Source organism: Ricinus communis, chromosome 5 (genome assembly GCF_019578655.1).
Source record: "Ricinus communis isolate WT05 ecotype wild-type chromosome 5, ASM1957865v1, whole genome shotgun sequence".
Taxonomy (NCBI): Eukaryota; Viridiplantae; Streptophyta; class Magnoliopsida; order Malpighiales; family Euphorbiaceae; genus Ricinus; species Ricinus communis.
In genome coordinates, this window is record NC_063260.1 from 18,620,280 (window position 1) to 18,692,368 (window position 72,089).

At 36.9% G+C, this 72,089-nt stretch overlaps 3 protein-coding genes across 5 annotated transcripts; all 3 read left to right on the top strand.

Moving 5' to 3' along the window:
* The first annotated feature begins 1,396 nt into the window (after nucleotides 1–1,396).
* LOC8286631 (protein FLX-like 2) lies at nucleotides 1,397–13,133 on the top strand. Of its 3 annotated transcripts, XM_025159504.2 has the most exons (7): nucleotides 1,397–1,505; nucleotides 1,688–1,782; nucleotides 2,240–2,318; nucleotides 3,072–3,661; nucleotides 3,853–3,998; nucleotides 4,087–4,196; nucleotides 12,218–13,133. In XM_025159504.2, exons 4-7 carry the CDS (start codon nucleotides 3,096–3,098, stop codon nucleotides 12,800–12,802), a joined length of 1,407 nt encoding a protein of 468 aa, XP_025015272.1. In that variant the 5' UTR covers nucleotides 1,397–1,505; nucleotides 1,688–1,782; nucleotides 2,240–2,318; nucleotides 3,072–3,095; the 3' UTR covers nucleotides 12,803–13,133. The 3 variants fall into 3 exon arrangements, with proteins under 3 accessions (XP_025015272.1, XP_015582279.1, XP_002531483.1); XM_015726793.3 differs by lacking the exons at nucleotides 1,397–1,505; nucleotides 1,688–1,782 and having other exon boundaries at nucleotides 2,109–2,318; XM_002531437.4 differs by lacking the exons at nucleotides 1,397–1,505; nucleotides 1,688–1,782 and having other exon boundaries at nucleotides 2,110–2,318; nucleotides 12,221–13,133.
* Nucleotides 13,134–16,216: 3,083 nt separating this feature from the next.
* On the top strand, nucleotides 16,217–19,882 carry LOC8286632 (tryptophan synthase beta chain 2). The gene is made up of 6 exons (XM_048374234.1): nucleotides 16,217–16,403; nucleotides 17,155–17,488; nucleotides 17,584–17,800; nucleotides 18,250–18,787; nucleotides 18,865–18,963; nucleotides 19,122–19,882. The coding sequence occupies exons 1-6, from the start codon at nucleotides 16,334–16,336 to the stop codon at nucleotides 19,376–19,378; spliced, it is 1,515 nt and encodes a 504-aa protein (XP_048230191.1). The 5' UTR covers nucleotides 16,217–16,333; the 3' UTR covers nucleotides 19,379–19,882.
* Nucleotides 19,883–45,217: 25,335 nt separating this feature from the next.
* Nucleotides 45,218–47,374, top strand: LOC125370018. The gene is made up of 3 exons (XM_048373586.1): nucleotides 45,218–45,742; nucleotides 45,793–46,587; nucleotides 46,637–47,374. Exons 1-3 carry the CDS (start codon nucleotides 45,218–45,220, stop codon nucleotides 47,372–47,374), a joined length of 2,058 nt encoding a protein of 685 aa, XP_048229543.1.
* The last annotated feature ends 24,715 nt before the right edge of the window (nucleotides 47,375–72,089 follow it).

The following is a 72,089-nucleotide window of genomic DNA, read 5'->3' on the forward strand; positions in this document are numbered from 1 at the left end:
TGTGAGATTCATAGGAACTCACCTAAAAGAAATCTCCTATCCTATTAACACTAATAAATGACATATATTAACCATATTTTTGAAGAAGATTAAAATAAATTATAAAAGATATTTATATATATCTTATAAAGAGAAAAAATAAATTTTAGCTTATATTAAGCAATTAAGTATTGACCATGCAAAATTTTCATATAAATATTAATTAAGTATAAAATCATAGATTATAAATCATAAACATACATTTTAGAACTTATGCTGAATAATTTCATCATTAATTAATATTAATATTAAAAACATTTTAAATAATTTTAGTAGTTTATAAATTAATTTTAATATTTTTTTATTATAATTAAGTTTGTTATTTTATTATTTTTTAATTGAATTGAATATTCATATCTAATTTTATAAATTTAAAAGTCGTGATAAAATTATAAAAAAAAGTAAAATTGATGATTTTTCTTGCAATTAAGTAAAAGTAGGATGTTTGATGTAGCGTCTATGTAGAATAGTTCGGCTAACTCTGAACCATGTTAGCAAGATCATGTCGAATTTTTCAATTGGTGCTTTGAATTGTAAAAATTATAAAATTCAAAGTTGAAATTGCCAAAATTAAAAGTCAATAATTTTTTTTTTTTTTTTTGCAACTAACCCTATGCAGAACTAGTATTGTATCTATTTTTGAAAGAGATAGAAATCATACAATATATTAGAATTTTTTACATATAGAAAGATATACTAAAATATAATTAAAACATAAACTTAATTTAAATTAAAGATAAATTTAACAAAAATTAAATAGAAACCAGTATTAACTAATAGGAACCAGAAAAAAAAATATAAATCAAATAAATAAATATAAGACTTAAATTTTTTTGACATCTATGCTTAATTTTTGACATATAAAATTTTTATTTTGATATCTGTACTTACTTTTAATACGTGAGATTTAAACTTATGTATAGTTTTATAATTTTTTTAATTTATTAATTCATAAATTATATTCCTAATTAAAAACTGACTCTAATACTAAGATATAATATATTAATTATATTTTAATATTATATTAACTAATAATAAATTTGCTAATTAGATTTATACTAATTCTATTTTAAAAAATAGCATATTAATTATATTTAATATTATATTAACTAATAAATTAGTTTTGTAATTAGATAGTAATTTTAATTCTAAAAATAATGTCTTAATTTATATTTTAAATATTATATTTAATAATAAATTAATTTTTAATTATATAATAAATTTTAACAAATAATAATATCAATCATATTTATATATTAATTTATATAATATTAAAATTAATTAATAAATAATTTTTATATTATTATATTAATAAAACTGTGAATGGGAGTAATGTCTTCTAATTTGTCTTTCACTCGGTCAATCAATCAGTCATTCGTCCCAACTTTCCTTTCTTCTTGTCCCGAAAGCATTTCTTTCATAGAATGACTTGCCCATAGGTCGTAATGCTACGAAGAAGTTATTTGGTAAGCCTGTCTCTTCTTTATAGAAAGTAGCTTGTCTGCGGTCACTCTCTCTTTCGCTATCCAAGGGGCAATGCGAGCACGAATCTTACTGGCTTAGTAAGTCTTCTTAGTAAGCGCTGAAAGGCATGCATCTGTAACAACCTTCCACCTCTTGTTTTGCTTTTTTTTTTTTTTTTCCACAGATCTGGAACTTTGCACACTTGGAACCCGATACTGAGGAAGAATGAATTGTCGGGTTGGATTTGTAGGGTGTTGACACGCTTTTTCGACCGTAGTGGTATGATTGCCGAACCCTCTCCTCATTCTGCCCACTGGCCTATTGGGGATAGCAGCCTTCTGGCTTTGCCTGCCCTTTCTAATAAAAAATTCCGGCTCGGCCCGGAAAAGCGCTGACAACAACAGAAAGGAAGGCGCCTATGTAGCTGCTGTGCCCGCCACCTTTTTAGTAAAATATTAAAAAATTAGAAATACTTAAAAATATTAACTTATTATTATTTATAAGATTTTATAAAATAATATTAAATATTAAATATTTATTAAATTATATCTACTAATTTAATTTTATAATTAAATCATAAAATTTATAAATAAACAAATAGTTAAAATAATTATAACACTTCCGCAACGCGAGATAAATAAGTATTTGTATCTTAATTTTTGAGAATTAAACGCCGCGTTTTCTTGTTCTTCTGGATTTCCTTAATTCTTTTGATTTCGAGGAGGTGTTTTCTCAGCTGAAGAAAATTTGCCGTTAACAAAATCACATTCCTCCTGTTTCACCGTCAAATACTCCACCGTATCACCTCCGTTCAGGTGAGGCACAATTAAAACGATGTCGTCTTCTCTATTTCTTTTTCTTTATCTTCTTCAATTTTCATCAAATCATAGATTTAGTTAAACTTGGTGTAATATTGTGTAAGCAATCATAATCATGTCTATCTAACTATTGCATGTCTTTCATTTTTACTGGTTGAGGTCTAGGGTTTATATGGAACACTTTCATTACGTAATTTAGTAGATTATTAAGTTTAGTTTTACTTTAGTCTGGTTCATTCCAGAAATATAGCTTTGTGATTCTGGAATTCTTTTTTGGTTTATGTTTTTAGTTTCTTTAGGTAGGCAGTTATCTCTTTGGTTGGTTGTAAGTGCGAGAATTTTGGTTATAAAATTTGGAATTTTTGGTTTTCGTATTTGGCTGTGATGCATGAATTTCTGGAAAAACTGATTTAGTGAGTTTGGAATGTCTGAAAAATGCAAGAATTGAGTTGAATTCTATTTAGTTAAATCTTGTGTTTGGAAAGCACATAGTTGATAGAATTCAATTCTTTCAATTTAATGTAAAAATACAAAAAAAAAAAAAAAAAAGAGCAAGGCAATTTGAAAGAAATGGAATCCTGCCACAACTGACATTATTTTGCATGATTTATTCTAAATAAGGCAATCTGAATTGGAATTCTGATTTGTATGTGGGAAAACCTTTCTGTTTATTGAGCTAATGACTTTACTTTTTTTTTTTTTTTAATTTATTGAGGTGGGTTCTTATTCTTGAAATTTTTTTTAATGAAGGTTAAATCTTTAATTATCTTTTAAATGGGGAGCAAAGGTCGAATTCCGCCTCCTCATCATCTAAGACGTCCCCTTCCTGGGGGTGGTATAATGCATCCTGATCCATTTGGTCCAGGAGTACATGGCCCTCCGCCTGGCCCCTTTCCTGCATTTGACATGTTACCACCACCAGAAGTTTTGGAACAGAAACTTGCTGGCCAACAGGTAGAGATTCAAAGACTTGCAACTGAGAACCAAAGGCTAGCTGCTACGCATGTAACGCTGAGACAGGAACTTGCTGCTGCGCAGCAGGAGTTGCAGATGTTACATAACGATATAGGTGTTTTGAAGGCTGAAAGAGAACAACAAATGAGGGGACTCATGGATAAAATTGCAAAGATGGAAACTGAGTTAAAAGCTGCAGAACCTGTTAGATCAGAGTTGCAGCAAGCTCGGACAGAGGCTGAAAAATTGGTTGTAGCAAGACAGGAACTTATGACTAAAGTGCATCAGTTGACACAGGATCTTCATAGGGCTCATGCAGATGTGCAGCAGATTCCTATTCTGATTTCGGAACTTGACAGTCTCAGACAGGAATATCAGCGATGCAGGTGTGTTCAATTGTTTGTTGTGACTGTTTTGGAATTAACAAAAAGAAATATTACTTTCAGCGGCCAAAAATAAGTTTTTTTGTAGATTCTCAAATGCCATTTTATGGTATTTGGAGGTATAAAATTTCTACCATAGCTGTCCTGTATTGGTTCCAAACCATTAAAATTCCCTAATTACTTTGACCATGCAGGGTTTCATTTGACTATGAGAAAAAATTATTCAGTGATCACCGTGAGTCACTTCAGGTCATGGAGAATAATTATGTTACAATGGCTAGGGAAGTGGAAAAGCTTCATTTGGAACTTACTAACACGTCTAACGTTGATATAAGAACAGGTGTATTTTTCTTTCCCTTTTGCCCATCTGAAGTTCAACATGTCTCTAAATCTATAGTTTATTATATGAGATTCACCTTTTGGTTCAGTTACTGGAGGGCCTTATGGTGGTGCCACTGGGAACAATGAGAATGAGACTTCTAGTCGTTCCGTAGGAGAAAATAAGTATGAAGATAGCTATGGTGTTTCCCAGAGCCAGGTGTGCCAACTTCCATGCTTTTGTTAAGTTACTTTTGTCAGTTATAAGTACTAGTCCTGTTCTTTTTATTACTTCATATCTTGTTTCTCTTCGAGGGTGAACTGTATCCGGTATTCGCTATAGAAAATTTCATCACTTGGAATCTAGCACATGCTTGTTTATAGATACTGAAAGAATGAGAGTGGCCTATTAATACATCTTTTCTTAGCATAGAAAGACTTGCACTTGTATGCAGTAATATAAATACTTATTAGACAAAAGTGGAAATGCTTGGAAGTTCTTCTGGCTGATTTAAAATTTTCTTTACCCATTTTTCATGTGACAAGTGATATGCATCTCTTATGCCAATGTTAATGTCAATATCAATGGCTCATAATGGGGACCTGTATGAGATATTGAACTGGTCAATCATAGGAAGAATAACTGCTTAGAATTTAGATAATCATCTGTAATAGCCTGAACCTGCATGAATTACTGACCCAACAACTAGAGGCAGGGTTGGCCCTGCTCACATAGCCTAGGTGTTTGTAGTACCAGATGAGTCATGGATTCTAGCGGTGGCTAGTACGGATTATAGAGGTGACTCCCACCAACTTTCCATGATGTAGCACTTAGTTACGCACAACACTTAGTTCCATACTCAGATTAGCAAGTTGCTCTGATACCATTTATAATAGACCGAATCTGCATAAATTACTAACTCAACAACTAGAGGTGAGGTTCAACCTGCCCACATGACCCAAAAATCAACCCTACATGGCTCAAAAATCAACCTCTAGGTATTAGTAGTAACTTATTTAGACTCTTGATGTGGAAAAGGAACATGATCGTTTTTGGAATGAGTTTGAGTACTTTGAATTGTAGGGAACAAATAAAAGAACAAGACACTAAGTAAAGCACTCTCAAACTTGAGCAGCACAAGACACTAAGTAAAGCACTCTCAAACTTCTACTCTCAAACACTAAGTAGTAAGAGCAAAAGGGCGTGTAAACACAAAGTAAAACACTTAGAATAATTTCCCAAAGAAATTAGATTTGTTTTCAACTCTCAATGCCTGTAACACTTGGCCATGAGTTCTATTTATACTCAACCATTAGAAGAGTTACATGACATAAATAAAGTCTTCAACTCCTCCTAAAAACTGACCAGCCACAAGGATTAACATTCCTTTGTAACATCCCTAATTAAACAGTAAATAAAAGTGCTAAATAAAGGCAATTTTTGTAACAGCTATTAAAGACTGATTACAAAGGTTTTATTGCACACTTAAAACTGAAATTCAAACAACAAATTAAACAAGGAATAACTCCAAAAAGTCCACCTTTATGAACACCAAAAACTGAACATAATGAGCAGCAAATAGAGCAAGAAATAACTCCAAAAACATCCACCTTTATGAACAAAGAAAATCGAACATAATGAGCGGCAAATAGAGCAAATATTCCCCTTTTCAAGACTTTATTCAACCATCCATTTAAGGCAAGTGATAAAGGTTTGTTTTGATGAGAATCCCATGAAATATTCTGAACTTTGCTTAGCATTTTCATGCACTAGCAAGGCATGGACCGTATCATCATTATCTTGCACTTGGGCTGTGTGATGGACCTCTTATTGGACTGATTCCATATCATTCTCCCTCTTCGAAAAAGTTTGTCCTCAAACTTTCATTATCTAGGTATGGAGTTAAATCCCCCATATTGAAAGTTGCACTTACACCACTATACTCACTTGGAAGTTCAAGTTTATAAGCACTTTCTCCAATCTTTTCTAACACACGAAATGTACCATGTGACCTAGGCATGAGTTTGTTTTTCCTAAGATTAAGAAAACGTTCCTTCCTCAAATGTAACCACAGTAGATCACCCTTAGCAAAGGTAGGCTGTTTTCTTCTCTTTTTAGCTCTTGCCTTGTAAACTGCATTCATTGCTTCAATTTTCTCCTTAACTTGAGTACATGTTTTCTGAAATGCTTCCCATCTTTTCTTTGAATCAACATGGACTAAGTCCTTTCTTGGCAATGGAACAAGTTCAACAGGAAGAAGAGGATTAACCCCATAGACCAACTCAAAAGGAGCACGACTTGTAGTTAAAGAAGGTGATCTATTGTAGGCAAATTCAGCATGTGCCAACTTGATATCCCAATCTTTTTGCGTTTTACTCACAAGTCCACGCAACAAAGATCCAAGTGTTCTAGTAGTCACTTCCGTTTGGCCATCAGTTTGAGGATGATGAGAAGTACTAAAAAGAAGCTTAGTACCTACCAACTTTCATAAAATTCTCCAAAAGTGACTTAGGAATTTAGAATCCCTATCTGAAACAATTGATCTTGGAACACCATGCAAACGAATGGTCTCACGAAAATACAAGTCAGCAACTTTGGATGCATCATCCGTCTTATGGCACGCAACAAAGTGAGCCATCTTTGAAAATCGATCAACCACCACCATGATGCTATCCTTTCCCCTTTGAGTCTTTGGAAGCCCCACAATAAAGTCCATACTTATACTTTCCTAAGGGGCATCAGGGACAGGTAAGGGATGGTAGAGACCTTTATGGAAGGTACTCTTGGACTTTTGACAAGTAGAACATCTCTCCACCACATGAGTCACATCTTTTGTCATGTGTGGCCAATAAAAGTGTTCATTGAGTATGTCCATGGTCTTGTGAACACCAAATGACCAGTAATTCCACCTCCATGGACTTCCCTAATCAAAAGCTCACGAACACCACACTTAGGGACACAAAGGTTGTTCCCTTTAAATAAGAAACCATCTTGAACTATGAACTCCTGAGTAGGCTTTTGAAATACAGTAGTAAAGTGTTCATCATTCTCATATAAACCTTTTTAAATGTTCAAAGCCTAGAACTTGAGTATGGACAGTAGCAATTAGGTAGCGTCTCCTTGAAAGAGCATCCGCAACAACATTGTTCCTTCCCTCCTTATACTTCGAATGGAAAATGAAAGATTGTAGGAACTCTACCCACTTGGCATGTCGATGATTCAGCTTTTGTTGGCGATGTATGTACTTCAAGGCCTCATGATCCGAATGAAGAACAAAAGTTTTTGGCCTTAGATAGTGAGACCAATGTTCTAAAGCTCTAACAATCGCATAGAACTCACAATCATAGTTGGAATAATTCAGCTTGGCTCCACTTAGTTTCTCACTAAAGTAGCAAACTGGACGCTTCTCTTGAATAAGGAAAGCTCCAATACCCACGCCGCTTGCATCACATTCCACTTCAAAAAGCTTGTCAAAATCTAGAAGAGCAAGGATGGGTGCATTGTATGATTTTGTTTTGACTTCTTCAAAGGATTTTTGGGCCGCTTCACTCCATTTGAACTCTCCTTTCTTCATTAACTCCGTCATGGGGGCTGTGATTGTTGAGAAGCTCTTGATGAAGATTCTATAGAAAGAAGCAAGGCTATGAAAGCTCCTAACTTCATGAACATCCTTTGGAACTAACCATGTGGAAATGGCCTTCACTTTCTCCGGATCAACCTGTATCCCTTCATTAGAAGCAATGTATCCTAGGAAAGAAATACTATTACACATGAAAGTACGTTTTTCCATTTTATCATACAACTTGTGAGTTCTCAATTTTTCAAATAAATCTCTCAAATGCAACATATGCTCACTTTCAGAGTTGCTATATACTAAAATATCATCTAAGTATACAATAATGAACTTCTTGAGAAAAGGTCAAAGTACCTCATTTATAAGTCTCATGAACGTGCATTGCAAAGTCCAAATGGCATGACAAGGCACTCATACAACCTTGTTTCGTTTTGAAAGTTGTCTTCCATTCATCACCTTCTCGAATTCTCATTTGATGGTAGCCACTCCTCAAATCAATCTTGTTAAAAATTTTGGTACCACTCAATTCATCAAACATATCTTGGAGCCTAGGCATAGGAAATCAACATTTGATAGTTATGTTGTTGATTGCACGGCTATTAATACACATTCTCCATGTTCCTTCTTTCTTAGGCATCAAAAGAGCCGGAACAGCACATGAACTAAGGCTTTCACGCACATAACCTTTCTCTATTAGTTCTTCCACTTGCCTTTGCAACTCCTTAGCTTGCTCGGGATTGCACCTATAGGCTGCTTTGTTAGGCAATGGGGCTCCCGGAATTAAGTCAATTGCATGCTCATTCCCACGAAAAGGTGGCAGCCCTTTTCTGTAAATCACTAGGAGACATATCAAAAAATTATTCAAGCAAATGACTCAAAGACAAAGAGTTAGTGGCATAGGAAACAACATTAGAAATGGGTTTAACAAGAAGTACAAATCCTCCTCCCTCCATTGCACTCTTTTTCAAACTCTTTCCTCGAAATCAGAAAATTAGGCCTCATTTCCACCATAGGTTCAACCTTAGGAGGCAAAGGTAACAATCTAATCTTCTTTCTACCCGTGGTAGTAACCGTATATATATTAGAAACACCATCATGTACAACATTTCTATCAAATTGTCATGGTCTACCAAGCAAAATATGACATGCACTCATAGGCAATACATCACACCAACGTTCATCATGATAATTGCCAATTGCAAATGAAACTAAAACTTGTTTCTTGACTTTCAAACCAGTTTCATTATTCAACCAATTCAATTTGTAAGGCTTAGCATGATTTCAAAGGGGAAGCTTAAGCTTACTTACAAGTTCTGTGGATGCCATATCCGTGCATAATCCTCCATCAACAATCACATCACATGTCTTATCAAGAACCTTGCACCTTGTATGGAAAAGGTTCTCTCGTTGCTGCATGTCTTTGAGAGGTTCAGAATGTAAGACTCTCTTAACAACTCCACAAAGAGGGTTGTCATTTTCCTCTGCATCATACTCCTCAACATCTTCATCGTTACTTTCAGATTCATAGCCATAAGAATCCTCCTCACTCGGGTGAATTGTGAGAGTATTCCTTTTTGGGCATTCACTAGCAATATGCCCACGTTCTTGGCACTTGTAAGAAGTGCTCAAAGCACGTGAGTGTGAAGGGCAACTTAGGCCATGCAAACCAATACGTGAGGAGAGGTTTATTGGATGGGACTTTCCTCCCATGGAAGAGCAGGTGGAATTGGTGTTGCTTGTGCAGCTGGAACATAAGGCTGAAAAACGGGAGGTGCAGAAGTTGAAGGAGTTGAGGGAGTTGAAAACTTCCAGAGCAGCCAACTCAGCTCTTTTTTTTTTTTTAATGCAAAACTTTTTTCAGATGTAGGAGGCCGATAGGCTGCATTTAATTGGGTTTTGGGGACTGCAATCCCGGCGCCCTTTTGTGCTATAATCTCTTGCTTAAAACTAGATTTTCCACTTTGAAACTTTGAAGGATTAGTAGAAGAAAGTTGTTTAGAAGAGCTAGAAGAAGATTCACTCTTCCCAAAAGGTATGTATGGTTTGTATGGAGTCTTTACGCCACTTGTGTTCGCCTTGGGCTTCTCCTCTTTCACTTGTGCTTCCACCTTCCTAGCTACTGTCACAACTTCAAAAGTAGAAAAGCTCATAAGATCTACCTTGTGAGAGATGGGTTTGGACAACCCTTTTGTGAAAGGAGCAATCTTGAGGGGCTCCTTCTCTTGCAAGTCACACATCAAGCCTAGCCTCTCAAGTTCACGAACATACTCATTAATACTGAGATCACCTTGAGTTAGTCGAGTTAGCTTGACATATTGATCTTGCTCATACTCACGTGGTACCCAATGCCTCTCCATTTCCTTCTTGAGTTTCTCCCATGACTCGATCTTCTCTTTCTCTTCTCTTCGTCTCTTGGCTTTTAGATTGTCATACCAAAGCCCAGCAAGCTTTATTAATCTAAGGATAGCCATCTTACACCTCCTCCTATCATCAAAGTCTTTATAATCAAAGACACTTTCCATTCTTCGAACCCAATCTAAGAAGTTTTCCAGATCACTTGAGCCATCAAATTTAGGAAGTTCCAATTTGGAACTCCTATCTTCTTTTTGAAAGTTTTGATAGATAGGATTCCCACCGGAGCTTGCTGTGTTCTCCAAGTCTCTAACACGTTCTCCCATCTTTAAGGATAGTTCCGCAATGGCATCCATTCTAGCTTCATGTTTCCTTAAGTCTCCTTGTAGCTCACGAAGTTGCTTCATGATAGCAAAGCCAACATTTCAGAATTGGATTGATTTGTTTCCTTTACAACAACGTGCAATTTTAATCAACCAAGAAAAATATCAAACGGACTTCAAAAATTCTGTAACTTTATGAAACTCTCAAAGAGAAAAGCAATTTAGACTCAAGAAACACTCAAAAATCCTTATTAACAAAGGAGATACGAATCAAGACTTTCAGGCCTGTTTTCAGCAACGTAAGATGATCTGTTTTTTTTTTTTTTTTGTACGAAACTCACACTCTCCAAAGCCTAAGCTCTTATACCAATTGATGTGAAAAAGGAATAGGATCGTTTTTGGAATGAGTTTGAGTACTTTGAATTGTAGGGAACAAATAAAAGAACAAGACACTAAGTAAAGCACTCTCAAACTTGAGCAGCACAAGACACTAAGTGAAAAACTCTCAAACTTCTACTCTCAAACACTAAGTAGTAAGAGCAAAAAGGCGTGTAAACACAAAGTAAAACACTTAGAATAATTTCACAAAAAAATTAGATTTGTTTTCAACTCTCAATGCCTATAACACTTGGCCATGAGTTCTATTTATACTCAACCATTAGAAGAGTTACATGACATAAATAAAGTCTTCAACTCCTCCTAAAAACTGACCAGCCACAAGGATTAACATTCCCTTGTAACATCCCTAATTAAACAGCAAATAAAAGTGCTAAATAAAGGCAATTTTTGTAACAGCTATTAAAGGCTGATTACAAAGGTTTTATTACACACTTAAAACTGAAATTCAAACAGCAAATTAAACAAGGAATAACTCCAAAAACGTCCACCTTTATGAACACCAAAAACTGAACATAATGAGCAGCAAATAGAGCAAGGAATAACTCCAAAAACGTCCACCTTTATGAACAGCAAAAACTGAACATAATGAGCAGCAAATAGAGCAGCAAATATTCCCCTTTTCAAGACTTTATTCAACCATCCATTTAAGGCAAGTGATAAAAGTTTGTTTTGATGAGAATCCCATGAAATATTCTGAACTTTGCTTAGCATTTTCGTGCACTAGCAATGCATGGACCGTAGCATCATTATTTTGCACTTGAGCTGTGTGATGGACCTCTTGTTGGACTGATTCCATATCAACTCTTATAAGCACATCAAACCCACAATCACTTTCCAATGTGGGATTGGGGTGTTACATGATCCTAAAATCTAAATGTGATTTTTTGATTGTTGTCAATTTGATTTCTTTTGAAAATAATTTATGCAAGGGAAGAAAAATGATAAATGAAATTTGGCAACTGTTGTATTCCCAGCAGTTGTTATGATTGGTGCTTTTGTATTATCTCAGATGGCTGTATCAGTGAGGTTATAACTGTTGCTTTCATTTCAAACATGTGTGCCAAATAATTGAGATGATGCTACTTTGGACTCTTATGTTTACTGTAGTGTTATTTTTTCATTTTATTCATTGAAATAATTCTGTATAGTGAAGCAGACTATGTCGCTATAGTTTGGAGTTGATACATCAATATAAAATTGTCTTCTAAATGGAAACCATCATGAGTTTTTTGTATGGGATGTTAATGGGCATTCAAAACTATGATGAATTAAAGTGTTAAGAAACAAGCCAATGAAATTCAACATTCAGTTATTATGCCATATGGCTACTAGCTGCTATTAATTACTCAGAAAATCAGTAACTGTAGAAGTGAGTGAAACTGAACCATTTGCTAATACCATTGTGGGAATTTGAATCTGGCTGACCTTCTAACGTTATTGTTATACTCCCAAATTTTTGTTACCACCATTGTTGTTATTTTTAATATGTTATAATTTGTATTATGATGATGATGGGTAGATGGGCAGTATATCATTTAGTTGCTTCTGGAGATGAAAGGAAAAGTGATCAAAATCTTTTTACAATCTCTTAGCAGGGACATACTCCCATTCCTGGTAACTCTGGTTCTGCTGCTGCTACTGCTGCTGGCAGTGCTAGTACGGGTGCTAAAGCTGGAACTGGTGCTGGTACTCCTACTTATACTGGAGCTCAATCTGGCTCTGCGTCCACAAGATCTGCTTATGATACACCTAGGGGCCCTAATTATGAGGCAACAAAAGGGCCATCTTATGATGTATCAAGAGGATCTGGCTATGATTTATCAAGAGGAGCTGCCTATGATGCTCAAAGAGGACACAGTTATGACGCTCAGAGAGGACCTGGATATAATATGCAGAGAGGACCTAGCTATGATGCACAACAAAGAGTACCTGGTTATGATGTCCAAAGAATACCTGGTTATGCACCGAGAACGCCAGGTTATGATGTGCAACAAGGACCTCATTATGATGCATCCAGGGTTGCTGGCTATGATCCAGCGGCAAGAGGCACTGCTGTGCCGCCACATGGACAAATGACACCAGCAAACAATGTGCCTTATGGGTCCGCAACACCATCAACTCGTGCTGTAAGTGGATACGAAGCACAAGCTCGAGGTGGAAACCCTGTTAGGAGATGAGCATTTACGGCGTTGTACCTGTTGAGCATCTACTTATTTGTTTCCAATTTTATAATTGAGTTGGCCTCTTTGCAGCTGCACAGTTTATGTAGCAATGCTGCAGTTACTGAGCACCCCTTTCTTCCCTGATCCTCAAGCTGTAGGTAAATTGATTGTCCAATTGTATCCACATGCTGTTAACTTTCCCTGTTCGAGCAGTTTTGCTGCTGCTACTACATTCTTTTATGTATCTGGTGTGAGGTCGGATTTTGAGACAATTGGCAGCTAAATTGCCTATAATTGAGTTGGATTATTTGATAAAGAATTTACAGTTACTGGGAAGTTGAAATTAGATCTTGCATGTAGCAACATTTAATTTTTAATTTCCTGGAAGATCATACCGCCTGAGTTAAGTAGGATTGGAATGATGGGTAGTAACGTGCTTAATTAGGTGAGATTTTGGCAAGTGTAATGGATGACTACCCCTCTTGTGTAGCCTACCGTTCATTGGATCTCCTATAAAAAAAGAAATATGTGAAGTTTCACCTATGGCGAATGTAAAAGAATGATCATCCCAGTTGGACCTTCTATAGATAAAAAAAAATGAATAATATAAACAACAATTGCATGATTTTGTCTTTCTAATGTTTGGAAATGCCATCATTGTTAGAATTCAAATCTTTTAATTTAAGAATACAAGTTATTTTGAAGGATTTTAAAAAGAAATAAAATGATTTTAAAAATTAATATAAATTTTCAATTGAGTTAATCTAATTATTATAAATTATTTATTCCATAAAATCTCTTACATAGTATTCGGTTCATAAAATTTATAAAATTTATTTATGGATCTAAAATTTATATGTTTTAAGTGAAGTAAAAGTTAATTTAATATTCTATATAATTAAATTTATATAGAATTAATTACAGCTAAACTAAAATCTAATAAAATAGGTAAAATTTTTAAATGAATTTCATATTAGTAAGTCAATACATTCTATAACACTAAAATATCTCTTTCAATTTCATTATTTCTATTTTATTTTCTTTCTTATATCTTTTTTGAAATGAAATTAATTTTATTATAGATTTAAACAAAATATAGCATTAAAGTTGATATCATTTTCCAAATCTCTCTGCAAAATAATTTTTTTTCTAAAAATATAAATATTATAATTCAATTTAAATAATTTATCCTACAATGGTTATCTCTAGGATCTGACCAGAAATCCAAAATCCAAAAATAGTAGTCCCGTCAACCAAAATAAAATCGAGAAAATTACACCATATACGTTATTTTCTCCTTGCTTTACTTTTATATGCTTTGTTTTTAGTTTTTACTTTTTTAGTTTTTACTTTTTTATATGTTTTTCAGCTTTTTTTTTTTTGTTTTATTTTGTCTCTAACCATTTTTTTTGCACAAAATCTATTTCTCTCACAATTTTCTTCTTTGAAACCCTCTTGTTGTACGATTTTTTGACAATTTTTTCTTGTCTTCTTTATTTTTGTCTTTCAACTTCATTCTAACTTTCCACTATTTTTATTTTTTGAGTTTTTCATGCAAGTGGTTTTTAAGTGTAATAGGTAAGAAATTATTACAGATTTGGACAATAATTCTTCTTATACTAGTAATGATTTAGGTGTAATAGGTAAGAAAAATTATTCTCATCCTACGGCAAATGAGCTGAGGTTTTGAAAAAAAAAAAGAACACAAGTTTAAAATCTCCATCTAAGCATGATAGAGATTTTGTTCTTAAAAAGAAAAAAGTTGTTGATGATTCTCCTTCAAAGAATAATGTTGATGTTAAAACTTCAAAAAAACGAAAAGGAAATATTAATGTTGGTGGTAAAGCTGACATTTGTGTTATTAATGAATACATTCCAAGTGTTTGATAAAACGCAAAATAATTGCAATGAAAGAAAAGAAAAATACGTCTAGTTTGAGAGTTTAGAAACTGAGAAGTTAAATAGAATATAAAATAGAAAAATGGGAGAAGAAGACTAAGAGAAAATTTTAGTCATTTCTTGTAGGCACCAAGACCTACACTCTATATCATGCTCTCTATTTTTCTTTTACTTTATTGTTGTTGTTTTAATTTTAGTTATTATAATGATAATGGTAGTAGATACTCATTATCTACTCATAATATACTTAGAGTATACTGTATATTATTAATTGCATTTTTATTGTAATTTTAGTTTCTCCAGTGTTTACTTGAAAACTATTGTTTAATCAATTCTAATTATTGGTTAAAAATTGGGGCAAAAAGTCTAATTTTCTTTTCTGTTCATGTGATATGATCTTGTTAGATTATATTAATCCATATATAGTACAACTATTTTTAAATGTCCTTAACTTTTTTCTAAATTTTAAAATTTTATTAATACAATAATATAAAAATTATCTTAAATTAATTTAATTCTAATATTATATAAAATAATACTATCAATATAATTAATATTACTATTTCTTAAAATTATAAATTATTATATAGTTAAAAATATTAATTTATTAGTGAATATAATATTTAAAGAGATTATTTTCTATAATTAAATCATTATCTAATTAAAATACTAGTTTATGAGTTAATATATTTTTTTAAAATAATTATTATCTAATTAGGAATCTAATTAATCATTATGTTATTTCTTAGAATTAAAACTAATATTTAATAAAGAATATAACTTATTAATCAATAAATTAATATAAAATTATAAAATTATACATAAATTTGAATTCTATATATCAAAATAAGTATCAAAAATATATATATCAAAATTTAAGTTTTAAAAATTAATATATATATATATATATATATATTTTTTATTTTATTAAATATTTATATTTTTATTAATAAATTTATAATTTAAAAAAATATTTAAAAAAATTAAGAAATGACTTATTACTTATTTAATACAAAATGTATCTCTGTGTTTAGACCTGTTCATGGGCCTGGGTACCCGCCTGGCCCGGCCCGATGTCTACTCAGCCCGGCCCGATGTCTAGTTTAGTTAGTAAAAAAAAAATTGTCATACTTAGTACTCGAACTATAATCTTCAACTTATAATTAAGTGCCAATACCACTTAACTACCTATTATTTTTGTTTATAATTTTATTGTTATTAATAATATATTTATCAAAATAAAACCCTAAATCTAAATGTAACTACAATTTGAGACAAATTTAATAATTGGTCGGGCCAGGCCGGATTTTTCAAAAAATTTTAAGCTCAGGCTTGGGCTCAAAAATATCAAAAAATTTTCAGGCCTGAGGGGCTCGGACTTATCCAAAATCAAGTCAGGCCCGGTCAGGCCGGGCCCGAGCCCCGCCCAGACCCGGCCCATAAACAGATCTACTGTGTTTCGAGTGTAAAACGCTGTACTATAAATCTTTACTATATTTGACCCGACCATGACGTGGGTGAACAGTGTAGTAATGGATATCAATGCTAAAATAAACAACTACAATAATCAAGAATCAAATGCACACAACTCATAGTTAGGACCTGCAGCAACCAACTAACTGCAGCTTCTAAGGACAGCCTTCGAAAATGGCCGCTCTATCCCATACCTCTGCAACCCCATTTGCCATTTCAAAACCAACCGACATCTGCATCCAAGGTAGCATTCTTTTACTACTTTCATGTCCTTTTAACGATCTTGGGCTTTCTTGATTTTTGTTTGAGCTTCGATGTGCCTTTTGTTTTTATTTATATAACGTTTTTATATTGTTTAATTTAGAGATTCTAGTTTATGATTCTTTAGAATCTTTTTTGGAATGCTTGATTGATTGACTGCTGTAGAATTTAGTCAACTGAGATAAGCTGTTTAGCTGATGGCAATGACTACTCTTTAAAAAACCCAGGATTTTGACTTGAACATTTTTATTTTTCTTTTGCTGCAGTTATGATTTATGGACAATATATATTTTGCTGGTAAAATGAGCTTGTGATTGTTTAAAATATATTCTTTAAGGGTATGTGTGAATTTTGAACGCATACTTGGTCTTGATCTGTTTTTGTTCCTTGCTGAGTTACATTTCGTTGAAGCAAGCTATTCAAGATGTTGCTTAAGCAAGCTTCTTTTCCAGAGATGTTTGGTATAAACAATCACTGCACATGAGGGACATGAGTTCTACTCTATATAGACTTGACCAAAATCACCTGTATTAGAATGGGTTTGTTCTGACAAGTATCAACTTTTTGGTTGGGCTACAAGAATATTGTAGACATTAGTGTTACAAGACTAATTATGAACACACTCGAGCACTGAACTCTGGTACATAGTATGAGTTTCTCAATTGCTTACTGCTTATTGCAATGTTGATGCCTTATTCTTTTGAATGATTTTATTATGATTTTTCTCTTGATAGGTAAGGAGAAATGGCTTGGGGGTTTTGCATTGAACACAAAGTCCAGTCCTTCAAAGTTTTCAAATGGACTTAGAGCAAGAGCAAAAGCCTCTTTGAATGCTGATCAGAAAGCAATTCAAATTCCTCGTCAGTGGTACAATCTTGTTTCAGATCTTCCTGTAAAACCTCCTCCCCCACTGAATCCTAAAACTCATGAACCAGTCAAACCAGAGGATTTAGCGCCTCTCTTTCCTGATGAATTGATCAAGCAGGAAGCAAGCAATGAAAAATTTATAGATATCCCAGAAGAAGTTCTTGACATTTACGAGCTTTGGCGCCCAACGCCCTTGATTAGGTATCGTCTTCCCCTACATAACTTTTGCTTTTTTGGGTGTTCGGTTCCTTGTTCTCTATTAGGAGTATCTTACAAATTATTTTTGTTGAACTCAGGGCCAAGAGATTGGAGAAACTTCTTGACACACCAGCAAAAATCTACTATAAATATGAAGGTGTGAGCCCAGCTGGATCACACAAACCCAACACTGCAGTCCCACAGGTGTTCTACAATGCACAACAAGGCATCAAGAATGTTGTGACAGAAACTGGTGCTGGCCAATGGGGAAGTTCACTGGCCTTTGCTTGCAGCTTATTTGGTCTTGGGTGTGAGGTAGAAAACACTGAGCTCAAAAATTTGTCAAAATGCATAGATTCCTACTCTGAATTAAGTGTAATCCTTTTTCTGTTTGCTGAATAAACTTCTGACAATTTGCCTTTTGTTTCTACATATTGCAAATGTGTGAATGCTATGAGGTTGAGTCCATTGCATGCTTAGTTAATAATATCTCATTGCAACTGTCTGTACGCTAAGAGGTTGAATCTAACGCATGCTCAATATAATAATATCTCGTCCATCATTTGGCTAACATGATTGCATAATATGCTCCAAAACATAGAATCATCCTAGGCAAGTGGTTTGATGTTACTTCTGAGGCTTGCTATACATTGGTGCCTTTCTTACTGCCCATTGAAGGTTTTGGGTAAAATGCTGAATTGGATTTGCACTTACTTCTATATGCCTAATGTGAATTTGTTGATTTCTGATTTCATCTTTCTTAGGTGTGGCAAGTTCGTGCTTCTTATGATCAGAAACCATATCGTAGATTGATGATGGAGACTTGGGGTGCAAAAGTATACCCATCTCCATCAAGCATTACTGAGGCGGGTAGAAAAATCTTTCAGAAGGATCCTTCAAGCCCAGGAAGCTTAGGAATAGCTATTTCAGAAGCTGTGGAGGTTGCAGCTAAAAATGCTGATACAAAGTATTGCTTGGGGAGTGTGCTTAATCATGTTTTGTTACACCAGACTGTTATAGGTGAGGAATGCATAAAGCAAATGGAAGCTGTAGGTGAGACTCCTGATGTGATCATAGGGTGTACTGGTGGTGGGTCCAACTTTGCAGGACTCAGTTTCCCATTCATTAGAGAGAAGCTAAATGGAAATTTAAACCCTGTCATAAGAGCAGTTGAACCTGCGGCATGTCCTTCACTAACAAAGGGTGTTTATGCATATGATTATGGCGATACAGCAGGGTTGACTCCATTAATGAAGATGCATACACTTGGGCATGACTTCATTCCTGACCCTATTCATGCTGGTACGGGTTGCTGTTATTGAGAACTAAATTTTCTTTTTTTCCTTCTTTTTTTTGACAATACATTCTCTGTTCTATAGGAGGACTGCGTTACCATGGTATGGCCCCATTGATTTCACATGTCTACGAACTGGGTTTCATGGAAGCAATATCAATTCCTCAGACTGAGTGCTTTCAAGGTGACTATCTTCCTTCTCATGGACTTAAAACCAGTAAGCTTATTAGCAATGTGATCATGAACTCGCAACCAAATACATTGAGCATCTCTGCATAAGCAGTCTTGTAATGATGCTAGAACAAACATGTTCAGACTACAATTCATTGTATTCTGTTACAGGTGCCATTCAGTTTGCTAGGTCAGAAGGACTAATACCTGCACCAGAACCAGCTCATGCAATTGCCGCCACCATCAGAGAGGCTCTCCATTGTAGAGAGACTGGAGAAGCAAAAGTGATTTTAATGGCAATGTGTGGACATGGCCATTTTGATCTGACGTCTTACAAGAAGTATTTACAAGGAAACATGGTTGATTTGTCATTTGAAGAAGAGAAAATAAAAGCATCATTGGCCAACGTTCCTCAAGTCATGGCATAAGAGGCGCAACAAACATGAAAGATACCAGGCAATTTAACTTCAAACTGAATTAAAAGAGTAACTTGATATCAAGAAATGCAGTTTTTCCATTCTTTATTACTCAATTTTGCAGATCTCCTGAATAAGCTTCTTGAACATGTCCACATTTGTTTGTACAAGTTTTTTGGGTCATGTTCAAGAAGTCTGATTCTACTCTACTTCTGGTAGGAAAACATAATTTTGAGAGAATGAAACAGAAAGCCTGGAGATAATTTGTCATAAAAAAAGGTGAGGGTCCAAGTGTCTAAGCTTGTGGTGCTAGGCAATATAGATGAGTTTCTTCTACTTCCCTTTCTAGGTATTAAGTAGAATGTTACCATATTCCGCAAAATTGAAAGCCCAGAGTGTCTCCTTATGAACTTATGTAACAAATATTTTTCTATTAGTTTTGCTGGCTGTTGCTATTTCTACATTGGCAAGTTCTATAGACCTTAAATTACAACAAATATACTTGATAATTGTTCTTGTCAAGCATCATTCTATTAAAGTGAAAAGGACAACATAGATCAATGGCAGCGACAGTGATGGTAATGACATCTATTAAAAATATTAGTATATTTCATTTCTTTTATTTCCTTGAATGAAATATTTGCATTCTTAAAAGGAAAAAATAAAAATAAAATAGCAAGTGATTAAATAGAATGGCCTAATGAAAAATTCAATTTTCTTTTTGGTTTTGACAATTCTGTTTATTCTTTTAATTTTGACAAATTTAGCTAAAATTGAAATGTTATGATAATAGTAAAAAATAGTTTGTTAAAATTAAATGATACGATTAAAACACATGGCAGTGACTTGATAAATACATATAGTAAAAAACTAGGCTTAATTACCAAAAAATTTCTATACTTTCCACTTTTGTACTATTTAAATTTTAAATTTTAGTATCAAAATTTAATATTGATTTTGATTTTAATTTCCGGTGAAATTATCAACAAAATTTCTTGATGTGGTGTGAACTTTGACAACAACAAATGAGGAATTAAGTCAGCACTCTCACTATTAAAATATTATCATTTAAACACATAAGATTAATGAAACTCTAAAGTTAAAAAAAGAAAAAAATTAATTTATGTACTTAAATGATAACATTTTAATAATGGAACGAATCAATAACTCTGATGTTGACTCGGTTCTTTTTTATTGTTGTCGAAATTCACGTTAAGTTAGCAGATTTGATAAATAATTTTATTAAATGTTAAAATTGAAATCAATATTAAAATAATTACATGTTAGATTTGATAATAAATACAAAGTTCAAGATTTTCTTGGTAATTAAACCTAAAAACTATTGACCTAAGAACTCAAAAAAAATTTTACATGTTGTGATACTTTTTTCTAAATTCCTTTAATTTTGGTAACTACAGTTTTTACCAAAAATAATAAACCAATTTGAAATGACATTTTGTCATCAAATTACAAAAATTAAGAAGTAGAGTCATCCTAATGTACTATGGGCATATGGTATTGTATAAAGTATAAAAACTGATATCATATTTATCACAATAAATATAAAAGTGCGAGAAGGAGAGACAAACAAATTTACTGAAAGAACTTCATAATTAATATTATTAAAATTAGTTGATTTAAACTTTTACTAATTTAGTATAATTTAATAAAAAAACAATAGATAGCAATATATACTGATAAAATTTATATAGAAATATAATACTAAAAGATTATAGAATATTTATATATTAAAAATATTGAACTCTTGATTATTAAAAATATTATAATCCGCGGTTATATCAATAGTAACATTTAATATCTTTATATTCCTTATTCTTATTGCTTTTTCACTATAGTCTAAAATTAAAAATCTTTTCAATTTGATATCATATTTCTTATAAATTTTGTATTTAGAAATTCATGGATAAATTATATTTTATATTTATATTCTGCTACCACTATGAATGAAAGAAAAATAATAAATCATATAAGTTAAAGATAAAACAAAGAAAAAAAATGAAGAAGAAGAGTAGATATGGAACGAATAGAGGTGTAAATAGTAATAGTATAGAGATAAATTTGTATAGAAATAAGACACTAAAAGATTAGAAAAATAAAATTCTATTCTTTTACCTATAAAAGTACATCATTATATTAAATTAGCAATATAAATTCTATACATGGTCAAGGTATATGAAAATTTAAATTTTATTTTTTTTGATATGTTAAACTAATAATCAATATGATTATCTATAATATATGTAAAAGCATGTTGGAAGGGGGGAAATCTTTAAATGATTAAAATAACCTTACTAATCTTATCTTAATTCTATATGTAATTAATTTAATTTTATAATTCTAATAGAATTAATTAGTTATTAATTTTTTTAATTCTAAAATAATTAATTAGTGATTAATTTAATTCAATCATAATCCTATTATAATTTCATATATAGTTATAATACTATAAGAAATTGATGAATTACTCATACTATATAATACTTACGAAGGAATTAAAATAATTCAATATAAATTTTCACAAAAAAATTAAAGACAAGAAGTTAAAAAATAAAAGGTATAATATTTTAATTTTATTTTAATGATATATTAATTTATATGTTTATTGTGATTATAATACTTTATTAGTTTATTTCAAGTCTAAGTATCTATTAAATTTATAAAATATATAATAACACACGAGCTGTTACTATACGATAAAAAAATCCTCATAAAATAGTTAAGTATTTTTAATAAATATTACATTTATACTAATTAATCATAAATTTTATATTGTGACTTTTATAGTAATAATTTACCCGCATAATGTGTGTGACGAGCAATATTAGTTTTATTATATTAAGCTAATATGATTTTATTAATATATTAGTTGTAAATCTATCATATTAACTCAATATACTAAACTAGAATTTTTAATTATTTTTTAAAGTAGTTTATGTATATTCTGCATGTATGTTTGAAGTATTAAACTAGCAACCAATACGTTATCATTATCTTATAAGAAAATCAAATGAAGCTAATGAATGCATGGATATGCATACTAGATGTATTAAATCAATAGCAACTACTATCATTGAGTAATTTCGTGATTTGTGTAATTAGACAATAAACATATTTTTTAATTTTTAATTATAATTATATTATTTGAATGATTAATTATATATGCATTAATTTTATATTAAAATATTTTATAATAATCACGAATATCGTATAAGTATATTGGATCCGTCAAAAAATAAATATACTAAATAAATTACCAAATATATATAATCAAATAGGTTAGAGTTAATATTTGAATCATAGTATTAGTATATCTACACTAAGTAAAATCTTGAAAAAGATTATGTTTAACATGATAAAAATAAATTGGCTTAAATAGGAGTAATAAAAATGACAAAATAATTCTTTTAGTTTAATTAACCGCAGTTATAATTTCTTTGATGGTAACTAAATGAGTATAAGTTAAATTACTATGTTTTAGTAATGTTAAATTACTAGAACTCCTTTTAGTAATGTTAAATTACTAGGACCTTTTTTTTAGTAATGTTAAATACACAAGTCCTTCTCTTTATTCTTAAAAATGTATGATAATTTATTTGAATTTGTTAACTGATTAACTCTACACATATTTACAACTAATATGAAAAATCTAAAATAAAGCACCAACTTACCATATTAATATCTTCTTACAATCTCGATAAAAGAATTAATATTTTTTACATATTTAACAAAGAAATAAAATAAAATATAAAAGAAGAAAATTATGACAAAGCTGAAAAAGAGATTTAAAATAGATTAATATTTTTGTAATATTATCATCTAAAACTAATCTTAATGGTTATATATTTCTTATAACTTTGTGTTATACTAGTTTTTTTTGAAAGATATATCAAATAATCAAATATGATAAAAATAGAGAAGAAAAATTATTGAAAGAAAAAGTGAAATATTAAAGTTTAGTGTACGTTAATAGATATTGATATGAGGTTAGAACTTTAAAGAGAAGAATTGTTGTATTGTCCTTATTAGAAATATTAATTTTAATACCTTTTTCTTAAAAGAGTTTAATACATACTAATACTACAATTTCTATTTGTAAAAGTTTCTAATAAAAAAAATGTAGAAACTACCATTCCGCATTTGTTTAGTAAACTGTAACTATAAAGTTCTAAAAGAATTAAATTCTTTTAATATTTCTGATTATTAAAAATGTTAAAGTTTAGCTGAAATTTATAATTTAAAGATTATATAAATTATTTTTTAAGTAATTTTTTATTGTTAGTTATAAAAATAATCAGTATAAAAATATGTATAAATAGATTAATTTATAGATGAATTTGCTATAATTTAAGGATTTTATCATTATCTTAACATTGAAAATGTTTATGATGCAAAGTTTAAAAATATGTATAATAATTAATTTTTTAAGTGATAATGAATCAAATATTTAATTTTTAAATTTAATGTATGTAAATAAAAAAATTACTTTCTTTGTCAAAAAATAAAATCCACTTTTAATTTATACATAGATCAAAATTTTATTAAATATATTAATAAAACTTCAAAGCTAGAACATTAGTTTCTTTTTCAAATAACAAAAATGAGAATGTTACTAATTGAAAAGGAACAAATTATTAAAGTAAAAAAGACAATTGATGTTTTTAATTTTTAATAATTGTAACACGTAATAATAATAAATATGAGTGTTATGAGTTAATTGATTATATTTTATATTTAATAAAATAATTAATTATTTAAATATATTATTCTTTGATATACAAGTAACTAATTTTATCTTTATGACCTTTTGATTAATTTGATTGTGGTAAATTATAATATTTGTAATATATAAATGCATTTTAATAATTACGATAAATATATATGGATTTAAATATATTAATATAGAAAATAAAAAGTATTTTAATTTATTACAATATTTTTAAGATGAGAAAATAATTTTATATAAATAATAAGGTGAAATAAATATAGATTAAAAATTAAAATAAAAAATATCATAAATTAAAAGTTTTTTTTACAAAATAATATTAATTTATTAAATAAAATTACAATATTAACTATTATTTCAAATTCATTTTATTTGTATTATATAAGCAATAATGAGTTAAATTATCATAATTCTCGTAGAACACATATCAATAAAAAGGTTAGTTATTACTAATAAGCTGGCGATTAATGCTGATAAATTTAACTATTTTATAAATTTTTTTTAGCAATTTTGTTAAATGATAATAAAAAATATGATTTATCTTTAAATACATTTTCATTTATAATTCTACTTTATGATATAAATTAATAAAAATAGCTTGTAATAATTAAAATATTATAATTAATTTTATTTAACTCAATTATATTTATTATTTAAAATACTTATAAAAGCTATTTAAAAAAAAGGAATTAAAATTTAAGTTTCAATAATAAATTTTTTTAATTTTAAATGCTATAATTATAAATATCATAATTCTTTAACTTTTTACGTATTTTTTAAAATAATAATTACTCATCATGAATTATAAATAAATCAATTATATGAGATCATCTTAAATAATTTATTATTAATAAGTTCAATAAAAATAATATTGTCAAAATAAATAAAAAATCAAATCACCTAGTAACTGATGAAAAAAATTTAAAATAGAGCTGATAGAATCAACAACTGATTGAGATGAAATTAGCTATCAACTGCTCATTGTTAAATCTTACCAAACAGGTTTGATGCAATTGTTGAGTGAAAACAGTTATTAGTTGCACAAAAATTCTAAACCAAACATCTGATAGCTTGGCCTGGAGAAACGGTCCGACGAGGGCGGAAAGTGGATGCCGGGGCAAAGATAAGATGCCTGGAGAAGGAGCAGCTTCTGGGAGGCTTTTAGGATGGCAGCATTCTAAGGTACGGGGGTGTCACGACCCCACCCGTGGGTCCGTGACCGGCACTAGGGAATGGGTAAGCTTAAGGCCACCGAATCCCGTAGTAAGCCTGAAACTCACTAACTCAATCAAATCTCATCTCAAATTAATATTATTAAAGCCACAAATTATCTTAATAGCTACATTTTACATAATAAATTCGGTCTGCCAGAAAAATTAGACGAGACCCGAAACCCATAAAATTTACAACTGATACATCTATTATTACTACTGCGGAGAATCTAAGATTTACCAATTTACATACCAAATCAAATATATCACCCGATGATGAAGGAGTTCTTGAAAAGAGTCGGGAAGACTACGATCCATTAAGAACCTCCAAGGATTAGAACCACGAACCCTAATGATTATGAACCCGTGAATTACTATCTTAGAAACCCAAGAACAAATTAAGTTTCAAAACCCAAGACCGCTTAAATCAGATTGCAAGGTATGGTTGATCAAGATCAGAACCTAAAGAAAACTAAGTTCTTTAAACCCTAACCCTTAACACGCCACAAGGATAGATCAATTCCTTGATAAGTGGTTTATGCATTCAACAAGAATTCAAGAATTCTAGCAAATATGCAAAGGAAACAACTACTATAATTTTATCAAAATTCGAATCCCAAAACACAACTTGAGGGGCGTTTTTATAGCCACCTAACATAATAAACCCTAGTAAAACTATTAACCCTAGCTGCCACATAAGAAAAATAGGCAATAACATTGTTCTGAACTTAAAGAAGAGATTTCAGCCCAAATATTAGCCCACATTAGTCTTCATGTATTTGGACTTGCAAAACATTAAATAAAGCCCATTTAGATGTGTCTTTCCTTGGGCCTATCCTAGCATGACCAATTGGGCTTCCTTGACTAGCCCGATCTTGCATATAGCCAATTAAGGCTTCTTGTAGCTTCTTGGACCTTGACCTTGTAATTGGGCCTTGTAGCATGCTCAATGGATCCTTAGCTTTATCTTTGGTTTTCTTGTTGTCCTCTCCATCAAGTCCATCTTTAAGCTTGGCCATGTCCATATCAGTCACGAATCTGAAAAAAATAAATTGAGACTGTCAGTCTTGAGAGTGAGTTAAAATCAAATAATCTAGAGACTATTGCAGTCTTCTCAGAAAACATAGATTATTCAAATCAGTATATCAAACCATGCACGTAAATACAACCTATATTATAATCATACCCTATTGCTTTCTTCATAGAAAATATTAATCATTCGAATCAATATATCAACCATGCACGTAAATACAACCCATATCATAATAAATAAATAAATGAATCAATAAAAATATATTTTTATTTTTACGGGACGAGTGGCTCAGTAGAACCCTAACCCCAAATTCTAGTAGCCATTTTGGCTCTCTTAATCCAATAAGACTGGCGCCCAGAGAGCAATGCTCGACCAGGGACCTTACAACACTTATATTTCTCTTATCTTTCATGGCTTTCTAATTTCTCTCTGTTCTTCTTCTCTATCCTATGGCAATGAATTAGCTGTTGCTACGATCTGTTTCTGTTATAATCCAAAAGGGCTAACTCGACCAACTCGGCTATCCGAGTTTCAAAGAAGCAGGAAGACCCCCATGGCGAGGTGCCTCTTTGGTCTTAGCTTAAAGAAACTCTCTTGCCTTGAGTAAGGATATTCTCCTTGAGTTTACAGCATGAGGATTATAGCATGAACAGCTCTCGGCGTCATCCTAGTATCAGAGCCTAAAGGTTTAGAGAAGAAGAAACTCATCTACAAACATGGAAACAACTTCAAATCCTATTGTCCAAACCTCTTCTCTCTCATTACCGACTTCATGTAAACAGTACATTACAGATAAGATCGATAATTTAGTAGAAATATCCCATATTCCTGAAACCGCTCAAATTCAAAATTCTCTTGTCCCAATTCTCAACCCTTATGCTGTCTTCCGACGCAACCAGTCTTTCTCTAGACAACTGAGACATATTATTTCCAGACCATCTGTCAACATAAAAGAATATGTACAGTCATCTTCTCTTTCTCAATGTGTTCTTTCTTCTGTAACCACTGAACAGTACGTGACTTTAGAAATTCCATCTCACTTCATTCAACAATGGAAGCAACAAAAATATACCCATCTCCATTTTGGTGCCATCAGACTTGTACTTTCCTATCATGGAAGACAAGGACTTCCAATCACTGCCAGACTTTCTTTGTTAGATACTCGTTATCTAAACTATGAACATGCTGTGATTGGCTCTATTGTCACTACTCTTAATGCAGGAAGCGTAGTACTTACGTTTTTTCCTAATTTTAATATGTCTCTAGAAGATCCTCATCTCAGTCAAGCCCACGAAAGTACAGGTACAAATCACAGTGCAGATCAAGTTCTTTGACACAATCTCGGCCTACTCTTCATCATCGGCCTAGTCTACAGGTTACAAGACCATGCCATTAACCTCAGGACTCCCGGCCTCTCTAACGGTGATGCAGTTTTCATCTTTCTTTGATAGTGGTCTCACTCCTACAATAGTTCGGACTCCCGGACAAGCGCCCCGTGAAGAGTTGGAAAAGTTAATCCCTTCATGTGGATTACAAACTATGAAAAGCTGCACCAAAGTTCTCGACTGTACAAAAACAGGATCCTATTTTTATCAAGCAACTTGACAAGACTGTTAAAGTCTCCTATTTGTCCTCCACAGCGACATCCTCTTCAACTCCTCATTCTATTTCCATGATCCAACCAGTGAGAAGAACAGAGAGAAATTAGAAAGCCATGAAAGATAAGAGAAATATAAGTGTTTATTCCTTGCACAACCTGAATTACAAGAGAGACGATCCTTCCTTTATATAGGAGGAAGGGAGATGTCAAGATAAACTTACAAACCACAATTTCTTGCCACCTGGCAAGAGTACTATGCTAAGTACAATAATATAGAGCATCTTCTTAGTGGAGCATCTTGCTTTTTGTGAGTGCTTATCCGCTCTTCACCAAATACGCTTATTGGTGGGTCCATGTTCTGAGTAGTCTTCATCAGAGTCATCTGACTCACTTATGCCATAATTATGACGAATGCGTCGTGATGGGCCAGGTGTGTCAGATGAATGGCATCGAGGAGATTTTCGAGATATCTCTTGAGACAATAATTGAGAATCTGATGGAGGAGGTTCTTCTGGTTGCGACCATGGTTCTAGGAAAGCTGGGTTTAACTCCATTGATGATGTGGCTTCATTTGGATGACTGGATGAAGTTGAAGGTGTTGAAGAAGTAGGAGAAATCAGTCGTCTTTGATCTGAGGGTCTCCTATGCATGCTGATTACTGGAAATGCCTCATTAGTTGAGTGATTGAGTTCATTCCCCTTATGAAGTAGAGCATGTTTGATAGTGAAAGGCATTTCTTCAAAGCGGCCATGGAAGGTTTTCTAGGGAGTGATGGTTGTTGAGACAGTGTCTTCTTTATTGTGTTGTTGGTGAAGAAAGAGGATGGTGTGGTAGGTTAAAGCCTTTCGCGTGATCCTGTCATATTGAGGAGGCCTGCTTGATGAACTAATCTTCCGAGACGATGTTGCCATGCATAATGATTTTCAAATAACAGAAAAACTGCCAGGCAGGGATGTGACTTATTTTCTTCCCTATGCAAAAACCATAAGGTCTGTAGTAGTGGAAGCTCTATGGGAAGATGATATAGACATGTAAGATACCAAAGGTACCAGAATTGCTCAGATGTTGAGGGAAATGTCTCTGTTAGGGTAGGAAAAAGTCTCCATGGAAATGAAGCGGAGAAGTCTTCCGGATGAGGAACCACATCTTTATAAAAGGCTAAGATGCGTCTGTAAACCCAAAGTTCGAATTCAGGAATAGACAGTTGGCTGGTTGATCTGGGTGTGTGGTTCGATGGCTAAACTGAGCCATAAAGATAAAGAAAGAAGGACTAGGGGGATTTGTGAAGGACTTGGAGAGGCGAGATAAGAAATCAGGAATGAGGTTCTTGTTGCCCTGGATGTGTTGAACTTCAAAATCATATAGAGAGAACCATTCTTTCGGTAGGAGAAGCTGTTTATCGGGGAATTTGGCGACCTTTGAACTCCAGAATACGAGGAAAATTGGAGTTGTCCATTCCGACAATGAAATGTCTTGAAGCAAGGAAGAACTCACATTTTGAATTGCATACTTAACCGCCAGAATTTCTTTTATGTTGGAATGATAGTGAAGCTCACTGTCTTTAAACATCTGATACATACTTGCATAATGATTCCTTCTTGTTTTGTTCTTGCGGAAGGAGAGCACCCCAAGCAAGGTCACTAGCATCAGTTTGCAGAATCAACTGTGCATCATCGTGAGGGATAGAGAGTGGCGAGTCTTTTGGGCCAATTGTTTTAGTAGTTTAACTGCTTCAGTATGGGCTTGGGCCCATGGGCTAGCATCCTTCTTCAATTGAGCAGTTAGAACCTTTGTATGGGCTGCGGCCTTTGGAATAAAGTCTCGAATGTAGTTGATTATGCCCAGAAATTGTTGAACTTGCTTTTTTGATAAATTCTCGTCAGGAAAATGCCTCAGTTCTTGGGCCAAATGAGGGCCTGCTTCATATTGCCCATTCTTTAATTTCAGGCCAAGAAAATCCATTTCAGATTGCCCAATGTATGATTTCCTTTCTGAGAGCATTATACCATAGGAATGAACCAAGCTGTGAAAACGCTGAAGAAGCTCTTCATGTTCCTTGACAGATTTAGAAAAGAGGAGAATATCATCTATGTAGATGATACAAGTATCCAGAAGTGGCTCAAAAATCCGGATCATTGCCCTTTGAAAAATAGAAGGAGCCGTTTTAAGGCCAAAGGGCATGACGGTCCACTGATATTGTGCGTCTGGAATGCAGAAAGCAGTCTTATATCTGTCATTAGGGTGAATGCCTAACGCGAACCCCGACTTTAAGTCAAACTTTGAGAAGAGAGTCGCTCCTTGAAGACGAACTAGTAGGGAAGAGATTTTCGGAATTGGAAACTTATCATCTGAAAGAAAATGATTTAAAGGCTTATAGTCAATCACAAGCCTTTTCTTTCCCCTTAACTTTTCTGTTCGTTTTTCCACATAGAATGCTTGACATGCCCAAGGAGACTGGGTTGGTTCAATTAAACCTTGTTGAAGCAGTTCTTGACATTCTTGTCTTGCCAAAGCTAAGTCAGAAGGAGACATTCCAGGATGACTGGCTTTGGTTGGATTAATGTCTTCATTTAGCTTGAAAGGAAGGGTAATGAAGAAATTTGGATTTCTGTACAGAGGAGAGGGATGATGGAAACTCAAGTGGGAGTCAGAGCAGCATGGCACAAATAATTCTTTTAAATGTGCAAAATCAGATGGGACCTCTGTTATGGAGAATTGATTGGGACTTTGAGTATAAGGTTGAAACTGACGCTTATACTTAAGTCCTGTTGGCAAAATTTGAAGTTTCTCCGCAGCATGATAGGTGTCGAATCCGACAAGAAGATCTCTACCAAATAAGTAAGATCCAATGACATAGATCCATACGATGCACGGGAAGAACTGTATTCCAACTTTATTTTTGAGACCATCGTAGTTTGGAATCTTTTGTCATTACCGTGAAATGATAAATTTTTTTCTCCAAGCTGAGAGCATCTGGATTCAACATGGTACAATGAGAACCAGTGTCCAATAGTGCGATGTAGAACAGGCCTGTCATATTTGCCGGGAAGGATGTGAATAGAAACCAGGGGTGTAGGATGAAACTGGTTGTCTTTGTGGTGATTTGGAGATTCTGAGAAGATGGACTTCCTATGTTTTCTGGAAAACTAGGAATAGATAGTGTTGAGGAAGAAGAGTTGGATTGTACTGGTGTAGGTATTATGTAGGGATGTGGTTCATCAGGAATGCAGTAGGCTATATCTGCAAGGATGGTTTCTGGTGATGGTAAAGGAGATAGCCAATGAAAGTTTTCAGGAGTCTGAGTCTGTGGACTGTCTGGAGGTTCAATTTTGACTTGAAGTGTAGGTACTATGGTTAAGATTGAAGTTTCTTCATCAGAAGAGTCTTCATCTGTACTGGAATTTGAACAAGGAAAGGCAAAAAGTGTTTAGGAAGAAGCCATTTCTTCTTCTGAAAAAAGTGATTCAAGATCATGGTCCGATAGATCTTCTGGACATGAATCTTTCAATTGATGAAGAAGAGCAACAGTTTGTTTTGGCTTGTTAGGACATTTCTTTGCATAGTGTCCTCTTTGGCCACAGATGTAGCACCGATCTGATTTACGCTTGTTTGTTGACTTCTTTCTGAACCAGCGTATCTTTCTTCCCTTTTTCTGCTTGTAATGAGAGGATTCCTTGGAATAAGAAGAAAAATGTTTTTTCTTTTTTGATCTGCAGTCACAGTGTTTCTCTTTGCATCTGATTTGAAGATAATCCCTGTTGCATAAGTTTTTTAGCAACGCTTCTCCTTTTGCAATTTTTTTGAATAGTTTCTGCTGTTCACACATCTTGTCCAAAGTGGCTAGAGTGAATTGCCAGATTTCCCCGAGAGAAATATGAGTGATATCTCTGTGAGTCTCTGTCATCATGCGTTGAATTTCAGGCTGCATTTCTTCAGGCAGAGAGCTGACAAAAGTATATTTGAGATCATCAACTGTTGGGCCCGTGAGTTCATAATAGAGTTTGGACATATGAACATAGTGGGTTTCTAGATCTTTTCTCTTCATGGAACAGCATTTACGATCAAAATATTCTTGTTTCCGTTGTCTGAAATTTAATTGTAATCACCCAAAAATTGTTGGTGAATATGCGCCAGGGCTTGAGCAACAGAACCAAGTTGAACAAATTGTATCCTTTGATACTCAGATAAATGGGAGAACCATTCTCGTAAAGTGCCAGTAAATCTTGATGTGAATTCTGTTAGGACTGCTTGGAGATTAGACTGAGGATTTATCATCTGGAGATCAAGCCAAGCATTGAATTCTAAGATTTTATTCCTCCATTGAGATGGTGGCACTGTATCTAGAGAAAACCAAGGACCAGAGGCTGGTTTTGGAGGGAGAGAAGTTTCTGGAGCGAGGGATTCTCGATCTTCCGTCTCTTCTGCAAAGTCTGGCTCTTCTGTAAGGTCTGGTTCTTGTTGTGTGTTCATTAACACATGAGAACCTAGTACCTGGGATTCAGCTGTGGAAACAGAGGATCTAGTTTCTTGGTCAGAAGAATAAGAACTAGATCGTTGAAGTTCGAACTGAGACAGATCTGAATCTGAAACATACGACTCTGATGAGGCAGTTGAGGTAGGAGTTGTATGCTGTATGGCAAACTGTGGCTTTGCAGGTCCTTTGTCTTTTGTAGGTTGTGAGAAAGAAGATGAAGTTTTAGAAGATACCCTTTTTGCTGGCTTGGATGCTCTGGGCACCAGATCTGAAACTGTGGCATATTGTGGGTATAACCGAAGACATAAAAGGATGGGGTGTAGAAATATGAAAATTAAGTGGAGAGGAGACAGGATGTTTGGTAGGATAAAGGTCTCTCTCTATTTCTCTGAGCTGCTCCTTAAGCCTTAAGATTTCTCTATCCTTTTGCAAGAATAGAGGTGATGTAGGCTGAGATGCTAGTATCTGTTGCATTTCTTGCTCAAGTTTAGACAGCCTGGATGAAAGCTTTGTATGTAGTTGCAAGGCTTCTTGTCTGAAAGAAGTAACATGAGCTTCAATAGAACTTGTTTTTTCATAGACTTGTGAAAGTCTATTATCAATCTTCTTCAGATACTGATTCTAAGTAACAGCGTTATTGGTTTGCCAATTTAAGACTTCTTCTGCAGCTGAGAGAGGAGCTAAAGTACCTGCAGGTTGTACTGTATCTTTTGCAATAAAAGGACGTGCAGGTATCTTTGATTGCTCATTTTCCTTTCTTTCCAAAGGTGGAAAATCTTCGGAATTCATCATGAAGCAAGGAACCGCAGCTACCTCTGGAACTTTCTTTGGTTCAAAGGAGCAAGAACAAACGGTGGTGGAGGAGGACAGGTCAAGAGTCCTTCTTCCTTCAAGATCTGGAAGCATCTTTGTAAATAATCATCTTCAGTCATGGGTTTGTTCTTTTCCGGAGGGAGTCCGATCCAAGGACTAGCTTTCTTGGGTTGAGAAGGAGCATGGAAGGGATCAGGCTGGTCATCATCCTTATCATGCTTGGCGTGGTCCGATACAAGCATGTTTCCTTCTCCAAGTTTTGTTTCTTTTGGGTCTGGTTTCAAGATCATCAAGATCTTCTTGACAAGCACATCCGGGATCACACTTTGAAGGATCACAATCCCAGATAAAGTGTCCATTGATCTTAGAGACATAGACTTCCCACCCATCTGATGCTCGACCAGGGCGAACCCATAAAAATCTTATTACATGTCCATGATCATTACCGGTGCGCACGCGGTCCTGATGTAACCCACTAGGTGGCATGTTCTACGAAAGCCACATTTTTCAAAACGCAATCAGCACATTTAATAAATATTATTGTCTAAAGAAGTCATTCAACCATATCAAAATAATGATTAACAATTTGGAGTAAGACATCATGCAACTCATGTGGAAAACTGATAATATTTGATATTATCATAACATTACTATAATAATACTTATATTATTTTCAATAATTAATAATCAAGTGAAATTATTTACATTGCGATACTAATAACCATATTAAGCATAAACTTTCAAAATAGCATATTAAATTCAGACTTAGCAATAGTGCAACGATTAAGTGACTTTAACTCACAGAATTGGGCGACCTCCTAGCTCTGCTCTGGTGCCTCGGTTGGAGCGAGCCGAACAGACAGATCATCTAATCACGGAAAACAATTTATCAATTATGTTAAACAATTACAATAGACCCTAGGTCTAGATTCTTAGGACTGACTCTCTAAGAATCTCGACTCGGGAGAGTTCTACCAAAAATCTGGCAGAACCTCCCCTACAACACGGACATTACCCCCCGTAAAAACGGGTCCAGGACCTGCCAGAAAAACACTTCAAATATCCAACAATTTAAACAATGGGAGTCGGGTCCCCAAACTTCACTATTTTCCCGACTCCGCCACGCAATACAAAACACGAGGCAGGCAAACTGACAAACAATTATTTTTTGACTCACAAATATCATCAAATACTCAATATAAACCATTAGACACACAATTAAACCAAGAATTCCAAAATTACAGGCCAGAGAAAAATTACCGAGACGCTCGGTCGACTCGCCTCTAGCCGCCGGAGTCCGATCAACGATCCGAACTCACCAACGGACCCGAAACGACGCGCTGATGGCGATCCCCGCTTCCGATTTTCCGATCTGACACCCGATCGTCCGGAGAGATTTGCGGACGATCTCAGCCGTCGATTTGCAAACGAAGCCCGATCGCCATGAAACCGGTGCCAACGCGAATCTTGAGCTGAGGAGAAACGGGATACGTCCTCCGATCGTCCATCCTCCGCCGGAGCTCGCCGAAAATGCGGCTGCCTCCACTTCGTCGGAACTCACTCCTCCAGCCACCAAAACCGACGCCGCTGCCGCCAAAAGGAAGCTCTCTTCGAGGGGAGCCGATCGCCACCAAGATCGGCCGGAAAGGCCTCCCAAAGCCGCTGCCCCTCTTTTTTCTTTTTTCTCTTGCTGCTGCTTCTTTGGACTCATGGCTTGATGACACCCGACCTCGCGCCCAGATGGACGCCGCAGCTTCTTCCCTTTCCCGACGTCTCCCTCTCTCTCCCCGCTTCTCCGATTTTCTTTCCTTTCAATATCGACATTTGACACCTGAACTTTTCCTTATTACAATTTGCTCCCTCAACTTTCTTAATTACTTACAATTTCATCCAGCAAAATTCCAATTTAACCCCTAAACTTTCATTTACCCTTTCAATTTAGCCCCTAAATATTCAATTTGGGCCAAATTAGAATTATTGAAAAGTACACAATTACAAAAATACCCCTGCCGACACAATTATTTACAAAAATACCAAACGTACAAATTTCCATTAAACCCCCATATTAATGAAATTATACTTTTAATCCTCATCCAAAAATAATTTTCCAATTAAGTCCTACACGCAATCGATCATTAATCCTAGGTCTAGACTCGTAGGACTGACTGTCTAATAATCTCGACTCGGGAGAATTCTACCAAAAATCTGGCAGAACCTCTCCTACAAGACGGACATTACCCCCCGTAAAAACGGGTCCACGACCTGCAAGAAAAACACTTCAAACATCCAACAATTCAAACAATGGGAGTCGGGTCCCCAAACTTCACTATTTTCCCGACTCCGCCACGCAATACAAAACACGAGGCAGGCAGACTGATAGACAATTATTTTTTGACTCACAAATATCATCAAATACTCAATATAAACCATTAGACACACAATTAAACCAAGAATTCCAAAATTACAGGCCAGAGAAAAATTACCGAGACGCTCGGTCGACTCGCCTCCAGCCGCCGGAGTTCGATCGACGATCCGAACTCACCAACGGACTCGAAACGATGCGTTGATGGCGATCCCCGCTTCTGATTTTCCGATCTGACACCCGATCGTCCGAAGAGATTTGCGGACGATCTCAGCCGTCGATTTGCAAACGAAGCTCGATCGCCCGCGAAGCTAACGCGAAGCTTGAGCTGAGGAGAATCGGGATACGTCCATCCTCCCGGGCTACTTGAAAATGCGGCTGCCTCCACTTCGTCGGAACTCACTCCTCCCGGCCACCAAAGCCGCTGCCGGCCAAAGGAAGCTCTCTTGAGGGGAGCCGATCGCCACCAAGATCGGTACGGAAAGGCCTCCCAAAGCCGCTGCCCTCTTTTCTCTTTTCTCTTGCTGCTTGCCGATTCTTTGGACTCGCCGGCGCCCATCCAGCCGCCTTCGCCCAGATGGACGGCCTTGCAGCTTCTTCCCTTTCCCGACGTCTCCCTCTCTCTCCTCGCTTCTCCGATTTTCTTTCCTTTCAATATCGACATTTGACCCTTGAACTTTTCCTTATTACAATTTGCTCCCTCAACTTTTTTAATTACTTACAATTTCATCCAGCAAAATTCCAATTTAACCCCTAAACTTTCCTTTACCCTTTCAATTTAGCCCCTAAATATTCAATTTGGGCCAAATTAGAATTATTGAAAAGTACACAATTACAAAAATACCCCTGCCGACACAATTATTTACAAAAATACCAAACGTACAAATTTCCATTAAAACCCCATATTAATGAAATTATACTTTTAATCCTCATCCAAAAATAATTTTTCAATTAAGTCCTACACGCAATCGATCATTAATCCTAGGTCTAGACTCCTAGGACCGACTGTCTAAGAATCTCGACTCGGGAGAATTCTACCAAAAATCTGGCAGAACCTCCCCTACAACACGGACATTACCCCCCGTAAAAACGGGTCTAGGACCTGCCAGAAACACACTTCAAATATCCAACAATTCAAACAATGGGAGTCGGGTCCCCAAACTTCACTATTTTCCCGACTCCGTCACGCAATACAAAACACGAGGCAGGCAAACTGACAGACAATTATTATTTGACTCACAAATATCATCAAATACTCAATATAAACCATTAGACACACAATTAAACCAAGAATTCCAAAATTACAGGCCAGAGAAAAATTACCGAGACGCTCGGTCGACTCGCCTCCAGCCGCCGGAGTCCGATCGACGATCCGAACTCACCAACGGACTCGAAACGACGCATTGATGGCGATCACTGCTTCCAATTTTTCGATCTGACACCCGATCGTCCGAAGAGATTTGCGGATGATCTCAGCCGTCGATTTGCAAACGAAGCCCGATCGCCACGAAACCGGTGCCAACGCGAAGCTTGAGCTGAGGAGAATCGGGATACGTCCTCCGATCGTCCATCCTCTGCCGGAGCTTGCCGAAAATGCGGCTGCCTCCACTTCGTCGGAACTCACTCCTCCGGCCACCAAAACCGACGCCGCGGCCGCCAAAAGGAAGCTCTCTTCGAGGGGAGCCGATCGCCACCAAGATCGGCCGGAAAGGCCTCCCAAAGCCGCTGCCCCTCTTTTTTCTCTTTTCTCTTCTTCTTGCCTTTGGACCAGCCAGCCTCGCCGCGCCGGATGGACGCCGGTAGCTTCTTCCCTTTCCCGACGTCTCTCTCTCTCCCTTCTCCGATTTTCTTTCCTTTCAATATCGACATTTGACCCCTGAACTTTTCCTTATTACAATTTGCTCCCTCAACTTTCTTAATTACTTACAATTTCATCCAGCAAAATTCCAATTTAACCCCTAAACTTTCCTTTACCCTTTCAATTTAGCCCCTAAATATTCAATTTGGGCCAAATTAGAATTATTGAAAAGTACACAATTACAAAAATACCCCTGCCGACACAATTATTTACAAAAATACCAAACGTACAAATTTCCATTAAACCCCCATATTAATGAAATTATACTTTTAATCCTCATCCAAAAATAATTTTCCAATTAAGTCCTACACGCAATCGATCATTAATCCTAGGTCTAGTGATATGGACATGGCCAAGCTTAAAGATGGACTTGATGGAGAGGACAACAAGAAAACCAAAGATAAAGCTAAGGATCCATTGAGCATGCTACAAGGCCCAATTACAAGGTCAAGGTCCAAGAAGCTACAAGAAGCCTTAATTGGCTATATGCAAGATCGGGCTAGTCAAGGAAGCCCAATTGGTCATGCTAGGATAGGCCCAAGTAAAGACACATCTGAATGGGCTTTATTTAATGTTTTGCAAGTCCAAATACATGAAGACTAATGTGGGCTAATATTTGGGCTGAAATCTCTTCTTTAAGTTCAGAACAATGTTATTGCCTATTTTTCTTATGTGGCAGCTAGGATTAATAGTTTTACTAGGGTTTATTATGTTAGGTGGCTATAAAAACGCCCCTTAAGTTGTGTTTTGGGAATTCGAATTTTGATAAAGTTATAGTAGTTGTTTCCTTTGCATATTTGCTTGAATTCTTGAATTCTTGTTGAATGCATAAACCACTTATCAAGGAATTGATCTATCCTTGTGGCGTGTTAAGGGTTAGGGTTTAAAGAACTTAGTTTTCCTTAGGTTCTGATCTTGATCAACCATACCTTGCAATCTGATTTAAGCGGTTCTTGGGTTTTGAAACTCAATTTGTTCTTGGGTTTCTAAGATAGTAATTCACGGGTTCATAATCATTAGGGTTCGTGGTTCTAATCCTTGGAGGTTCTTAACATCTAGACTCTTAGGACTGACTGTCTAAGAATCTCAACTCGGGAGAATTCTACCAAAAATCTGGCAGAACCTCTCCTACAACACGGACATTACCCCCCGTAAAAACGGGTCCACGACCTGCAAGAAAAATACTTCAAATATCCAACAATTCAAACAATGGGAGTCGGGTCCCCAAACTTCACTATTTTCCCGACTCCGCCACGCAATACAAAACACGAGGCAGGCAAACTGACAGACGATTATTTTTTGACTCACAAATATCATCAAATACTCAATATAAACCATTAGACACACAATTAAACCAAGAATTCCAAAATTACAGGCCAGAGAAAAATTACCGAGACGCTCGGTCGCTCGGTCGACTCGCCTCCAGTTTGGCTGGTGGCGTTGATACATCGACCTATTTGGGGAGCATAAGCCCGAGTGTCGAGTGAAATCGCGTGTAAGCGGCGAGCATAGGCACAGATCCATTGCTTGGACAAACGCAAGGAAATTAAATTAGTGGATCAGAGTATTCATATCATTCTCGAACGAAATGAAACTAGTTGATCGAGCATCGATATCATTCTCGAATGATCGCGGTCAAATCTTTTGGAGGAAGGAGGGTACGACGAGAATCGAGGCACGCCCAAATTCAGGACTTCGACCGTTGGGATCTCCGTCATTCCTTGTTCCTCTTGGCACGAGGACTCCTAACGACGAGAATCGTGGGACGCCCAAATTCAAGACTTGGATCATTTAGATCTCCATCATTCCTTGTTCCTCTCGGCACGAGGACTGCTGATAGCACAAGGATTAGCGTAAAGAATCATGAGAAGGCAGTTGACAAGCTTGGCTGGTGGCGTTGATACATCGACCTAAATCCACGTGCGAAAAGGAGAAATCATGCTGTTTTCGATTAATCCGAACGTAATACAAGCAGGAACGCGATCGCTCTGATGTCTGGGACGCATCTAATAAAGTATTATGGATCAGAGTGTTATTAGGTAGGCCCACACGGATTTCTCCTTGTTTCCGTTAAGGTGGCTTATAGAATCTAGGACTACGGTTGACCAGTCAAATCCTCTCTAGTTCTTCATTTGACTTTAGTTTATTCATCTTTCTTTATTTATTAATTTGTATTTAGCTTATGGTCCATTTTCCTTATGGAATTAGGGATTTTGCACCATAAAAACCGCACGCAACCGAATACTTGAGGCTAATGAGCCTACTATTCCGGTTTTCCACCTTGTGGGAAATCAAGTTATAGGTTCTTTCAAGAACATTGCGAGCTAATCCTGAGTCGCCCTGGCAAACATAAACTTATCGCTTGCGTCCTTCCTTTCTTCTGTGTTCTTTGTCTACCCTAGTGTCTAAATCAATTCGATTTGATCCTTACGCCCAGCCGTACGGAGAAGAACAAAGAACTTGCAATTTCTTTCCTTTCATTTGTGCCTCTCTTTCTAATCTTTGTTTAGTATGATGGTTTGGTTCTATTTGGGGAGCATAAGCACGAGTGTCGAGTGAAAGCGCATGTAAGCGACAAGCATAGGCACAGATCCATTGCTTGGACAAATAAAGCAAGGAAATTAAATTAGTTGATCGAGTATTGAAATCATTCTCGAATGAAATGAAATCAGTGGTTCGAGCACTCGTGAACGACGATGCATGCCCAAATTCAGGGCTTGGACCATTGGTATCTCCATTATTCCTTGTTCCTCTCGGCACAAGAACTCCTGATGGCACAGGGATTAGCGTAAGGAATCATGAGAAGGCAGCTGACAAGCTTGGACGGTGGCGTTCATGCTTCTCTTGATCACCAAGCGGGACGAAAAGTAAATCGACGCGTGAAAGGGAGAAATCATGTTGTTTTCGATTAATCCGAACATAAGACAAGCAGGAACCCGATCGCTCTGATGTCTGGGACGCATACAAAATGAAAATTCTTCAGACGAAGAAACATCTATTCTTACTATTGGTCCTGCTCTCCAAATAAAACAAGAACCGCCAGACCTTCCACCAATTTCTGAGGATTTACAATGGCTGCAACCTCTACCTTCTCCCGATTATATCCTTGCAGATATATCTTACTGTTTCCCTGAGATACCTTCTCCAAAGAAAATACCTACACCAGTTCAAACCAGCTCCTCTTCTTCTACATCATTATTCATTCCTACTTCTCCAGAAAGTATGGTGTTAAGAACCTCCAAGGATTAGAACCACGAACCCTAATGATTATGAACCCGTGAATTACTATCTTAGAAACCCAAGAACAAATTGAGTTTCAAAACCCAAGAACCGCTTAAATCAGATTGCAAGGTATGGTTGATCAAGATCAGAACCTAAAGAAAACTAAGTTCTTTAAACCCTAACCCTTAACACGCCACAAGGATAGATCAATTCCTTGATAAGTGGTTTATGCATTCAACAAGAATTCAAGAATTCAAGCAAATATGCAAAGGAAACAACTACTATAATTTTATCAAAATTCGAATTTTCAAAACACAACTTAAGGGGCGTTTTTATAGCCACCTAACATAATAAACCCTAGTAAAACTATTAACCCTAGCTGCCACATAAGAAAAATAGGCAATAACATTGTTCTGAACTTAAAGAAGAGATTTCAGCCCAAATATTAGCCCACATTAGTCTTCATGTATTTGGACTTGCAAAACATTAAATAAAGCCCATTCAGATGTGTCTTTCCTTGGGCCTATCCTAGCATGACCAATTGGGCTTCCTTGACTAGCCCGATCTTGCATATAGCCAATTAAGGCTTCTTGTAGCTTCTTGGACCTTGACCTTGTAATTGGGCCTTGTAGCATGCTCAATGGATCCTTAGCTTTATCTTTGGTTTTCTTGTTGTCCTCTCCATCAAGTCCATCTTTAAGCTTGGCCATGTCCATATCATTCCCTCCTTCTTTAGGATGATTCGTCCTCGAATCAAGTTGATCACCTTGCACTCTCTCATTTTCATGCATTTGTGCCGCGGGTATTGCCGGTAGTTGGCACATTATTACCTCCACTAAAACCACTTGACATGCTGCAATAAAAGTTAGTATGCAATAATAATAAAAAAAAATAAATCGAAGGAAATTAAGGACCTCACCAATACTCCCTCACGTGTTTACTCTCAATTAATGGGGATGGTCACTCGTGTTTCGCACAATCAAGAATGATCACACAAGGCTGAAAACTCACACCACTCAGCTTGTTTTCAAGGATTCTTATGTGAATCAATAACCACACATCAAGTTATTTCACTATGCTTGCAATGCACCAAGAATTATGATCTAAAAAGCTTAGTTGAGGCAAAACACAAAGTCAAGAAAAAAAAAAAAAGAAGGAGCAGTAACAAGAACAAGTGTTTAATGAATCAAGAACAATGAAGAACTCAAAAAGAATTAATGGGCATGTAAAAGGAACGAAAATAAGGTGAAAGAAACAAGATATTAAGTTCAAGAACCAAGCAATCAAGTTTCAACCCGAATGGAAATCTCTAACCAAACAGCATTGGAGACAAGCTCAAGAACGAATTAAAACTTCAATTTGATGTATAAGACATGTAAGGAACAGATTTAGGAAGTAAAAATCACAAAGAAGAAAGAGGAGAATAAATGAAGGACAAAAACGAATTTAGAGCTGAATCAATTCAAATAAGATGGTATGTATAGGGCTCAGGTCATTGGAATTTAATGTCCCTTTGAATCTTCCCAAACAGCCACCAAATCCTTATTTATGTAAGATTGTGAAAATCTCCCTAAACCTTTTAACAACCCTAATATCTATATAATCACCCCAAGAACAATGATTTCAACACCAAATACGTTTTTTTTCCACTAACAAAGACAATCAAACCAATCAGACCTATTCCTTTTTTTGTTTTTTTTTTTGCTAATTCGGATCTGATATTTTTCTTTTCTTGTTTCGTTTTTTTTTTTTTTTTGAATTAGAATCAAAAACTACAAGAATCAAGAACTAAACAATGTAGATCTCAAGAATACCAAGAATACTTCAAGAACAATATCAAGAACTCAAGGAAAACAAACAATAACTTAAAGAAAAGGGATAAATAACCTGATTTAAGAGCCAAAGCTCTGATACCAAATGTTAAGAACCTCCAAGGATTAGAACCACGAACCCTAATGATTATGAACCCGTGAATTACTATCTTAGAAACCCAAGAACAAATTGAGTTTCAAAACCCAAGAACCGCTTAAATCAGATTGCAAGGTATGGTTGATCAAGATCAGAACCTAAAGAAAACTAAGTTCTTTAAACCCTAACCCTTAACACGCCACAAGGATAGATCAATTCCTTGATAAGTGGTTTATGCATTCAACAAGAATTCAAGAATTCAAGCAAATATGCAAAGGAAACAACTACTATAATTTTATCAAAATTCGAATTTTCAAAACACAACTTAAGGGGCGTTTTTATAGCCACCTAACATAATAAACCCTAGTAAAACTATTAACCCTAGCTGCCACATAAGAAAAATAGGCAATAACATTGTTCTGAACTTAAAGAAGAGATTTCAGCCCAAATATTAGCCCACATTAGTCTTCATGTATTTGGACTTGCAAAACATTAAATAAAGCCCATTCAGATGTGTCTTTCCTTGGGCCTATCCTAGCATGACCAATTGGGCTTCCTTGACTAGCCCGATCTTGCATATAGCCAATTAAGGCTTCTTGTAGCTTCTTGGACCTTGACCTTGTAATTGGGCCTTGTAGCATGCTCAATGGATCCTTAGCTTTATCTTTGGTTTTCTTGTTGTCCTCTCCATCAAGTCCATCTTTAAGCTTGGCCATGTCCATATCATATGGAAAATCCATCTTCACCAGAAGTCACATCAGCACAACCTATTCATCCTACACGATTGGTATCCATCCATGTCTTACCTGGCAAATATGAAAAACCTATCCTTGTTACTGCTTTAATGGATACGGGATCTCATTGTACGATGTTAAATCCTGATGCTCTGCCTAGTTCAGCATGGAAAAAAAGGATTTATCACTTCACAGCGGCAGATGGCAAAAGTTTTCAGACTACAATGGTCTCTAAACAAAAGATTGGAATACAGTTCTTCCCAGACTGTATTGTATGGATCCACGTCATTGGATCCTATCTGTTTGGAAGAGATCTTTTAGTTGGGTTTGATACTTATCATGCGGCAGGAAAATTACAAATCCTGCCAACAGGGCTTAAGTATAAGCGAGAATTTCTCCCTTATACTCAAAATCCCAACCAGTTCTCCATTGCAGAAGTCCCTCTGGACTTTGCTCACTTAAAGGGGTTGTTCATACCATGCTGTGCTGATTCTCATAGAAACTTCTATCACCCTTTTCCACTATACAAGAACCCAGACTTCTTCATCACTCTCCCCTTCAAATTAAATGAAGATGTCAACCCCACTAGAGCCAGCCATCCTGGGATGTCTCCATCTGATTTGGCTTTAGCAAGACAGGAATGCCAAGAACTTCTTCAGCAAGGCTTGATAGAATGTTAAGAACCTCCAAGGATTAGAACCACGAACCCTAATGATTATGAACCCGTGAATTACTATCTTAGAAACCCAAGAACAAATTGAGTTTCAAAACCCAAGAACCGCTTAAATCAGATTGCAAGGTATGGTTGATCAAGATCAGAACCTAAGGAAAATGATATGGAATCAGTCCAACAAGAGGTCCATCACACAGCTCAAGTGCAAGATAATGATGCTACGGTCCATGCCTTGCTAGTGCATGAAAATGCTAAGCAAAGATCAGAACATTTCATGGGATTCTCATCAAAACAAACCTTTATCACTTGCCTTAATTGGATGGTTGAATAAAAGCTTGAGAAGGGGAATATTTGCTGCTCATTATGTTCAGTTTTTGTTGTTCATAAAGGTGGACGTTTTTGGAGTTATTCCTTACTCTATTTGCTGCTCATTATGTTCAGTTTTTGCTGTTCATAAAGGTGGACGTTTTTGGAGTTATTCTTTGTTTAATTTGCTGTTAGAATTTCAGTTTTAAATGTGTAATAAAACCTTTGTAATCAGCCTTTAATAGCTGTTACAAAGATTTTCTTTATTTAGCACTTTTATTTGCTGTTTAATTAGGGATGTTACAAGGGAATGTGAATCCTTGTAGCTGGTCAGTTTTTAGGAGGAAGTTGAAGAGTTTATCTATGTCATGTAACTCTTCTAGTGGTTGAGTATAAATAGAACTCATGGCCAAGTGTTATAGGCATTGAGAGTTGAAAACAAATCTGATTTCTTTGTGAAATTATTCTAAGTGTTTTACTTTGTGTTTACACGCCCTTTTGCTCTTACTACTTAGTGTTTGAGAGTGCTCTCCCTACCATTCAAAGTACTCAAACTCATTCCAAAAACGATCCTATTCCTTTTCCACATCAATTGGTATCAGAGCTTAGGCTTTGGAGAGTGTGAGTTTCGTACAAAAAAAAAAACAGATTACGTTGCTGAAAACAGGTCTGAAGGTTTTGATTCGTATCTCCCTTGTTCCTGAAGATTTTTGAGTGTTTCTTGAGTTTAAATTGTTTTTCTCTTTGAGAGTTTTGTGATTGTAAAGTTACAAAATTTTTGAAGTCCGTTTGATATTTTTTTTTGGTTGATTAAAATTGCACGCTATTGTAATGGAAACAAATCAGTCTAATTCTGAAATGTTGGCTGCTATCATGAAGCAACTTCGTGAGCTACAAGGAGACTTGAGGAAACATGAAGCTAGGATGGATGCCATTCGCGGAACTATCCTTAAAGATGGGAGAACGTGTTGGAGACTTGGAGAACACAGCAAGCTCCGGTGGGAATCCTACCTATCGAAATTTTCAAGAAGAAGATAGGAGTTTCAAATTGGAACTTCCTGAATTTGATGGCTCAAGTGATCCGGAAAACTTCTTAGATTGGGTTCGAAGAATGGAAAGTGTCTTTGATTATAAAGACTTTGATGATAGGAGGAGGTGTAAGATGGCTGTCCTTAGATTAACAAAGCTTGCTGGGCTTTGGTATGACAATCTAAAAGCCAAGAGACGAAGAGAAGAGAAAGAAAAGATCGAGTCATGGGAGAAACTCAAGAAGAAAATGGAGAGGCGTTGGGTACCACGTGAGTATGAGCAAGATCAATATATCAAGCTAACTCGACTAACTCAAGGCGATCTCAGTGTTGATGAGTATGTTCGTGAATTTGAGAGGCTCAAGATTGCTCGTTTCACTAAAGGGCTGTCCAAACCCATCTCTCACAAGGTAGATCTTATGAGCTTTTCTACTTTTGATGAAGTTGTGACAGTAGCTAGGAAGGTGGAAGCACAAGTGAAACAGGGAGAAGCCTAAGGGCGAACACAAGTGGCGTCAAGACTCCATATAAACCATACATACCTTTTAGGAAGAGTGAGTCTTCTTCTAGCTCTTCTAAACAACTTTCTTCTACTAATCCTTCAAAGTTTCAAAGTGGAAAATCTAGTTTTAAGCAAGAAGGATTCAAAAGGACTTGTTACAAGCGCCAAGAACGTGGGCATATTGCTAGTGAATGCCCAAAAAGGAATATTCTCACAATTCACCCGAGTGAGGAGGATTCTTACAGCTATGAATCTGAAAGTAACAATGAAGATGTTGAGGAGTATGATGCGGAGGAGAATGACAACCCTCTTTGTGGAGTTGTTAGGAGAGTCTTACATTCCGAACCTCTCAAAGACATGCAGCAACGAGAGAACCTTTTCCATACAAGGTGCAAGGTTCTTGATAAGACATGTGATGTGATTGTTGATGGAGGATCATGCACGGATGTGGCATCCACAGAACTTGTCAGTAAGCTTAAGCTTCCTCTTCGAAATCATGCTAAGCCTTACAAATTGAATTGGTTGAATAATGAAACTGGTTTGAAGGTCAAGAAACAAGCTTTAGTTTCATTTACAATTGGCAATTATCATGATGAACGTTGGTGTGATGTATTGCCTATGAGTGCATGTCATATTTTGCTTGGTAGACCATGGCAATTTGATAGAAATGCTGTACATGATGGTGTTTCTAATATATATACGGTTACTACCACGGGTGGAAAAAAGATTAGATTGTTGCCTTTGCCTCCTAAGGTTGAACCTATGGTGGAAAGGAGACCTAATTTTCTGATTTCGAGGAAAGAGTTCGAAAAAGAGTGCAATGGAGGGAGGAGGGTTTGTACTTCTTGTTAAACCCATTTCTAATGTTGTCTCCTATGCCACTAACTCTTTGTTTTTGAGTCATTTGCTTGAAGAATTTTCTGATGTATTTCCTAGTGATTTACCGAAAGGACTGCCACCTTTTCGTGGGATTGAGCATGCAATTGACTTAATCCCGGGAGCCCCATTGCCTAACAAAGCAGCCTATCGGTGCAATCCCGAGCAAGCTAAAGAGTTGCAAAGGCAAGTGGAAGAACTAATGGAGAAAGGTTATGTGCGTGAGAGCCTTAGTCCATGTGCTGTTCCGGCTCTTTTAGTGCCTAAGAAAGAAGGAACATGGAGAATGTGTATTGATAGTCGTGCAATCAATAACATAACTATCAAATATAGATTTCCTATGCCTAGGCTCCAAGATATGTTTGATGAATTGAGTGGTGCCAGAATTTTCAGCAAGATTGATTTGAGGAGTGGCTACCATCAAATGAGAATTCGAGAAGGTGATGAATGGAAGACAGCTTTCAAAACGAAACAAGGGTTGTATGAGTGGCTTGTCATGCCATTTGGACTTTGCAATGCCCCTAGTTCGTTCATGAGACTTATGAATGAGGTACTTCGACCTTTTCTCAATAAGTTCATTGTTGTATACTTAGATGATATTTTAGTATATAGCAAATCTGAAAGTGAGCATATGTTGCATTTGAGAGATTTATTTGAAAATTGAGAACTCACAAGTTGTATGGAAAATGGAAAATGTACTTTCATGTGTAATAGTATTTCTTTCCTAGGATACATTGTTTCTAGTGAAGGGATACAGGTTGATCCAGAGAAAGTGAAGGCCATTTCCACATGGTTAGTTCCAAGGGATGTTCATGAAGTTAGGAGCTTTCATGGCCTTGCTTCTTTCTATAGAATCTTCATCAAGAACTTCTCAACAACTACAGCCCCGATGACGGAGTTAATGAAGAAAGGAGAATTCAAATGGAGTGAAGCGGCCCAAAAATCCTTTGAAGAAGTCAAAACAAAATTATGCAATGCACCCATCCTTGCTCTTCCAGATTTTGACAAGCTTTTGAAGTGGAATGTGATGCAAGCGGCGTGGGTATTGGAGCTGTCCTTATTCAAGAGAAGCGTCCAGTTTGCTACTTTAGTGAGAAACTAAGTGGAGCCAAGCTGAATTATTCCAACTATGATCGTGAGTTCTATGCGATTGTTAGAGCTTTAGAACATTGGTCTCACTATCTAAGGCCAAAACCTTTTGTTCTTCATTCAGATCATGAGGCCTTGAAGTACATACATGGCCAACAAAAGCTGAATCACCGACATGCCAAGTGGGTAGAGTTCCTGCAATCTTTCACTTTCCATTCGAAGTATAAGGAGGGAAGGAACAATGTTGTTGCGGATGCTCTCTCAAGGAGACGTTACCTACTTGCTACTGTCCATACTCAAGTTCTAGGCTTTGAACATTTAAAAGGTTTATATGAGAATGATGAACACTTTGCTACTATATTTCAAAAGCCTACTCAGGAGTTCATAGTTCAAGATGGTTTCTTATTTAAAGGGAACAAACTTTGTATCCCTAAGTGTGGTGTTCGTGAGCTTTTGATTAGGGAAGTCCATGGAGGTGGATGAACACTTTTATTGGCCACACATGATAAAAGACGTGACTCATGTGGTGGAGAGATGTTCTACTTGTCAAAAGTCCAAGAGTACCTTCCATAAAGGTCTCTACCATCCCTTACCCGTCCCTGATGCCCCTTGGGAAAGTGTAAGTATGGACTTTATTGTGGGGCTTCCAAAGACTCAAAGGGGAAAGGATAGCATCATGGTGGTGGTTGATCGATTTTCAAAGATGGCTCACTTTATTGCGTGCCATAAGACGGATGATGCATCCAAAATTGCTGACTTGTATTTTCGTGAGATCATTCGTTTGCATGGTGTTCCAAGATCAATTGTTTCAGATAGGGATTCTAAATTCCTAAGTCACTTTTGGAGAATTTTATGGAAGTTGGTAGGTACTAAGCTTCTTTTTAGTACTTCTCATCATCCTCAAACTGATGGCCAAACGGAAGTGACTAATAGAACGCAGAAAGATTGGGATATCAAGTTGGCACATGCTGAATTTGCCTATAATAGATCACCTTCTTCAACTACAAGTCGTGCTCCTTTTGAGGTGGTCTATGGGGTAAATCCTCTTCTTCCTGTTGAACTTGTTCCATTGCCAAGAAAGGACTTAGTCCATGTTGATTCAAAGAAAAGATGGGAAGCATTTCAGAAAACATGTACTCAAGTTAAGGAGAAAATTGAAGCAATGAAAGCAGTTTACAAGGCAAGAGCTAACAAGAGAAGAAAACAGCCTACCTTTGCTAAGGGTGATCTAGTGTGGTTACATTTGAGGAAGGAACGTTTTCCTAATCTTAGGAAAAACAAACTCATGCCTAGGTCAGATGGTCCATTTCGTGTGTTAGAAAAGATTGGAGAAAGTGCTTACAAACTTGAACTTCCAAGTGAGTATGGTGGTGTAAGTGCAACTTTCAATGTGGGGGATTTAACTCCATACCTTGATAATGAAAGTTTGAGGACAAACTTTTTCGAAGAGGGGGAGAATGATATGGAATCAGTCCACAGCTCAAGTGCAAGATAATGATGCTACGGTCCATGCCTTGCTAGTGCATGAAAATGCTAAGCAAAGATCAGAACATTTCATGGGATTCTCATCAAAACAAACCTTTATCACTTGCCTTAATTGGATGGTTGAATAAAAGCTTGAGAAGGGGAATATTTGCTGCTCATTATGTTCAGTTTTTGTTGTTCATAAAGGTGGACGTTTTTGGAGTTATTCCTTACTCTATTTGCTGCTCATTATGTTCAGTTTTTGTTGTTCATAAAGGTGGACGTTTTTGGAGTTATTCCTTACTCTATTTGCTGCTCATTATGTTCAGTTTTTGCTGTTCATAAAGGTGGACGTTTTTGGAGTTATTCTTTGTTTAATTTGCTGTTAGAATTTCAGTTTTAAATGTGTAATAAAACCTTTGTAATCAGCCTTTAATAGCTGTTACAAAGATTTTCTTTATTTAGCACTTTTATTTGCTGTTTAATTAGGGATGTTACAAGGGAATGTGAATCCTTGTAGCTGGTCAGTTTTTAGGAGGAAGTTGAAGAGTTTATCTATGTCATGTAACTCTTCTAGTGGTTGAGTATAAATAGAACTCATGGCCAAGTGTTATAGGCATTGAGAGTTGAAAACAAATCTGATTTCTTTGTGAAATTATTCTAAGTGTTTTACTTTGTGTTTACACGCCCTTTTGCTCTTACTACTTAGTGTTTGAGAGTAGAAGTTTGAGAGTGCTTTACTTAGTGTCGTGTTCTTTTATTTGCTCCCTACCATCCAAAGTACTCAAACTCATTCCAAAAACGATCCTATTCCTTTTCCACATCAAAGACCATGCAATAAATCTGCAGACTCCAGGTCTTTCCAGCGGAGACGCATTATTTATCTTTGCTGACAGTGGTCTTACTCCCACTATAGTTCAAACTCCTAGGCAATTGCCTAGAGAAGAACTGGAGAAGTTGATTCCCTCTGTTCACAGCCTGTCCAGAAACAAGATCCAATATTCATCAAACAGCTTGACAAGTCTGTCAAGGTTTCATATCTATCATCATCTTCAAATCCTCATACTGTCTCTATGATTCAACCAGTACAGAGATCTTATGAGAAGAAAATTCCCATTCACAGCTTCAGGTCAAACGGGTGGGAAGTTTATAAAGGCAAGATTAATGGTCATTTCATTTGGGATGTTAATCCCTCCAGATGTGATCTTGGATGTAACTGCCAAGATGATCTGGATGATCTAGAATTCGGATCAAAGGGGACTAAGACTTGGAAAAGAAAACATACATGTTCTAGTCCACCTAGATATGATGACAAAGATGATGATCAACCTGATTCCATTCAGGTTCCTGCAAAAAACAAGAAAGAAAGACCTTGGATCGGTCTTCCACCAGAGAAGAACAAACCAATGTCCAATGATGACTATCTAAAGAGATGCTTTGAAATATTGAAAGAAGAAGGACTCTTGAATTGTCCTCCTCCTCCAGTGGTTTGCTCCTGTTCTTTTGAGCCAGTAAAGATCCCAGAGTCTGTCGCAGTGCCATGTTTTATGGTCAACTCAGAAGAATTTCCTCCTCCAGGCAGTTTGGCCCCTCTCTCAGCTGCTGAGGAAGTTTTGAACTGGCAGACAAACAATGCTGTTGCCCAGAATCATTATCTGGAAAAGATTGACAATAGACTCTCAGAAGTCTATGAAAAAACCAGTTCCATAGAAGCTCATGTCACCTCATTCAGAGAAGAAGCCTTACGGATGCACACGAAGCTTTCATCTAGGCTATTTAAACTTGAGCAGGAGATGGAACAGATCCTGGCAACTCAGCCTACATCACCTTTATTCTGGCAAAAGGATAAAGAGATCTTGAGGCTGAAAGAGCAGCTCCGGGAAATAGAAAGAGATCTTTACCCTTCTAAACAATCTACCTCTTCTCAACTAAATTTTCCTATTTCTACACCACATCCTTTCATGTCCACGGTTATGCCTGTTAAACAATATGCTACTATCTCAGACTTGGTGCCTCGAGCATCCAAACCGGCATCCAAACCTGCAAAAAGGACATCTTCAACTCCCTCATCCTTTCCATCCAAGCCTTCAAAGGATAAAGGACCTACTAAAACACAGATGGCTATACAGCAAAACCCTCCTATCTTTACGGAGTCTACCCCCTCCTCAACTGGGTCGTATATTTCAGATTCAGATCTATCTCAGTTTGAATTACAGCACTTCAGCTCTTCCTCTTCCGACCGAGGAACTGATATCTCTGTATCAACAGCTGAATCTGGAACACAAGGTCCTCATGTGTTGATGAACACACCGCAAGAGCCCGAAATTACAGAAGAAACTGAAGAATTAGAGTCTCTTGCTCCAGAACATCCTTTCCCGCCAAAACCAGGTTCTGGTCCCTGGTTCTCTTTAGATACTGTGCCTCCATCACAATGGCGTAACAAGATCTTAGAATTCAATGCTTGGCTTGATCTCCAAATGATAAACCCTCAAGCTAGTCTCCAAGCTGTCTTAACAGAATTCACATCAAGGTTCACTGGCACATTACGGGAATGGTTCTCTCACTTGTCTGAATACCAGCAGCTTCAATTTGTTCAACTTGGTTCTATCACTCAAGCTCTGGCACAAATCCATCAACAGTTTCTAGGAGACTACAATTTAATTTTCAGACAAAGAAAACAAGAGTACTTTGATCGCAAATGCTGTTCTACGAAGAGAAAAGATCTAGAAGTTCACTATGTTCATATGTCCAAACTCTATTATGAACTCGCCGGGCCCAATAGTGATGATCTCAAATATACTTTTGTCAGCTCTCTGCCTGAAGAAATGCACCCTGAAATTCAACGCATGATGACAGAAACTCATAGAGATATCACTCATATTTCTCTTGGAGAAATCTGGCAATTCACCCTGGCCACTCTAGACAAGATGTGTGAACAGCAGAAACTTTTCAAAAAAATTGCAAAAGTTATCTCCAAATCAAATGCAAAGAGAAGCACTGTGACTGCAGATCAAAGAAGAAAAAACATTTTTCTTCTCATTCAAAGGAATCTTCTCATTACAAGCAGAGAAAGGGAAGGAAGATACGCTGGTTCAAAAGGAAATCGACAAACAAGCGGAAAACAGATCGGTGCTACATCTGTGGCCAAAGAGGGCACTATGCAAAGAAATGCCCTAACAAGCCGAATCAAACTGTTGCTCTTCTTCATCAATTAAAAGATTCATGTTCAGAAGATCTATCTGATCATGATCTTGAGTCTCTTTTCTCAGAAGAAGAAATGGCGTCTTCTCAGACTCTATTTGCCATTCCGTACTCAGACAACAGCACAGATGATGAAAATTCTTCAGACGAAGAAACATCTATTCTTACTATTGGTCCTGCTCTCCAAATAAAACAAGAACCGCCAGACCTTCCACCAATTTCTGAGGATTTACAATGGCTGCAACCTCTACCTTCTCCCGATTATATCCTTGCAGATATATCTTACTGTTTCCCTGAGATACCTTCTCCAAAGAAAATACCTACACCAGTTCAAACCAGCTCCTCTTCTTCTACATCATTATTCATTCCTACTTCTCCAGAAAGTATGGAAAATCCATCTTCACCAGAAGTCACATCAGCACAACCTATTCATCCTACACCATTGGTATCCATCCATGTCTTACCTGGCAAATATGAAAAACCTATCCTTGTTACTGCTTTGATGGATACGGGATCTCATTGTACGATGTTAAATCCTGATGCTCTGCCTAGTTCAGCATGGAAAAAAAGGATTTATCACTTCACAGCGGCAGATGGCAAAAGTTTTCAGACTACAATGGTCTCTAAACAAAGGATTGGAATACAGTTATTCCTAGACTGTATTGTATGGATCCACGTCATTGGATCCTATCTGTTTGGAAGAGATCTTTTAGTTGGGTTTGATACTTATCATGCGGCAGGAAAATTACAAATCCTGCCAACAGGGCTTAAGTATAAGCGAGAATTTCTCCCTTATACTCAAAATCCCAACCAGTTCTCCATTGCAGAAGTCCCTCTGGACTTTGCTCATTTAAAGGGGTTGTTCATACCATGCTGTGCTGATTCTCATAGAAACTTCTATCACCCTTTTCCACTATACAAGAACCCAGACTTCTTCATCACTCTCCCCTTCAAATTAAATGAAGATGTCAACCCCACTAGAGCCAGCCATCCTGGGATGTCTCCATCTGATTTGGCTTTAGCAAGACAGGAATGCCAAGAACTTCTTCAGCAAGGCTTGATAGAACCTACACGGTCTCCTTGGGCATGCCAAGCATTCTATGTAGAAAAGAGATCAGAAAAACTAAGAGGAAAGAAAAGGCTCGTAATTGATTACAAGCCCCTGAATCATTTTCTTTCAGATGACAAATTTCCAATTCCTAAAATCTCTTCTCTATTGATTCGTCTTCAAGGAGCAACCTATTTCTCTAAGTTCGATCTGAAGTCAGGATTCTGGCAGTTGGGTATTCACCCTGAAGAAAGATACAAGACCGCCTTCTGCATCCCAGATGCTCAGTACCAATGGACTGTTATGCCTTTTGGGCTTAAAACAGCTCCTTCCATCTTCCAGAAGGCGATGGTCCGAATTTTTGAATCAATCCTGGATACTTGCATCATTTACATCGATGATATCCTACTTTTCTCAAAGTCAGCTAAAGAGCATGATGATCTTCTCAGAAGATTTCACAGTTTAGTCCATTCCTACGGGATAATGCTTTCAGAAAAAAAGTCTTACATTGGACAGACTGAAGTTGACTTTCTTGGGCTCAATCTAAAAATGGGCAGTATGAAGCAGGCTCACATTTAGCTCAAGAATTGCGGCATTTCCCCAGTGAGAATCTATCCAAAAAACAGATCCAACAGTTTCTGGGGATCATCAATTACATGCGAGACTTTATTCCAAAGGCCGCGGCCCATACAAAGGCCCTGACTGCACAGTTAAAGAAAAATGCGGGCCCATGGACTCAGGCCCATACTGAAGCTGTTAAGATATTAAAACAGCTGGCCCAAAAGACTCCAGCCCTCACTATTCCTGCTGATGACGCACAGCTGATTCTTCAGACTGATGCAAGTGACTACGCTTGGGGTGGAGTCACTATGCAGACACGTGTCAGGACAATTCAAGGACAGTGAACTTCATTATCATTCAAATATTAAGGAGATTCTGGCGGTAAAATATGCAATTCAGAAGTGCGAATTCTTTGTGGCCTCAAGACATTTTATAATTAGAATGGACAATTCTAATTTCCCTCGCATTCTGGAATTCAAGGGACGACAAATCCCTGATAAACAACTGCTTCGCCTGAAAGAGTGGTTCTCCCAATATGATTTTGAAGTACAACACATTCAAGGTGATAAAAATCTCATCCCTGACTTTCTATCCCGATTATCCAAATCTTTTATGGATCCTCCTAGTCCTTCTTTCTTTATCTTTATGGCACAATTTAGTCCCAGGACTGTGCACCCAAATCAACCTGAAGGTATGTCTATGCAAGAATTTGAACTTTGGGTCTATAGACGTATCTTAGCCTTCTATCAGACTATCGTACCAAATCCAGAAGACTTTTCTGCCTCATTCCCTTGGAAACTTTTCCCCACTATTACAGAAACGTTTCCTTCAACTTCTGAACAGTTCTGGTATCTCTGGTACCTCACATGTCTGTATCATCTTCCTGTAGAACTACCATTATTACAAACCTTATGGTTCTTACACAGAGAAGAGAATGAGTCACATCCAGCCTGGCAATTTTTCCTACTATTTGACAATCAACAGGCATGGCAATACAGGCTCAGAAGGTTGGTGAACCAAGCAGGTCTTCTCCACATGGCAGACCATGATAAGGCTTTGACCTACCATACCATCCTCTTTCTCCATCAGCGACACAACTCAAATGACACTGTTTCAACAGACATTACAGAATGGAGAACTCTCCCCGGACATTTTGAAGAGATGCCCCTTGTCATTAAACATGCTTTACTTCACAAAGGGAATGAGCTAAATCATACAGCTAATGAGGTGATTCCAGTCATCAACATGCAAAGACAATCCTCGAATCAAAGACGGCTGTTCACTTCTACTTCTTCAATACAGTCATCTCCAGCTAGACAACAATCTGAAGCTACGTCTTCAATGTCAATGAATCCAGCCTTTCAGGAACCATGGTCACAACTAGAAGAATCTCTTCTCCCAGCCTCACAGCTTTTGGCCCAAATGACACCTTTAAGGCCTTCTAGGCCTTGTCCAACTAGCAGGCCCAACCCACCAAGAAGAAGGCGTCGAAGCTATAGAGATAGTGACTCAGATGATTCTGATGACAACTACTCAGAGTGTGGGTCCACAAACAGACAAGACAAGTGATGTCATGATGCACTCCCAACAGCAAGATTCTATATTATGATCTCCATTATTAAAGACGTTTGGCCTTATATGTCATTATTAGGGTCTCCATTATTAAAGTCGTTTGGCCTTATATGTCATTATTAGGGTCTCCATTATTAAGTCGTTTGGACATATATGTCAGCATGTTTCTATATTATGATCTCCATTATTAAAGACGTTTGGCCTTATATGTCATTATTAGGGTCTCCATTATTAAAGTCGTTTGGCCTTATATGTCATTATTAGGGTCTCCATTATTAAGTCGTTTGGACATATATGTCAGCATGTTTTGGAGTCTTGTAAGAAGGAATATATTCCTTCACATGTGTAATTAAGAGATAAGGATTGAGAGTCATGTAAGATAAGATTGCCAGATGGTAATCTCTTAGGGTTAGCGTGTATTTTGAGAGAGTTCCTCTTCTCCTATATAAAGGAGGATTCGTCTCTCTTGTAAGACAGGTTGTGAAGTAGAAAGACCCCCATGGCGAGGTGCCTCTTTGGTCTTAGCTTAAGGAAACTCTCTTGCCTTGAGTAAGGATATCCTCCTTGAGTTTACAGCATGAGGATTATAGCATGAACAGCTCTCGGCATCCATCTGGTATAGAGCAAACCACTGGAGGAGGAGGACAATTCAAGAGTCCTTCTTCTTTCAATATTTCAAAGCAAAGATAAATAATGCGTCTCCGCTGGAAAGACCTGGAGTCTGCAGATTTATCTACCCTAGTGTCTAAATCAATTCGATTTGATCCTTACGCCCAGCCGTATGGAGAAGAACAAAGAACTTGCGATCTCTTTCCTTTCTTTTGTGCCTCTCTTTCTAATCTTTGTTTAGTATGATGGTTTGGTTCTATATGGGGAGCATAAGCCCGAGTGTCGAGTGAAATCGCGTGTAAGCGGCGAGCATAGGCACAGATCCATTGCTTGGACAAACGCACGGAAATTAAATTAGTGGATCAGAGTATTCATATCGTTCTCGAACGAAATGAAACCAGTTGATCGAGCATCGATATCATTCTCGAATGATCGCGGTCAAATCTTTTGGAGGAAGGAGAATGCGGCCGAGAATCGAGGCACGCCCAAATTCAGGACTTGACCGTTGGGATCTCCGTCATTCCTTGTTCCTCTTGGCACGAGGGACTCCTGACGGCGAGAATCGAGGCATGCCCAAATTCAAGACTTGAGCACAAGGATTAGCGTAAAGAATCATGAGAAGGCAGTTGACAAGCTTGGCTGGTGGCGTTGATACATCGACCTAAATCCACGTGGGAGAAGGAGAAATCATGTTGTTTTCGATTAATCCGAACGTAATTCAAGCAGGAACGTGATCGCTCTGATGTCTGGGATGCATCTAATAAAGTATTATGGGTCGGAGTGTTATTAGGTAGGCCCACACGGATTTCTCCTTGTTTTCGTTAAGGTGGCTTATAGAATCTAGGACTACGGTTGACCAGTCAACTCCTCTCTAGTTCTTCATTTGACTTTAGTTTATTCATCTTTCTTTATTTATTAATTTGTATTTAGCTTCTGGTCCATTCTCCTTATGGAATTAGGGATTCTGCACCATAGAAACCGCACGCAACCGAATACTTGAGGCTAATGAGCCTACTATTCCGGTTTTCCACCTTGTGGGAAATCAAGTTATGGGTTCTTTCGAGACCTTTGCGAGCTCATCGCGACTCGCCCTTGGAAAAAATAGACTTATCGCTCGCGCCCTTCCTTTCTTTTGTGTTCTTTATCTACCCTAGTGTCTAAATCAATTCGATTTGATCCTTACGCCCAGCCGTATGGAGAAGAACAAAGAACTTGCGATCTCTTTCCTTTCTTTTGTGCCTCTCTTTCTAATCTTTGTTTAGTATGATGGTTTGGTTCTATATGGGGAGCATAAGCCCGAGTGTCGAGTGAAATCGCGTGTAAGCGGCGAGCATAGGCACAGATCCATTGCTTGGACAAACGCACGGAAATTAAATTAGTGGATCAGAGTATTCATATCGTTCTCGAACGAAATGAAACCAGTTGATCGAGCATCGATATCATTCTCGAATGATCGCGGTCAAATCTTTTGGAGGAAGGAGGGTACGACGAGAATCGAGGCACGCCCAAATTCAGGACTTCGACCGTTGGGATCTCCGTCATTCCTTGTTCCTCTTGGCACGAGGACTCCTGACGACGAGAATCGAGGCATGCCCAAATTCAAGACTTGAGCACAAGGATTAGCGTAAAGAATCATGAGAAGGCAGTTGACAAGCTTGGCTGGTGGCGTTGATACATCGACCTAAATCCACGTGGGAGAAGGAGAAATCATGTTGTTTTCGATTAATCCGAACGTAATTCAAGCAGGAACGTGATCGCTCTGATGTCTGGGATGCATCTAATAAAGTATTATGGGTCGGAGTGTTATTAGGTAGGCCCACACGGATTTCTCCTTGTTTTCGTTAAGGTGGCTTATAGAATCTAGGACTACGGTTGACCAGTCAACTCCTCTCTAGTTCTTCATTTGACTTTAGTTTATTCATCTTTCTTTATTTATTAATTTGTATTTAGCTTCTGGTCCATTCTCCTTATGGAATTAGGGATTCTGCACCATAGAAACCGCGCAACCGAATACTTGAGGCTAATGAGCCTACTATTCCGGTTTTCCACCTTGTGGGAAATCAAGTTATGGGTTCTTCGAGACCTTTGCGAGCTCATCGCGACTCGCCCTTGGAAAAAATAGACTTATCGCTCGCGCCCTTCCTTTCTTTTGTGTTCTTTATCTACCCTAGTGTCTAAATCAATTCGATTTGATCCTTACGCCCAGCCGTATGGAGAAGAACAAAGAACTTGCGATCTCTTTCCTTTCTTTTGTGCCTCTCTTTCTAATCTTTGTTTAGTATGATGGTTTGGTTCTATATGGGGAGCATAAGCCCGAGTGTCGAGTGAAATCGCGTGTAAGCGGCGAGCATAGGCACAGATCCATTGCTTGGACAAACGCACGGAAATTAAATTAGTGGATCAGAGTATTCATATCGTTCTCGAACGAAATGAAACCAGTTGATCGAGCATCGATATCATTCTCGAATGATCGCGGTCAAATCTTTTGGAGGAAGGAGGGTACGACGAGAATCGAGGCACGCCCAAATTCAGGACTTCGACCGTTGGGATCTCCGTCATTCCTTGTTCCTCTTGGCACGAGGACTCCTGACGACGAGAATCGAGGCATGCCCAAATTCAAGACTTGAGCACAAGGATTAGCGTAAAGAATCATGAGAAGGCAGTTGACAAGCTTGGCTGGTGGCGTTGATACATCGACCTAAATCCACGTGGGAGAAGGAGAAATCATGTTGTTGCTTGCTCTGATGTCTGGGATGCATCTAATAAAGTATTATGGGTCGGAGTGTTATTAGGTAGGCCCACACGGATTTCTCCTTGTTTTCGTTAAGGTGGCTTATAGAATCTAGGACTACGGTTGACCAGTCAACTCCTCTCTAGTTCTTCATTTGACTTTAGTTTATTCATATTTCTTTATTTATTAATTTATATTTAGCTTCTGGTCCATTCTCCTTATGGAATTAGGGATTCTGCACCATAGAAACCGCACGCAACCGAATACTTGAGGCTAATGAGCCTACTATTCCGGTTTTCCACCTTGTGGGAAATCAAGTTATGGGTTCTTTCGAGACCTTTGCGAGCTCATCGCGACTCGCCCTTGGAAAAAATAGACTTATCGCTCGCGCCCTTCCTTTCTTTTGTGTTCTTTATCTACCCTAGTGTCTAAATCAATTCGATTTGATCCTTACGCCCAGCCGTATGGAGAAGAACAAAGAACTTGCGATCTTGATGCAATAAAGACAAGAATTACAAATGATCCTTTAAGCTTTCAAGGAGGTCCAATGACAAGATCCAAGTCCAAAAGTATGCAAGAAGCTTTGTTGGGCTTAATTAAAGACATTTGGAATGTTCAAACACAACAAGGCTCAGTCCAAGATTTAGGATTGCAAAAAGGATCCAAAATCATCAATTTAGTGCAATAAGTTTGGGCTGAACTCATAGGTCCAATAAGATTCATTTGAAGCCTTTTTTTATTTTCACTATTTCTTGCTCCCTCCCCTGATATTCCCCATATGAAGATTCAAGCTCTTCATATTGTTGTTTAATTCTCACTTGATCATCAAAAATGGCCTTGGGAGGCTTTTGTCCATCAATAGTCAAGGAATATCGATTCTTGAATCCATCATAAATCACACGCCTATCATATTGCCAAGGTCTTCCCACTAAAACATGTCCGGCATACATGGGAACTACATCACAAAGCACCTCATCCTTATATCTCCCAATGGAAAAAGAAATTAGCACTTGCTTATTTACCTTCACAACACCACTATCATTCAACCATTGCAACTTGTAAGGCCTTGTGTTAAGAACCTCCAAGGATTAGAACCACGAACCCTAATGATTATGAACCCGTGAATTACTATCTTAGAAACCCAAGAACAAATTGAGTTTCAAAACCCAAGAACCGCTTAAATCAGATTGCAAGGTATGGTTGATCAAGATCAGAACCTAAAGAAAACTAAGTTCTTTAAACCCTAACCCTTAACACGCCACAAGGATAGATCAATTCCTTGATAAGTGGTTTATGCATTCAACAAGAATTCAAGAATTCAAGCAAATATGCAAAGGAAACAACTACTATAATTTTATCAAAATTCTCAATTTCCAAAACACAACTTAAGGGGCGTTTTTATAGCCACCTAACATAATAAACCCTAGTAAAACTATTAACCCTAGCTGCCACATAAGAAAAATAGGCAATAACATTGTTCTGAACTTAAAGAAGAGATTTCAGCCCAAATATTAGCCCACAATAGTCTTCATGTATTTGGACTTGCAAAACATTAAATAAAGCCCATTCAGATGTGTCTTTACTTTGGCCTATCCTAGCATGACCAATTGGGCTTCCTTGACTAGCCCGATCTTGCATATAGCCAATTAAGGCTTCTTGTAGCTTCTTGGACCTTGACCTTGTAATTGGGCCTTGTAGCATGCTCAATAGATCCTTAGCTTTATCTTTGGTTTTCTTGTTGTCCTCTCCATCGAGTCCATCTTTAAGCTTGGCCATGTCCATATCATTCCCTCCTTCTTTAGGATGATTCGTCCTCGAATCAAGTTCATCACCTACATCAAAAGGACTCAAATCAGCTACATTAAATGTACCACTCACATTATACTCACCTTTCAAATCAATCTTGTAGGCATTGTCATTGATCCTCTCAAGGACTTGAAATGGACCATCACCCCTCGGACTTAGTTTAGACTTTCTTTGATTTGGGAACCTTTCTTTCCGAAAATGCACCCAAACCCAATCTCCAGGTTGGAATACCATTGGAATTCGTCCTTTATTAACCCTCTCGGCCACTTTTGCATTTTGCTTCTCAATTCTCTCTTTAACTTGTTTGTGTAGCTTTTTAACCAAATCTGCCTTAGAAGAACCTTCAACACTAACAAGCGTTATTTTATTGATTGCACGGCAGTCCACACACATTCTCCATGTGCCATCCTTCTTTGGAACCAAAATCACTAGAACCGCACAAGGACTTAAGCTCTCACGCACATACCCCTTTGACATCAGTTCTTCCACTTGCCTTTGAAGCTCCTTTGTCTCCTCTGGATTACTTCTATAGGCTGGTCTATTTGGTATGGAAGCCCCGGGTATGAAGTCTATTTGATGTTCTATCCCTCTTTGAGGAGGTAATCCACTTGGCATTTCCTCGGGAAAGACATCAGCAAATTCCTGCAAAAGATTAGCAAACACACTCGGCAAGGAAAGATCAAGTTCAGTAGTGTTCAAATATACATCTTTATAAGTAACAACAAATAACATCCGACTTGAATGAAATGCATGCCTAACTTCACTTTCCCTAGCCAAAAAACTACCCTTTGCCTTTGTTTTCTCTTTTGGCTGAATCTCACCCTTTGGGTTTTCATGTTCCTTTTTGTTATTTTCAGCCTCACGCCTCTCTCTTTCCAACTTACATTGGTCATCATACACTTCCTTAGGAGAAAGAGGTGTCAAAGTAACTTTTCTCCCATCCTTCACAAATGAGTACCTATTTAGAAAGCCATCATGGAAGGCCCTCATATCAAATTCCCATGGCCTACCTAACAAGATATGGCCAGCATGCATTGGCACTACATCACATAGCGCCTCATCTGAATATCTACCAATTGTGAAAGGTACAACAACTTGCTTATTCACTTTGATCTCACCACAATTATTTAACCATAACAATTTATAAGGTCTAGGATGTGGAATTAGATTTAAACCCAATTTTTAAACCATTAAAGTGCTAGCAACATTTGTACAACTACCACCATCAATAATAACAAGACAAGTCTTACCTTGTACATGGCATCTTGTATGGAAAATGTTGTCTCTTTGCTGCTCCAAGGTATCATCTTCCTTCATTTGAACACTTAGTGTGCGCCTAGCCACCAAGAGTTCACCTCCCATAGGACCCTCAATGCAATCATCACTGCCGTCTTCCAATTGTGGTATCTCATCATCATTATCACTCTCTTCACTTGCTGTTTCAATCTCCCCATGGTCTCTAGCCACCATTGCCCGCTTGTTTGGACATTGTGAAGCAATATGGCCACGCCCCAAGCATTTGAAACACTTGATGTCTCTATTCTTTTCTTTGTTAATTTCGGGTTTAGATGTGTCTTTGTTGCCTGAAATGCTTTTCCCTTTGTTGTCATTGGGAATAACCTTATCATCACCTTTCTTACCTCCTTTCCAAGAATTAGACCAATGTGGCCTCCCACTCGAAGTGCCCTTATATTCAAACCTTGCTGTCCCTCTAGGTTTTAGTTGCTTTTCCACCTTAATTGCAAGGTGAACTAACTCCTCAAGCTCCACATAATGTTGCAACTCTACCCTATCAGCAATCTCCTTATTAAGCCCACCAATGAATCGTGCCATGGTAGCTTCTCTATCCTCATCCAAATCAGCCCTAGTCATGAGCATTTCCATCTCCTTATAAAAATCCTCAACACTCCTTGTACCTTGCCTCAAAGATTGGAGTCTTTGATGTAACTCCCTATGGTAATGTCTGGGTACAAAACGTCTTCTCATGATAGTTTTGAGTGCAATCCAACTACCAATAGGCTCTTCCATGTTCCTCCTCCTACTAACCACCAACTGATCCCACCAAACTATAGCATAGTCACTAAATTGGGTAACCACCAATTTCACCTTTTTCTCCTCTGAAAAGTTATGGCAATCAAAGATAAGGTCAACTCGCTTTTCCCACTCCAAATATGCCTCCGGATCAGTTTTTCCCAAGAAGGTAGGAATACTAAGTTTGATACTACCTAAGTTCCTATCAACATCATCAAAGTTCCCATAACCACCAAACTCACCACCAAAGTGTCCTCTACCTCTACCAAGATTTTGGTATCTCCTAGCTCCTCTACCCAGGCCTCTACCAACCCCACCATAGGCTGCATTATCATACTCCTCAAAACCCTCATCAAAGTCATCCTCATTCACCCCAATTGGCTGCCCATGATTACCTTGCACATTCCCTCCTTCATCAAGCCTATTTCCCAGACCTCGGGCAAGTGCATTAATTTGGTCCATAATGGCTTGTTGATTGGTTGCCATTTCCCTTCGTTGGGCTGCCATGTCAAGTTGCAACCTCTCCATTTGCTCATTCATATTTCTTATGCTTCGTTGCACCCTCTCATTTTCATGCATTTGTGCTGTGGGTATGCCGGTAGTTGGCACATTATTACCTCCACTAGAACCACTTGACATGCTGCAATAAGAGTTAGTATGCAATAAAGAAAAAAAAATAAATCGAAGGAAATTAAGGACCTCACCAACACTCCCTCACGTGTTTACTCTCAATTAATGGGGATGGTCACTCGTGTTTCGCACAATCAAGAATGATCACACAAGGCTGAAAACTCACACCACTCAGCTTGTTTTCAAGGATTCTTATGTGAATCAATAACCACACATCAAGTTATTTCACTATGCTTGTAATGCACCAAGAATTATGATCTAAAAAGCTTAGTTGAGGCAAAAACGCAAAAGTCAAGAAAATTAAACAATTTGTCACGCTTTCAATAAAATTAGGACTGCAAACAAGCGAAAACTTCAAACGGATGCAAATGACATATGAAGAAACAATCTAGATGTAAGAAACAAGAAAGATACAGTTCAGCTTGAAATAGGAAAAAGAAGGAACGGATTTAGGAAGCAAAAATCACAAAGAAGGTTGATCAAGAAAGAAGGTTACCTCTTTATGCTTTAAATGTGTCAAATCTGCCCAAACTCAAAAGACACACAAAGAGGAGAATAAATGAAGGACAAAAACGAATTTAGAGCTGAATCAATTCAAATAAGATGGTATGTATAGGGCTCAGGTCATTGGAATTTAATGTCCCTTTGAATCTTCCCAAACAGCCACCCAATCCTTATTTATGTAGGATTGTGAAAATCTCCCTAAACCTTTTAACAACCCTAATATCTATGTAATCACCCTAAGAACAATGATTTCAACACCAAATACGTTATTTCCACTAACAAAGACAATCAAACCAATCAGACCTATTCCTTTTTTTTTTTTGCTAATTCGGATCTGATATTTTTCTTTTCTTGTTTCGTTTTTTTTTTTTTGAATCAGAATCAAAAACTACAAGAATCAAGAACTAAACAATGTAGATCTCAAGAATACCAAGAATACTTCAAGAACAATATCAAGAACTCAAGGAAAACAAACAATAACTCAAAGAAAAGGGATAAATAACCTGATTTAAGAGCCAAAGCTCTGATACCAAATGTTAAGAACCTCCAAGGATTAGAACCACGAACCCTAATGATTATGAACCCGTGAATTACTATCTTAGAAACCCAAGAACAAATTGAGTTTCAAAACCCAAGAACCGCTTAAATCAGATTGCAAGGTATGGTTGATCAAGATCAGAACCTAAAGAAAACTAAGTTCTTTAAACCCTAACCCTTAACACGCCACAAGGATAGATCAATTCCTTGATAAGTGGTTTATGCATTCAACAAGAATTCAAGAATTCAAGCAAATATGCAAAGGAAACAACTACTATAATTTTATCAAAATTCTCAATTTCCAAAACACAACTTAAGGGGCGTTTTTATAGCCACCTAACATAATAAACCCTAGTAAAACTATTAACCCTAGCTGCCACATAAGAAAAATAGGCAATAACATTGTTCTGAACTTAAAGAAGAGATTTCAGCCCAAATATTAGCCCACAATAGTCTTCATGTATTTGGACTTGCAAAACATTAAATAAAGCCCATTCAGATGTGTCTTTACTTTGGCCTATCCTAGCATGACCAATTGGGCTTCCTTGACTAGCCCGATCTTGCATATAGCCAATTAAGGCTTCTTGTAGCTTCTTGGACCTTGACCTTGTAATTGGGCCTTGTAGCATGCTCAATAGATCCTTAGCTTTATCTTTGGTTTTCTTGTTGTCCTCTCCATCGAGTCCATCTTTAAGCTTGGCCATGTCCATATCACCTTGGGTGTTTGGTAGTTGGTAATTTCAATTTCTCCACAAGCAAAGTACTAGCAACATTAGTACAACTTCCACTATCAACAATCATGTTACACAACTTATTAGCAATTAAACAATGAGTATGAAACAAATTCTCACGCTGCTCTCGATGCTCATCGTGTTTACATTGCAAACTAAGTGTGCGTTGTACTACTAACACATCCCCTTTAGCATACTCAACATCACTAACATCCTCTAAAGTTGGCATGTCATCATTCTCATCATCATTTTCATTTTCACTTTCAGATTCAACAATTCCATCTCTAACAATCATGGTCCTCTTATTAGGGCAATCACGTGCATAATGACCATGTCCAAGACACTTAAAACACTTCAAGCTTCTAGATTGATTAGCTTGATTCTCAACTTTGTTTTTGCTGCCTATTTCATTTTTATTCTTATTCTCATCCACTTTAGGCTTAGCAAATTTATTATCCTTTTTACTCCAATTCGATTTCCAATTAGAAGAACTAGAACTCGAATTAAGTTTAGAATCAAACTTACTTGCACCTTTCTGCTTGAGTTGCCTTTCAATTTTCATGGCCACATTCACCATGTCCTCAAGCTCCACATAATGTTGCAACTCCACAAGATCAGCAATATTCTTGTTTAGACCATTCAAGAATCTTGCCATGGTAGCCTCTCTATCCTCCTCCATATTTGCTTTAATCATAGCCATTTCCATTTCTTTGTGGTACTCCTCCACACTCATGGTTCCTTGCCTTAGAGTTTGCAATCGTTGATGCAAATCTCTATAGTAATAGTTAGGAATGAACCTCTTCCTCATGATGCGTTTCATCTCCATCCATGACCCTACGGGTCTTTCTCCATTTCGTCTCCTTTCCCTACACAATTGATGCCACCAAACACTAGCGTAATCACAGAACTCAACGGCAGCAAGTTTTACCTTTTCTCCTCCGAATAGTTATGGCATTCGAAGATCATCTCCACCTTTGCTCCCATTCCAAGTAGACATCAGGATCATTCTTTCCTTGAAAGGAAGGAATTTTTATTTTGATGCTGCCTAGGTTGCGATCTACACCATCTTGCCTTGATCTCCTATTGTGTCTCCTAGGATGGTCATCTCCACCAAAAGTGGTTGCTTGGTCATCCTCCAAATCATCTTCGGCATCATAATCCTCTTGTTCAAAGGCTAGTTGCCTTTCTCTTCTAGGCTCGTTTTGAATTCTTGTAATAGTTTCACCTTGCCTTCTCACACTTTCAACAACATCATCCATTCGCCTATACATTCTTTCAAACTCTTTTTGCATTGCTTGCAAAGTTTGCTCAATGGATGCTCCAACACTACTTGAAACTTGTTCTTTTGACATTGTGCGAAAAACTTGAAAAACAAGTTAGTATAGCCTCACAAAAAACACTCGCTCGCGTGTGTCTCTCAATTAAAATGTCACACCGCTCGTGTTTCACTCAAAGTTTTGGCTTTTCTAAACAAACCAAATCAGATTATGGCAATTCAATGGAGTGAAAAGAAGAAAGAAAAGGTTGGTCTAGATTAAGTTGTTAGGTCAGGCCAAATTTAAAGTAGCTAGACACAAGAAAGCAATAAAATAAAATAATAGAATATGATTTCTATGCCGCCCAAACTTTCTCTTTTTTTTTTGATCTTGTGATTCTTTTTTTTTTTAATGATAATAACACAACTAAAAAGAAATTATGAACAACACAATTTTTTTTTAGCAAAGGACAACGAAGTTTTACTTTATGCGCACAAAGGTGTAAACTTTGAAAAGAATGAGTACTTAGAAGGAAAATATTGAAACAAGAAGAATTTGGCACAAAAAAAATAAAGAAGATGAGAAACTTTAATAACACACAAAATACAAAGATAAGCAAACCTCAACTTGAAGCAAGCTCTGATACCAAATGATAGGAAATCATCATCTTAGCAACCACACACCCCAATAACTAATGAGTTATGATACATATGGAATGCAAGAAAACACCCTCCAATCAAGATGATTCCAAAACTCAAGGATCTCCTCAAGTGAAGTTAGAAAAAAAAAAAACTAGTTCCAACAATGAAACTAGCACTTGAATTCAACTCCAAACGCCACAAACCAAGTATGATTTGATAAGTTAAGAATCAAACACAAGATTTTGGTTAGAGAACGCCACAAACTAAAAATAGTTTGATAAGTTCAAAGTTCATGCAAGAACTTAAGCAAAAACACTCACAAAGAGCAAACAAAGATTATCATTCAAAATTCTATATTTACAAATGGATTTGGCTTTGATATTTATAGCCAAAACAAGACAAAGAAACCTAAATGGATGTCTTTTGAGCTTCCCCACGTTTTTCCCTTTAATTCCCCTTAAAACTTATTAAAAGTGGCTGTTTTTACATTGATGTCACTCATTTTTGTAACTCCCAAATGACAACTAATTATGTGCATCCATTTTGTAACTCCAAATTATGACTAATTATGTGCATCTATTTTGTAACTCTAAAAGACAACTAATCACACCATAACTTAAGAAAAACCTAATAAAATGAAAATAAAAAAAGGCTTCAAATGAATCTTATTGGACCTATGAGTTCAGCCCAAACTTATTGCACTAAATTGATGATTTTGGATCCTTTTTGCAATCCTAAATCTTGGACTGAGCCTTGTTGTGTTTGAACATTCCAAATGTCTTTAATTAAGCCCAACAAAGCTTCTTGCATACTTTTGGACTTGGATCTTGTCATTGGACCTCCTTGAAAGCTTAAAGGATCATTTGTAATTCTTGTCTTTATTGCATCAGATCTCTTTCCTTTCTTTTGTGCCTCTCTTTCTAATCTTTGTTTAGTATGATGGTTTGGTTCTATATGGGGAGCATAAGCCCGAGTGTCGAGTGAAATCGCGTGTAAGCGGCGAGCATAGGCACAGATCCATTGCTTTGACAAACGCACGGAAATTAAATTAGTGGATCAGAGTATTCATATCGTTCTCGAACGAAATGAAACCAGTTGATCGAGCATCGATATCATTCTCGAATGATCGCGGTCAAATCTTTTGGAGGAAGGAGAATGCGGACGAGAATCGAGGCACGCCCAAATTCAGGACTTCGACCGTTGGGATCTCCGTCATTCCTTGTTCCTCTTGGCACGAGGACTCCTGACGACGAGAATCGAGGCACGCCCAAATTCAAGACTTGAGCACAAGGATTAGCGTAAAGAATCATGAGAAGGCAGTTGACAAGCTTGGCTGGTGGCGTTGATACATCGACCTAAATCCACGTGGGAGAAGGAGAAATCATGTTGTTGCTTGCTCTGATGTCTGGGACGCATCTAATAAAGTATTATGGGTCGGAGTGTTATTAGGTAGGCCCACACGGATTTCTCCTTGTTTTCGTTAAGGTGGCTTATAGAATCTAGGACTACGGTTGACCAGTCAACTCCTCTCTAGTGATGTGGAAAAGGAATAGGATCGTTTTTGGAATGAGTTTGAGTACTTTGAATGGTAGGGAGCAAATAAAAGAACACGACACTAAGTAAAGCACTCTCAAACTTCTACTCTCAAACACTAAGTAGTAAGAGCAAAAGGGCGTGTAAACACAAAGTAAAACACTTAGAATAATTTCACAAAGAAATCAGATTTGTTTTCAACTCTCAATGCCTATAACACTTGGCCATGAGTTCTATTTATACTCAACCACTAGAAGAGTTACATGACATAGATAAACTCTTCAACTTCCTCCTAAAAACTGACCAGCTACAAGGATTCACATTCCCTTGTAACATCCCTAATTAAACAGCAAATAAAAGTGCTAAATAAAGAAAATCTTTGTAACAGCTATTAAAGGCTGATTACAAAGGTTTTATTATACATTTAAAACTGAAATTCTAACAGCAAATTAAACAAAGAATAACTCCAAAAACGTCCACCTTTATGAACAGCAAAAACTGAACATAATGAGCAGCAAATAGAGTAAGGAATAACTCCAAAAACGTCCACCTTTATGAACAACAAAAACTGAACATAATGAGCAGCAAATATTCCCCTTCTCAAGCTTTTATTCAACCATCCAATTAAGGCAAGTGATAAAGGTTTGTTTTGATGAGAATCCCATGAAATGTTCTGATCTTTGCTTAGCATTTTCATGCACTAGCAAGGCATGGACCGTAGCATCATTATCTTGCACTTGAGCTGTGTGATGGACCTCTTGTTGGACTGATTCCATATCATCTAGTTCTTCATTTGACTTTAGTTTATTCATCTTTCTTTATTTATTAATTTGTATTTAGCTTCTGGTCCATTCTCCTTATGGAATTAGGGATTCTGCACCATAGAAACCGCACGCAACCGAATACTTGAGGCTAATGAGCCTACTATTCCGGTCTTCCACCTTGTGGGAAATCAAGTTATGGGTTCTTTCGAGACCTTTGCGAGCTCATCGCGACTCGCCCTTGGAAAAAATAGACTTATCGCTCGCGCCCTTCCTTTCTTTTGTGTTCTTTATCTACCCTAGTGTCTAAATCAATTCGATTTGATCCTTACGCCCAACCGTATGGAGAAGAACAAAGAACTTGCGATCTCTTTCCTTTCTTTTGTGCCTCTCTTTCTAATCTTTGTTTAGTATGATGGTTTGGTTCTATATGGGGAGCATAAGCCCGAGTGTCGAGTGAAATCGCGTGTAAGCGGCGAGCATAGGCACAGATCCATTGCTTGGACAAACGCACGGAAATTAAATTAGTGGATCAGAGTATTCATATCATTCTCGAACGAAATGAAACCAGTTGATCGAGCATCGATATCATTCTCGTATGATCGCGGTCAAATCTTTTGGAGGAAGGAGGGTACGACGAGAATCGAGGCACGCCCAAATTCAGGACTTCGACCGTTGGGATCTCCGTCATTCCTTGTTCCTCTTGGCACGAGGACTCCTGACGACGAGAATCGAGGCACGCCCAAATTCAAGACTTGAGCACAAGGATTAGCCTAAATCCACGTGGGAGAAGGAGAAATATGTTGTTTTCGATTAATCCGAACGTAATACAAGCAGGAACGCGATCGCTCTGATTTCTGGGACGCATCTAATAAAGTATTATGGGTCGGAGTGTTATTAGGTAGGCCCACACGGATTTCTCCCTGATACCAGGATGACGCCGAGAGTTGTTCATGCTATAATCCTCATGCTGTAAACTCAAGGAGAATATCCTTACTCAAGGCAAGAGAGTTTCTTTAAACTAAGACCAAAGAGGCACCTCGCCATGGGGGTCTTTCTGCTTCTTTGAAACTCGAATAGCCAAGTTAGTCGAGTTAGCCCTTTTGGATTATAACAGAAACAGATCGTAGCAACAACTAATTCATTGCCATAGGATAGAGAAGAAGAATAGAGAGAAATTAGAAAGCCATGAAAGATAAGAAAGATAAGTGTTTATTCCTTGCACAAGTTGATTTACAAGAGAGACGAACCCTCCTTTATATAGGAGAATTGGAAACGTCAAGATAAACTTACAAACCACAAACTCTTGCCACCTGACAAGACTACTATGCTTAATGCATGCGCATTAGAAAGGAATATATTCCTTTTCATAAAGAAGAAAAACATGTGACATAAAAAGCCAAAATATCTACTTTAAGTACAATAATATAGAGCATCTTCTCAGTGGAGCATCTTGCTTTTTGTGAGTGGCTTATCCGATCCTCACCAAATACGCTTATTGGTGGGTCCATGTTCTGAGTAGTCTTCATCAGAGTCATCTGACTCACTTATGCCATAATTATGACGAATGCGTCGTGATGGGCCAGGTGTGTCAGATGAATAGCATCGAGGAGATTTTCGAGATATTTCTTGAGACAATAATTGAGAATCTGATGGAGGAGGTTCTTCTGGTTGTGACCATGGCTCTAAGAAAGCTGGGTTTATCTCCATTGATGATGTGGCTTCAGTTTGATGACTGGATGAGGTTGAAGGTGTTGAAGAAGTAGAAGAAATTAGTCGTCTTTGATCTGAGGGTCTCCTGTGCATGTTGATTACTGGGAATGCTTCATTAGTTGAATGATTGAGTTCATTTCCCTTATGAAGTAGAGCATGTTTGATAGTGAAAGGCATTTCTTCAAAGCGGCCATGGAAGGTTTTCCAGGGAATGATGGTTGTTGAGACAATGTCCTCTTTATTATGTTGTTGGTGGAGAAAGAGAATGGTGTGATAAGTTAAGGCCTTTGCATGATCTGTCATATTGAGGAGGCCTGCTTGATGAACTAATCTTCTGAGATGATGTTGCCATGCATGATGGTTTTCAAATAACAGAAAAAACTGCCAGGCAGGATGTGACTTATTTTCTTCCCTATAGACATGTAAGATACCAAAGGTACCAGAATTGCTCAGATGTTGAGGGAAATGTCTCTGTTATGGTAGGAAAAAGTCTCCATGGAAATTGTTAAGAACCTCCAAGGATTAGAACCACGAACCCTAATGATTATGAACCCGTGAATTACTATCTTAGAAACCCAAGAACAAATTAAGTTTCAAAACCCAAGAACCGCTTAAATCAGATTGCAAGGTATGGTTGATCAAGATCAGAACCTAAAGAAAACTAAGTTCTTTAAACCCTAACCCTTAACACGCCACAAGGATAGATCAATTCCTTGATAAGTGGTTTATGCATTCAACAAGAATTCAAGAATTCAAGCAAATATGCAAAGGAAACAACTACTATAACTTTATCAAAATTCGAATTTCAAAACACAACTTAAGGGGCGTTTTTATAGCCACCTAACATAAGAAACCCTAGTAAAACTATTAACTCTAGCTGCCACATAAGAAAAATAGGCAATAACATTGTTCTGAACTTAAAGAAGAGATTTCAGCCCAAATATTAGCCCACAATAGTCTT

Coding starts and splice junctions, on each gene's coding strand:
- LOC8286631 (XM_025159504.2), top strand. CDS start 3,096: ATGGGGAGCAAAGGTCGAATTCCGCCTCCTCATCATCTAAGACGTCCC. Junction 3,999..4,086: donor TAACGTTGATATAAGAACAG/GTGTATTTTTCT, acceptor CTTTTGGTTCAG/TTACTGGAGGGCCTTATGGT. Junction 4,197..12,217: donor ATGGTGTTTCCCAGAGCCAG/GTGTGCCAACTT, acceptor ACAATCTCTTAG/CAGGGACATACTCCCATTCC.
- LOC8286632 (XM_048374234.1), top strand. CDS start 16,334: ATGGCCGCTCTATCCCATACCTCTGCAACCCCATTTGCCATTTCAAAA. Junction 16,404..17,154: donor AACCGACATCTGCATCCAAG/GTAGCATTCTTT, acceptor TTCTCTTGATAG/GTAAGGAGAAATGGCTTGGG. Junction 17,489..17,583: donor CGCCCAACGCCCTTGATTAG/GTATCGTCTTCC, acceptor TGTTGAACTCAG/GGCCAAGAGATTGGAGAAAC.
- LOC125370018 (XM_048373586.1), top strand. CDS start 45,218: ATGAAGCTAGGATGGATGCCATTCGCGGAACTATCCTTAAAGATGGGA. Junction 45,743..45,792: donor CCAAACCCATCTCTCACAAG/GTAGATCTTATG, acceptor GACAGTAGCTAG/GAAGGTGGAAGCACAAGTGA. Junction 46,588..46,636: donor TGTTGCCTTTGCCTCCTAAG/GTTGAACCTATG, acceptor TTTCGAGGAAAG/AGTTCGAAAAAGAGTGCAAT.